General features: G+C 36.6%; 4 protein-coding genes, 1 long non-coding RNA gene and 1 other non-coding gene across 7 annotated transcripts; 3 read left to right on the top strand and 3 right to left on the bottom strand.

Moving 5' to 3' along the window:
* Positions 1–2,543: 2,543 nt before the first annotated feature.
* Positions 2,544–2,996, bottom strand: LOC109167836 (uncharacterized mitochondrial protein AtMg00810-like). The gene has a single exon (XM_019316906.1). It carries the CDS (start codon positions 2,994–2,996, stop codon positions 2,544–2,546), a length of 453 nt encoding a protein of 150 aa, XP_019172451.1.
* Positions 2,997–9,529: 6,533 nt separating this feature from the next.
* On the bottom strand, positions 9,530–11,417 carry LOC109167804 (60S ribosomal protein L32-1-like). 2 transcript variants are annotated; one of them, XM_019316883.1, is made up of 4 exons: positions 11,308–11,417; positions 10,471–10,565; positions 9,912–10,093; positions 9,530–9,829 (listed from the first exon to the last, which is right to left on the bottom strand). In XM_019316883.1, exons 2-4 carry the CDS (start codon positions 10,558–10,560, stop codon positions 9,700–9,702), a joined length of 402 nt encoding a protein of 133 aa, XP_019172428.1. In that variant the 5' UTR covers positions 10,561–10,565; positions 11,308–11,417; the 3' UTR covers positions 9,530–9,699. The 2 variants fall into 2 exon arrangements, with proteins under 2 accessions (XP_019172428.1, XP_019172429.1); XM_019316884.1 differs by having other exon boundaries at positions 10,471–10,572; positions 11,308–11,404.
* Positions 11,418–12,984: 1,567 nt separating this feature from the next.
* TRNAR-UCU lies at positions 12,985–13,057 on the top strand. The gene has a single exon. It is a non-coding gene; the product is annotated as a tRNA-Arg (tRNA).
* Positions 13,058–23,764: 10,707 nt separating this feature from the next.
* On the top strand, positions 23,765–29,925 carry LOC109167802 (prolyl 4-hydroxylase 1). Its single transcript, XM_019316882.1, has 12 exons — positions 23,765–23,936; positions 24,861–24,908; positions 25,586–25,648; positions 25,918–25,970; positions 26,373–26,438; positions 27,619–27,693; positions 28,311–28,385; positions 28,510–28,580; positions 28,676–28,727; positions 28,843–28,932; positions 29,281–29,373; positions 29,744–29,925. Exons 1-12 carry the CDS (start codon positions 23,873–23,875, stop codon positions 29,849–29,851), a joined length of 858 nt encoding a protein of 285 aa, XP_019172427.1. The 5' UTR covers positions 23,765–23,872; the 3' UTR covers positions 29,852–29,925.
* LOC109167803 lies at positions 29,883–30,597 on the bottom strand. The gene is made up of 2 exons (XR_002051907.1): positions 30,002–30,597; positions 29,883–29,950 (listed from the first exon to the last, which is right to left on the bottom strand). It is a non-coding gene; the product is annotated as an uncharacterized LOC109167803 (long non-coding RNA).
* A 16,378-nt stretch (positions 30,598–46,975) lies between these two features.
* Positions 46,976–48,169, top strand: LOC109167835. Its single transcript, XM_019316905.1, has 2 exons — positions 46,976–46,982; positions 47,454–48,169. The coding sequence occupies exons 1-2, from the start codon at positions 46,976–46,978 to the stop codon at positions 48,167–48,169; spliced, it is 723 nt and encodes a 240-aa protein (XP_019172450.1).
* The last annotated feature ends 22,064 nt before the right edge of the window (positions 48,170–70,233 follow it).

Here is a 70,233-nt window from a genome sequence, read left to right as displayed (position 1 = left end):
AATCAATAAAGTTGTTGAGAAGGAAATTATTGAGGGCTAGCAAAGTCTAAGGAAATTATTCAATGGATAATTCACTATAGAAAAGTCTAAAGAAAAAATATGAAAGGGAAAGAAGAAAGAAATGTCTATAAAGAAATGACAGCTAAAATGAGGTAATTTATATCATGGATCAGGGTCTACATAGTATTATGGACTCTGGATTGAAACGATGAGATACAGAATTCATACTCCCAAGGTACATAATTTTGTAACACAAGACACAAAAATCACAACAGAAGACACATACATATGTTATATATTTACTTATTTTTCAAATATGATTTAAGTACATAATTTGTGTTCATAAGCACAGATTTCATAATACAAAACACGGAATTTCATAATACAAGACACAATTACTAATTTATTTCAAATACAGAATTTATACTCTTAAGGTATAAAATTTCATAAAATAAGATACAAAAATTCATAATATAAGACATATAAACATGCACTAAGATTCACAGTGCAATGTCACCTTGGTCCATAGTATAAGGATTGGGAAAATGAGGTGTGGTCCATTATTCAATGGATAAGTCACTCTACAAAAGTCTAAAGAAAAACATATGAAAGGGAAAGAGGAACAAAAGTCCATAAAAATGTCAGAAAGAAGATAATATTAGTTTTGGTGAATTGAAATATACCACGTCACAATATTAATAAAATAATAGATACAACAATTGATTCGAGATAATATTTTCTAAAAAGAATTTTCTCCACTTTTATACTTCGATGTTTGTGGCATTTTCACAAATAGTCATCAATTATCACTTTTTTTTGTTATATATTATTAGTATATGAAATTTGAATATTGTACCACTTTTATTTCTTTCGCCCAAGCACATGTCTACTTTAGGTAATCTTTGGTTCAAAAATTCATAAAAAGGACGAAAAGTGATATTATATCTTTGAATTCTCTCAATTAAAGCAATTCCATTGAAAGAGAGGTAAACATGAAATATTTTCCAATTCTAATAATTCGAAACATAAAATGTCATTTTTTAAAGTAAAATATCAATCATAGATTTAGGCATAAGAGCCTAAATGAAACCGGAAGACAAAGTCCCAATATAAAGATGTAGCATATGTAGAGGCTTCCTTGGCTAATTAAGAATGTTCTAGGAATATAAAGAAATGGGCAAAAACTAAACAAACTCATAATATACCCACAGTCCGTGGAAGCAAAACCAACATAAGATCTAATATTGTTCGGTTGCACCGTGAGATTGTGACGAAGAACAGCACAGTCACTAAACAAGCCAACATTGGTGACGCCACGAATCCTAGACCATGACAGAGCTTCCTTACAAGCAAGTATTTCGGCCATTGGAGGATTTAATTAAACATTGAGGAAGACCACCATTGGTAGCTACTACAAACCCGCCAGCCGCGTGAGGATCGGAGAATCACCCCATTTGCTGCGGCATTGTCGGTGTGATGGTCGAAGGCTGCGTCAAAGAAGCAAGATAGGCCCGTCGGTGTCGCCTCATGAGTCATGAGGTTCGATCACACGAGTCAGTCTCCAAAGATGCCGCGGCTGATGTCTGCAATGTGTAGTGGCATTTTTCCAGTTCTGCAACGCTGCATTGGCCGAGAAGCACACAACTCGTGGAATTGGAAGAGTTGCACCCCACGCTGCCATATTCTTTGCCCTCCAGATTGCATATAAGACAGCCACCACTACCAGGATATCCTCCGCTGCCAGTGCCAGCACATCGAAGGTATTTTCCAACCAGTCAAAAAATGAGGAAAACTCCATGTTAAGGGTAGGCAAAGATGCCTCACTGCACGCCATACACATTGTGAATAATCACATAAAAGGAGGGAATGCACCACTACATCTTCGTGTTGGGAAGAACACATAGGGCATGAAGGATAAATGTCCACTCTCTTGCTCAATAAATTGGTGGTGATTGGGGGGAGTTTTTAGTTTCTATACAACTTAGAGCAACTCTTGAAACCGACAATCTCCCATTAAGGTCCTATATGCACTTTTACCTGTAACATCCCTTCAGGTGACGAGTGGAATGATTTACATTGATTCAAACTCAAACTGTTACAGAGATACAAAAGAGATAGAAAGCCTATCTAACTAACCCTACATAATAGTTGTAGGTTACAGGACTAAATCAACTCTACATGTACCAGGATAATGTTACATATAATTATACTAATAATGTAACACTACTAACACACACCCTCAAGCTGAAGGTGGTGGAGACACAACATTGAGCTTGTCCCTCAAAGAGCTGAAGCGAGCAGAAGCCAGCGGTTTGGTGAAGATGTCGGCAAGCTGGTCCTTCGTGGACACGAAGTTGACTAAGAACTCTCCCGTCGAGACCTTATCCTTCACAAAATGGTAGTCAATCTCGACATGCTTGGTCCTGGCATGAAACACATGGTTGGCACACATGTAAGTAGCCCCTAAGTTGTCGCACCATAACGTCGCAGGGTTACCCGAGTGTAGTCCAAGTTCCCGAAGAAGTGACATAACCCAAGTGACTTCAGCGGCGACATCGGCCAGGCCCTTGTATTCCCTCAGTAAACGACCTAGCCACAGTCCGTTGCTTGCGAGAAACCCAAGAAACGAGGTTGGAGCCAAGAAAGACCGCATACCCACTGGTCGACTTCCTATCCACAAGACACCCGGCCCAGTTAGAATCCGAATAGGCATGGACATCAGAGGAAGACGATGTAGACAGCCGCAAGCCGTATGTGAGAGTACCCTTCACATAACGGAGAACTCGCTTGAGCATGGCCCAGTGCTCATCAGTGGGAGTGTGCATGAACTGGCAGAGCCTGTTGACAGCGTAGGAGAGATCAAGGCGAGTGATAGTGAGATACTGTAGCGCCCCAGCCAACCGACGATACTGAGTGGGATTCTCATACGAATCCGTAGTCGGTGACGCGGCCTTTGTTACTGCCGCTGGAGTGGATAGAGACTTGCAATCCGACATACTAGCGCGGGTAAGAATATCATCCATGTAACGGCGTTGAGAAAGTAATATGCCACCATCGAGCGGGAGAGTCTCGATACCGAGGAAGAACGTAGGGGCTCCCAAGTCTCAAATTTTGAAAGTAGACGAGAGGCGGCGGAGTAGTTCGTTGAGGAGATTTGAGTCATTGCCCATCATGATAATGTTGTCTACATACACCAGGAGATAGATACGTGAGTTATTTAACGTGTAATAAAATAGAGACACATCAGTTTTAGAGGCCACAAAACCCGTTGCCAGGAGATAGTCATGGAGCCGATTAAACCAGGCTCGTGGGGCTTGTTTGAGTCCATACAAGGACCGCTGGAGATGACATACATAATCAAGATGTACTGGATCTTCATAACCGGGAGGCTGACGCATATACACGGTTTCTGTAAGATGGTTATTTAAGAACGTATTATGAACATCAAGCTAACACAGAGTCCACCCACGGGACACGGCAAAAGAGAGCAAGATGCGGACCGTTGTCGGTTTGACAACCGGACTAAACGTCTCAAAGAAGTCCTCGCCTGCTACTTGATTGAACCCTTTGGCAACTAAGCTTGCCTTGTGACGTTCAATCGTACCATCAGCCTTCCGTTTAGTACGGTATACCCATTTACACCCAACCACATTCATACCAGGTTTAGCTGGAGTGAGACACCAGGTATTGTTATGCAGGAGTGCGTTGAACTCCTGGTCCATGGCATCCCGCCATTGAGGATGACCAACCGCCTGACTGTAACACGTTGGATCTACGGAGGCCGTGAGGGCATGAAAGGGCTCATCCGTTCCCCGTGTTATATGACGGAGGCGCATAACATGTCCCCGTTCTTAAGGTTGTACCCGGACCCGTTTCCGAGCCCGGGGTCCATGACACGGAACTGTGGCAGCTCCTGGCTGATCTTGGATGGGCAAGAGCGGTACATGAACTGCCAAGGGTGGTTCATCCAGAGGCACCGTGGACTGCCCACACGGTATCAAGGGACCAAATGCCCATGGCGTAGTATTACACGGGCCATGTGAGGCCACCTCGTCTTGTGTACCTGTTGCATAGGGAAAGATACTTTCATTAAACCGAACATGGCAACAGATGAAGGTTTTTCCTGATATTAGGTCCATGCATCGATAACCTCTATATGACGTAGGGTAACCTAGGAAAATGCAGGGTGCAGAGCGGTACTCTATCTTATGGCAATTATAGGGCCGTAGATAGGGGTAACACCTACACCCAAAGACACGGAAGAATGTGTATGGTGGTGTTTTGTTGTAGATAGACTCATAGGGACTGACGTAATTTAGTGCAGATGAGGGTAGACAATTAATAAGATAGGAAGCAGTTTCAAAAGCACAGTCCCAATATTTCAAAGGAACTGAGCTCTCTGCGAGCAGGGCTTGCCCGGTTTCAACGATATGTCTGTTCCGGCGCTCTACTTGCCCGTTCTGCTCATGCGTATAGGCGCAAGACTGCCTATGCACGATGCCAAGAGATTGAAAAATCGTATGTAAACAGCGGTATTCGCCCCCCAGATCAGACTGGAAAGACTTGATAGAACGCGAGAATTGGCGTTCTACCATGACTCGAAAAGACTCAAAAGTTTTATAAATGTCTTATTTTAACCGCAAAGGGTAAAACCAGCAAAACCGAGAATGATCATCTACAAACAAAACGAAATATCTAAAACCCCCGGTAGAAACAACGGGTGTCGGTCCCCAAATATCAGTATATAATAAGTCGAGTACACTATTACTACGGGAAATAACCCTATCTAATGGGAAACGAGACGATTTCCCGAGTTGACACGACGAACACAACCGCGGCACACTTGATTTTGTTGGAGTGACCGGACACTTTTGTAAGACACGAATTTGGGCCTGCTCATGTGGATGTCCAAGCCTACGATGCCAAGCATCTGACGTAGCACGAGCGGTTATTAACGCAACAGGTGACCGAGACAGTGACAGCTGATATAGGCCCCCCGCGGTAGGACCCCTAAGGAGCACCGCCTTGGTTTGACAGTCCTTCACAAGAAAATGATCACGGTGAAAAAATACATTATTGTCAATAGTGAACCGATTAACAGACAATAACGGTAATGACAAATCAGGCACATGAAGAATATTGTGTAATTGTAAAGACCTAGACGCGGAATTTAACGATGCATGGCCAATATTAGAAATACCCAAACCTGAACCGTTCCCCACACGCAACACATCACCGCTTGAATATGGCTCGGAATGGGTCATCATTGTTGGATCGGGCGTGGCGTGCGAAGAGGCCCCGGTATCCGGGAACCATGAGTCGGTCGTGACCGCGCCTTCATCGTCGGAAACCGCCGCATGCACCTGCTCTGGCGGCTGTCTGGTGTAACGCCGATAGCAATATACCGCCGTATGCCCCTGGGAGCGGCATATCTGGCAGCGGGGAACACCACCGCGTCCTCTGCCGTTGCCGTCGCGGCCACGTCCACCGCCGCGGCCTCGTCCTTGACCGGAACCCCCATGTCTAGGACCACCAGTGTTGTGCTTATGACCACGGCCGGCTGCCAGCACCATGTGAGCACCGCCTGCTGGAACGCCAGCCGATGCAGAGAATTCATCCGCCCAGATGAATTCTTGGGCCTGAAGGAAATCTGACAGTTGAGGAATGGAGACTGGCGCACCCGATGCAGCAAGCGACAACACCATGGATTGAAACTCCGGCCTGAGTCCACGGAAGACATATAAGTTCTGTTCATCCAAGGACACGGCCCGGCCGGCGAGGGCCAAGTCCTCCACGAGCAATTGAGCTCTGCCGAGGTATTCGGACATGGAGGATATCAACAAGGACAGGATCGATTGATCCTGCTGCTCCCACAAAGCGTGAGCCGGATTCGGTGTGGTGACAGACGGCGTGCCTCTTGAACCAGCCTCACTGGTCGCCGGGGTAGTCACGGTCGCTGGAGGACACGGGGTATCGCCGGTAACAAACCCGAGCAGACCCTGTCCTCGCAGGAAAGGTACCAATTGGGTACGCCAGAAGAGGTAGTTTTTGGTGGTGAGTTTCATTGACACAAATGATTTGCCGTGGACAAAGTGTTTGGGGTGGCCGGAGAAGATAGGGTGGCGGCGGTAACAGTCCTTTCACTAGAATTCGTCGACATGGCACGAGAAGAGGAGAGAGAAAGGACCACCTGACTAGCTGATACCAGATGAGTGAATGATTTACGTTGATTCAAACTCAGACTGTTACAGAAATACAAAAGAGATAGAAAGCCTATCTAACTAACCCTACATAATAGCTGTAGGTTACAGGACTAAATCAATTCTACATGTACAAGGATAATGTTACATATAATTATACTAATAATATAACACTACTAACACAGGTCATTATACCAATACCATGAGTCTTCATATAAAATATGATTTACACAGCTTATGTGACCATAATCCACACAATAATGATTGGGGTTTGACACTTGGTTATTATTGGGTTCGACACTTGAATAAAAGACCAATTAACCCGTGAACTCCAATTAACAAGAACCAAAAGTAGGGATGGCAATGTGCCCCGTCCGCGTAGGGGATAGGGACGGGGACGGAGAAAAATTTCGGGGATCGGGGACGGGGATGGGGAGTTTTTGAAATTCCCCGGCGGGGACGGGGACGGGGCGGGGAGGGACCCCGATTAATTATTATAATTAAAAATAATAATAATAAATTAATTTATATATATATATATATATATATATATATATATATATATATATATATATATATATATATATATATATATATATATATATATATACTAGTTTTTTACGCGCATTGCGCGATTGGGATGATGCCCAATGCATTTTTTTTTAAATAAGTACTTTAAAGTATATTAAGGCAGGATTATATTGAAATTGTTCATGCATAGATAATTGAAGGTTGAATTTGCGTATTTAAATAGGTAATTCTTCTCCCAAAGGTTGAGTCCCCAATCCCAAGGGCCCCCCACACTCCGACCCGACAGAGCATTGTAGGAAGTTGTAAATCACGGTGACTCAATGGTTCAGCAGACAGGGCCAAATGCTAATACGCACAAGGAATCTGCCCACTTTGGACATAATTCCCGCACTGCCGCTGCCGAGGTTCAAACCTTGGTCTCTTCTCCCAAATACTACCCACTAAACCATTGAGCTAAGCCCGTGCGGGTTAAATAGGTAATTCTAATTTTACAAATGCAAGATAATATAGTCAAGATTGATTATAATTGTCAATAAAATAATTGTATAGGTATGGTTGAAACCAAATACGGGACATAAAGGAAAACAAATAAAAATTAGGGCATAAAATATTAAATATATACATTGTTTGAGGAGATTTCGACATTAGGATTTGTGGTTAAGTTCTATTAAGACTTAGCTTTAATATTAGAATTAGATTAATGGTGTAGTTATAATTCTATATTAGACTTTAATATTAGAATTAGACTAACGGTGAATTAACGGAAAAGTTAAATGGATAATCATATAATTAAGGATAAATTATAAAATCTTAAAAGAAAAAAATTAAAACCTGAACAATATGAACCATTCATTTGATTTAATAATTTGGCGGTCATTTTTTCTACCCAATGTTAATAATTAAATAAATTGGTTGGTCAAATTCGCTAATATAATCCGCTTACGCTAACCGCTAGCTGCTGATTGTCAAACAAGGACATTGCGAGGTAGTTCTCATTTCAATTTGTTGTGTGATTTGAATATTCTCTTTGTCAACAAATCACTCAAGTAGTTAATATGATTGACTTTATTAATTATATTTTTTTAATTTTTTCATGGTATTAATAAAATACTTGGTAAATAAATATATAGGATTATTTTGTATTATAACTTTGGTATTTAATTAAAAATAGTGCACAAAAAAGATTTGAATGTAAAAATTTTTACATTTGAGAAAAATAAAGGACAATGTAGCGAATATAATCAATTAATAAATTTGAATGTAAAAATTTTTACATTTGAGAAAAATAAAGACAATATAACTAATGAAAATATTTCTTTTAATTAATTTATTGATAATTAATAATTTTTTTTCACTGAATAAAGACATTGTAAGGATAATGTAGCGAATATAATCAATTAATAAATTTGAATATAAAGAATTTTTATATTGAAGAAAAATACAGACAATATAACTAATAAAATTATTTCTCTTATTTAATTTATTGATAATGAATAATTTTTATTTTTTTTTGAATAAAGACATTGTCGACACATAATTCTAAATTAAAGAAATGCATATGTATTATTTTTCGTTATAACTACTAAATTATTATTTATATAATTTAATAAGAGTAAAAAAGAGTACTAATTATGCCAACTTTGATTGGGATGAGGTTCGAACCTAAGACCTTTTTTTTTTTTATTGAAATCAATGAGTAAGTTAACGGTGAACTAACGGCAATTCTTAAAATTTTAACGGAATTAGTAACGATGTGTGGGTATTTTAGGAAATTTTAGTATAAAATTTAAATCTGATCAATCTTTTAATCAATCTGAGCCATACATTTGAATATAATCAATTGATTAAAAAATATAATTAATAAAGCCAACCATATTAACTACTTGAGAGATTTGTGACAAAGAGAGTATTCAAATCACACAACAAATTGAAGTGAGAACTACCTCGCAATGTCCTTATTTGACAATCAGCAGTAGCGGTTAGCGTTAGCGGATTTGACCAGCGAATTTATTTAATTATTAACATTGGGTAGAAAAAATGACCGCCAAATTATTAAATCAAATGAATGGTCCATATTGTTCAGGTTTTAATTTTTTTCTTTTAAGATTTTCTAATTTATGGTTCATATCCTTTTCTAATTTATCCTTAATTATATGATTATCCATTTAACTTTTCCGTTAATTCACCGTTAGTCTAATATAGAATTATAACTGCACCATTAACAAACAATATTAGTATATATTTACTCCCTTATGCCCCGTATTCAGTATTTTATATTCGCTCCATTATCCTTACAATATATATATATATATATATATATATATATATATATATATATATATATATATATAATGTTAGTTTTTTTAAAATCACAAGTTTAGTTTTTAAAATTAAAAATTATAATAACTTAAAATTTTGACTAAGAATTGATCGGGGATGGGGAATCCCGGTCCCCGCCTAATTTCCCATGGGGGCGGGGATGGGGACTATTTTCAAATCCCCGCCGGGGATGGGGACGGGGTCGGGGACGGGGAGTATACTCCCCGCCCCCGCCCCGCCCCATTGCCATCGTAAAAATTTTCCTTTTTCAACCATTTAATTTCTATTATTTTATATTAAATGCAATGACTAATTACATTTAAAATTAATCATCATTTGCTGCATTTGTATAATAAAAGGGTAAAAAAAAAAAAAGTTAGACCGCCCAATCTATTAACACCATTACAAGGCAACAAAACTGTTTTCTCACACAAAACACGTAGAGTGATGCATTTGAGCAGCGTGTTGGACGGATAATATAAAGAACTCGTTAAAAACTAAAACGAAATAGCATGGCCATACCATCCAATATAAGATTAAAAATCCAAGGAAAACTTCACTGGAAAATTTTTCTAGTTCCAACTACTAGACCACCTGATGTAAGGAAGTTTTACAGAAGAAGAAAATGTCCAAGTATTTGCTAAGGTGATCACTCGTCTTCCTGGCTGCGCAACCTGGCCAATTTGTTGGTCACGACAACATCTAACTGGGCTGCACGCTCAACAATTTCCTTCCGTTTCTTGGTTGAAACATTGTGCGCAATCTCAGCACAGTAAGTCCTGAAAATAAATCAAGGAGTGAGATAAAAATTTCAGAGCAAGGTAAAAGGGAGCGAGTAAAATGGCGGTGGTAATAATAGACCTATTATGCATCATCAATACTTCCAACTCTTGAACATTGTGCACAACGAATTTCTTGAACCCGTTAGGCAGATAATGGCGGGTTTTCTTGTCTGAGCCATAGCCAATGTTAGGCATCAAAGTGCATCCTTTGAACTTCCTCCTCACACGGGAGTCAATACCCTTGGGTCTACGCCAGTTTTCCTGCCATAAAAAAAATGTCAATCCAATGACAAGCATTAGCACACAGTGTCAAAAAAGATTTGTATAGTCACTGTCCATCCATTTATTAAGTGTTCTACTCCTCAAATCTAAAGGTCCATTCATTTGGAAAACCTGCACTGAGAAACTCTAGAGGATGACTATATGGACAATTAACTGCATTGTGATTTGTGAATAAGTTGGCTTGGTTGACAATGACAACCCCTCCACCCTCCCACAGAAAATAGAGATAGAAAAATAAGATTAGTATTTGAATAACCTATCAAAATGCAATAAAGCTACAGGATAAAAAATAATCTACAATATTTACCAATCACACAGCAACCAGAAAACATAAGGCAAGAAAGCAAGTAATATACCTTCACGGAGATGTAACGGTCACTCTGTGGCCTCTTAAACTTCTTGACACGCTTCTTCACAATCTTCTTGTTCAGCAATGGAACAGCCATAGTTTCTACAAATTAAAAGTGCCATGAGCAAAAATAACAAATGTGGGTCAAGTGCGTTCAAACTTTACAAAACAAGAAACTGGAGAAAGTAGTTCTAGTTGAAAGAACAAGACTGAAGTCCAATCAGATGGGCTTGGAAGAAGGCACAGAATGACTGATGACAAAAGAACACATATTAAAGCAACTCATGTAGCCTATATGGTTAATATCCCCTAGAAATTTGAGATATCCATCACACAGAGACAAACATGCTTTCCTTTTCCACTATTTATTGAATAAAACTGGGAAAAATAAAACTACTAAAAGACCTTCAAGGGTTTTACATATTACTTTGAATATATACACAGAAACAAATGCCAGGCTTATGTCTAAACCTAATTTCAATTGTTATCCCAATTTTAACGAAAAATTGAGAGCTGATTTCTACTATAGAAATCAATGCACCTAATTGATATTCCGTAATTTTTTTCTACATTATTTCAAAAAAGGACCAGCCTTTTTGCACAAACCTAAATCATCCTTTCAACAATAATGTTCGGGTACACCAATCAAACTAAGATCGCAAGAAAATGAAATGAAATCAATTTTCGAAGGACAACAATCCGACCTACATGTCGCTATTAGCTAAAATATGGAGAAAAGGCTACAAGATGATAATCAAAGATCAAACACATACATTTATAGAAACACTCAAGCATATACGTAAATATGTAACGAAATCTAAACAGATAAGAAGAGGTTTCAGACCTTCTCCTAGAGGCGGCGCCGCTGCAAGAGCTCCGATGGAAGTGGACGGGTCAAGGAGGCTAGGACCGAGCGAGGGTTTTGTAGTGGGATATCCGTAACAAATAACTGCCCCGGAACCGGAAATGTGATCCGTTATGAGAAAGCCCGTAACGAAAGTGGTTCATTACGGCCCACCCATATGATCGGCCCACAAATGATCTTTGCACAATATTCAATCATAGTATGCTTGGTTCACGGAATGAATTTGGAAGGAATATAAATATTATTCTACAAAAAATGGAATAGGTAATAATAGAATAAGAATCTATTATTTAGTTTGTTGAAATAATAGACTTTATGAATTATATATCAATATTTGATTGGTTAAAGGAATAGGTTTTAAATACAAAAATACCTTTATACAAAATAATAATAACAGTTAATACTCATTTTAGTCCCTCGACTATTAGGTCACCTAATAGTTGATGGATCAAAATGGGTATTAACTCTAACAACAATGTAGTGAACATTGTGATGTCGTAGCTAGAATGATTGATCATAGATCATTGGGGAAGCTAGCCTTCGTCATCAACCATCACCGCCAAATAATCATCATTAGGGTGCTAAATATTCTTGTGACAAAAATGTGTAATTACCTACTTGGAGAAGCTAGCCTTCCTCATGAACCATCACCGCCAAATAATCATCATTAGGGTGCTAAATATTCTTGTGACAAAAAGGTGTAATTACCCACCTCAGGCCTTCTATACTCCGATTCGATAATTTGTGAAGAGATAAATTATGGTGACTCAATTGACCGATGGAGGCTAGAGTTTTGAGAGATTTCTCCTATACTGTCGCTGGTGAGACTCGATTCATTGGTTTCTTTTGTTAAATTTCACCTCTACAACCAACTGAGTTGTCTATATAGGCAAGTGCTAAATATTCTTCTCCCAAAGTGCTAAATATTCTGCTCTTATCTAGGGTCTTATGATAAAGAATTAATTTCACTTTTGGTCTTATGACTATTGAGGTATTGTTCATTTAAATTCACGACTTTCAAAATTATCAATTTTAGTACCTTAATTATTCACTTTTTGTCAATTTTTGTCACTATGGTAAAATTATCAGACAAAATTTATCAAAAAAATAGTAATAAACAAAATAATGAGGGTATTTTTCTTTCTTCTCCATTGCTTCTCTTTTCTTTCTTCTCCACGAGCATCTCCATTGCTTTTTATTTTTTTTCATTCGTGTATAGAGATGTGTATATTTCTAGGATTGTATTTCCATTTAACAAATCGTGTCGAATGAAAAAATAAAAATAAAATAAAAAAAGAAAAGAGCAATGGAGAAGAAAGAAAAGAAAAAAAAAAAAAAAAAGCAATGGAGAAGAACCCAATGGGGAAGAAAGAAAAGAAAGAGAATTAAAAAAAATATTAAAATATCCTTTTTATTTTACTTATCAATATTTTTTTAGTGAGTTTTGACTGGAGTGACGAAAATTGATAAAAGTTAAATAATTTAAATACTAAATTGACAGTTTAAAAGTCATGAATTGAAATTAATAAGACTCCAATAGTCATGGGACCAAAAGTAAAATTAACACTTATGATAAATTAACCTTTAGGTGGTTTGGGTCAGAACTCTAATTTCTATTTCACTACAAGTAAATTAATATGCCACATTTAGTAACAAGCGCCCATGGCCTAATGGATAAGGCGCTTGACTTCTAATCAAGCGATTGTGGGTTCGAGTCCCACTGGGCGTGCATTTGTTTTATAATCCGGAACCAGTCTGTTAAAATCCAGAGTCGAAGTGTTGAACCCGAAACCACCAGCCCCCAAGCTAAAACCACGTTAACTTAAACATATTATAATAATGTAATAAATGCCTACGTAAGTCTGTGATTTTATCTTTTAAAAAAGAAAAAATGTTGATCGATAGGGGAATGGGGCTTAAACTCAACGTCAAATTAGACTAGAAAGCGGAGATCAATGAGTTAATTAGATTTAAGGGGTAATCAGAAATTATGTATAACTAATAATTATCCTGTGCAATGCACGAATTATTATTAATTTAACAAATTTATCAATTAAATTTTTGACATCTTCTGAATTAGCAAAGAAAGTAATGGTTGTGGAAACAGAAAAATTTTTATTATTTTTGACATCTTCTGAATTAGCAAAGAAAGTAATGGTTGTGGAAACAGAAAAACGTACTTGAGTTCTTAAAGTTCAAAATTAGTTTGATTAAAAATGTAAGTATAACTATACACAATATTTAATATTTTTAAAACTTTAATTATGCTATTATTATGTTGATTCTAAAGTTTATTGTTACTTGTATTATTATTTGAATTTGAATTTGAATTTTTTGTTTGAAAGAAATTTGAATTTGAAATAACTACTTTAATTATATAACTAACGTATTTAAATTAAACTTGTAAATAAAATAACTGGGGATATTTTTCGAAAATCTCCACAAAAAATTTATTCATTTGAAAACGATTATTTATGTAAAAATTATATTTATTTTATATCTAATTTCTCCTCTTTATATATGTGGAGTCAAATTAATTATAATTGAGGTTTAAATGAATATATACACAAATTATATTAAATATAAAACTTTACAAATAAATTTGGACACAATAAATTTTTGTCCATACTTCATTATGCTCTAATATATATAAAGATAGAGATAGAGCTATAATAATAAAATATAATTCAATGTTGCAAAAAACGTTAGGCGCCCCTAAGCGCCAAGGGGCGAATTTTTTTTAAAAAAATTTCTAATTAAAAATAAAATTAAAAATTAAAAAATTAAAAAATTTAGTAATAAAACATAAGGTTTCCATAGTTATTTCTTACAAACTATTTACGTAAGTGGTTGTAGAAGTGTTCAAAAGATTGTTTAAACCATCTAAATACATTAAAAAAATAACTAAAATTAAGAACAAAATAAGCATTTTTTAAGAAATTAGTGGACCAAGCGGCAGGCGCTCGCCGACTTCATAGTCGAGTGCACCGCTCGCGAGGCCGCCGAACTAGCCCGGAGCGATGAGGAAGATTGGTGGACCCTGTCACGGACGGCTCGTCCGGCCCCAAAGGGTGTGGCGGAGGGGTGGTCCTCGTAACCCCGGAGGGGTTCCGGGCCTACTACGCCCTTCGTTTCCACTTCAAGCTCTCCAACAATGAGGCCGAATACGAGGCGCTACTGGGTGGCCTCAGGCTGGCATTGGGTCTGAGGGCCTCCAAAATAAGGGTGCGGTGCAACTCCCGACTGGTGGTCGGACAGGTGAATGGTGAATTCGAGGCCAACGAGGAGAGGATGAGGAGATACCGCGACGTGGTACTCCAGGTCCTGGGCCAATTGACCCTCTACGAAATTTTGCAGGTACCCCAAAGTCAAAACGGGGACGCGGACTTGCTCTCCAAGCTCGGCCTTGGCACCCCGGAGCATGTCTCCAAGATAGCGCGGATTGAAGACCTCCAGAGGTCTAGCCTGGAGGCCTACCCCGTTCTCCCCATACAGGCACGGTCCCCATGCTGGTTGGACCACCTCATTGAGTATAAGAGAGCAGGTACCCTGCCAGCAGACGAGGCAGCCGCCAAGGCGGTCAAGAAAAGATCACCAACATACGTCCTCCTTGGAGACACCCTTTACAAAAGGTCCTATAACGGCGCCCTCCTCCGATGCCTATACCCGGACGAAGCCAAGTCCGTCAAAGAGGAGATACATGAAGGCACATGCGCTGCACACCAAGGAGCCTTTGCCATGGCGAGGAGGGCCCTATTGCAGGGGTACTTTTGGCCACAAATGGCCAAGGAATGCGCGGAGTACGCCCGGGGGTGCCCGACCTGCCAGCACTTTCACGCAGAGCCGGGACGGCCAGCAACCAGCTACACGCCTATCAGCACGGTGATCCCGTTCTCACGGTGGGGGATCGACATCGTCTGGGCCCTACCCATGGGGTCTGTGAACAGGAAGTACATAATAGTCGCCATAGACTATTTTACAAAGTGGGTTGAGGCGGAGCCCCTCGCCACCATCACGAGCACCCGGTGCATGGAGTTCATACGGAGGAACATTTTGTACCGCTTCGGAGTCCCCATGCAAATCATCTCCGACAACGGGCGCCAGTTCGAAAGCAAAGAGTTTAAGGCATTCTGCGACCAATGGTACATAAAACACACCCGCGTGGCGGTGGCGTACCCACAGGAAAACGGGCAGGTGGAGAACGCCAACAGAACTATAGTCGACGGCATCAAAAAGAACCTGGACGCAGCCGGAGGAACATGGGTGGAGGAGCTGGACACCGCCCTATGGGCATACCGCACCACCCCAAGAAGAGCCACTGGGGAGGCACCATTTGCGCTGGCATACGGATTCGAAGCACGGGCCCCCACCGAAGCTGTGATACTATCCTATCGGGTTGCAGTATACGACCCCGACCTCAATGAGGAACACCACGCCGCCGACCTCCACCTCATCGACGACAGAAGGGAGGAGGCCATGGTCCGGGCAGAAAATTACCAGCGTCAAACAAAAGCTTACCACGACAACCGAGTCCAACCCCGCTACTTCCAGGTTGGCGACTACGTCCTCCGGAGGAGGGAGGCGAGCCGACCCCAAGACGGAGGCAAATTTGCAAAGAAATGGGAAGGTCCATATGTGATTGAAGCCATAGTACGACCGAGCAGCTACAAGCTAAAGACCATATCGGGCAAGGTGGTAGACAGGGTGTGGAACTCGGAGCACTTGCTGAAGTTTTACCAGTAGAAATTCATTTGTATGGCTTATCCCCTCCCCAATAAAGGGCCGGGCTTCCCACAATAATGTTCTGTTTACATTCGCAATGGAATAATGAGGTTGTTAAACAATTATCCTATCCCGACTTGGGGACAAGCATGGGCAGACACAGAGTCGGACGCTCGGGCACCCCAAGGCCGGCCTACCCGAGGCCGGCCGACACGGGGTCGGCCAGCGCGGGGTCGGCCGACCTTGAGGTCGGCCGGCGCAGGTTAGGACGGCGTAAAGTCGGCCCTCCAAAGGACAGTCGCTCCAGAGAGGCCGAACATGACGGTCGCGTACGCGAAGAGCCTGACGACCACATTAGACATAACGCACGCCCTAGGGGCGGTACGAGATCCGACCTCGTCTACCGCCGAACGGAAGGATTCGGGACGCGAGTCGAGAGACTCCATCCCATGAATCGCTAAGACGCCTAAGGGCGATATGAGGTCTGGCCTCACCTATCGCCGGACGGGTGTAACACAACCTCAACACCCCAGGGGTGGTACGAGGCCCGTCCTCGCCTACCGCCGAACGGAAGGATTCGGGACGCGAGTCATGGGACTCCATCCCAAGAATCGCTAAGACGTCCTAGGGGCGATATGAGGTCCGGCCTCACCTATCGCTGGACGGGCGTAACGCAACCTCAACACCCTAGGGGTGGTACGAGGTCCGTCCTCGCCTACCGCCGAACGGAAGGATTCGGGACGCGAGTCATGAGACTCCATCCCAAGAATCGCTAAGACGTCCTAGGGGCGATATGAGGTCCGGCCTCACCTATCGCCGGACGGTCGTAACGCAACCTCAACATCCTAGGGGCGGTACAAGGTCTGACCTCGCTCACCGCTGGACGAGCAACCCCGCAAGAAGAAGCGACCAGCCGACCCCAGCAGCAGCCAGCGAGAGGTCGGCCGGTCGACCCCGTAAGGGCGGCCAGTCCCGCGTCGGCAGGCCAGCTAAGTTCCTGGGTTGCCAGAGTTCTTTAGTACCGCGTTGGCGGGCACAAGGCAACTCGCGATGAGGAGCAATCAAGATAAATACGCAAGTAAAACAGACAGAATTATAAGACGAAATAGATGAACAATGTCATAGCAAACAACGTCATGGCGAAGCCAACAAGTCTAGTGCAAACAAAATAAACAAAAGGAATGTATGGGCGACAACCCGCGCAACGAGATAACACCAATCTAAGCAAAACAGAAGAGATAGTCTATGCAAGCAACTAAATAAAGACAAGGGGCCACAAACTCTAAAGGACATCAAGGCCGCGTAGCCTCGCGGGCACCGTCATCGCCACCCAAATCAGCCTGAGTCTCCTCCTGGGGGGCATCCACGCCTGCAAAGCGAAGAAGGTCAGCTGCGAAGTCCGCACAAGCGGGGTCGGCCGCCGAGTCCAACGGTGGGGGCGCGCTACCCTCTCCCACGGCCACGTCCATGGGGTCACGGCTCCTCCTCCAACTCCTCGGGCAGGCCCCACGCTGCGGGGTCAAAGGATGCATCTCTGGCGCGAAGGATGGAATAGCGGAAATATAGGCCTTCGCGTCCTGGACAAAGGCATGGGAGTCCTTGTAACCCGTAACGGCCACCCTCGAAGCCTCTTTCAGGGCCTCCTGATGCACTGCGCGCTCCCGCGACCGGCTGGCAATCAACTCAGCATACTGACCCTCCAGCGCCACCAGTTTGTCACTCACGTCCTGGCGAGCCCGCGCCTCGACCTCCAGCTGACCTCGCGCGGCCTCCAGCTGACCACGGGTGCTCCCTAGGACCTTCTCCATGGACACGGCACGGGCAACCGCCTACACAACGATAAACATAAATAGAAGACAGGATAACAAGGGATAAGAAAACACATCATCATCAGAAAGTAGCACTTACCTCCAGCAAAGGGCGGAAGATGGCATGGTCCTCGTGCATCGCCGTGTCGCGGGGCAGGGAGAGGCTGCGCATAAAGGCCTCCGGAGGAACATCCCCACAAAGTATCGAGGCAGTAGGAGGGAGGTGGACGGACCAATCAGTCAAGGCTCCCTGATACGGTGTCGTGGTCATCGGAGCTCGAGCAGGGGGGTCGGCCGTACGGCCGTCCGACAAGTGGTCTGAGTCAGAGGTAGACCCCATCTGACGTCGGCGCGATACCCGGGGACCTGGAGGAACCCGGACGCCCGAGGAAGCAGGGCTAGTCTCGCCAGTCTTGCAGCGCTTCGGGTCCTCGCTGCCACGGTTCCGCAAGCTCTCAATAGGTTCGTGATGGCAGCGCGACGGGGAACCATACCTAAACCAAGACAAGTCGGTAAGCACTTCAACGAAAATGCATAAACAAGCAGGCACACAAGCACGTTGACGAGGTGACAAACCAGAACTGGTAGGAGGAGGCGTCAAATGTCCGACTCGCAACTCAATAACATCGTCATCCTCTGAATCGTCGCTAGAAGACTCCTCCTCGGTCTCCCCCGCGGAGTCTTGAGGCGGGGGGGAGCAGCACCACGAGGAGGCAGCGGAGGGAGGTCGCGAGAAAAGCCTGCCCTGGTCAAGGACTCGTGATCAACGAGGGCCTAGGAGTCCAACATATCAGCTGTCTCACCCAAAAACTCCCGGGCCAGGGCCTCAAGCTCCGGGGTGGACTTCGGACAACGGCACTTACGAAAGTACCCTCCCCAAGGCAACTCAAAAGGGAGCGCCTCGCCCGTAGAGACAAACATGAACCGGGGTTTCCAACCCTTGTTGAAATCCCGTACGTGTCCCATAATCCTCGTCCCCGGCCGAGCCGAAAACGCCATGTAGCCCTTGCTCTCCTTAGACGAGGAATTGGTCGCGGTGAAAAAAGAGTGAAAGGTCCAGGTTAGGGCGGATATCCACCTCGACACATCGAACAATAAAGGCCGCCACCGCCCGATGGGAGTTAGGGACTAGCTGACCCACAGATATACGATGAAAGTTCAGGAGCTCAATGATGAAGGGGTGAAGCGGGAAAGCTAAACCCATGAGGAGGGATGTAACATGGACCCCAAAAAAATTGGGTCCTGGAGGCTCTAGTATACTCGTCCCGGGAGGCGGGACGTGAACCACTGCCGACGGGCCGACCAAGGCCTTCGCCATGGCGATATCGTGAGAACTCAAAGAGGACCCGAATCCCCGAGGGATGGCGGAGTCAAGTACAGTGTACTGATTCAAGGGGAAGGGATCCGGAAGTGGTGTAGGAGTCAACATGAAGGGAGGATGCGTGGCTAACGGATCTATGTAGGGGTACTCAATGTAATAGTGCTCAATGTAGGGGGAAGGAAACCGGTCTAAGTCAATGGACTCGTCATCACTAGGCGGGAGGTCCGCGTAGTCAATGGAGTCTAGGACGGACCAATAACTAATAATCAAGGGTAGGTCTACCGGATGCGTGTCCTCGGCAAGAGGCACTATACTCATAAAAAGCTAGCTATGGAACTCTAAAAGAGGGTTTGCACGAGACTCACCTGACTCAAGCAAGGAGGGGATGAACAAAGTGGGCACGGAAGGAGGACACGGCGGAGCACGGGTCGGCCTCAGTGGGGCAGGGGTCAGCCGGTGGTAGCTCGGGGTCGGCAGGGGGCGGGTCGGCCTCGGCTGGGGTTGGGGTCGGCTGGTCGGCGGCGGCGTCCGTCGGCGGTCGGCGGCAGGGGGGTGTTCGGCCAGAAAATATAGGGGAGAGAGGGGAGAGAATTTTTGGGAGCTTTTTGTGTGTGTGAGGGGAGTGAAGGGAAAGCTACTTTATATAGGGGAGGGAGGGGGAAAAAAGGGGGGAAAAAAAGAGGACATTTTTTTAGGAAAAAGGGGGGAAATTTTGGGGAGAGGGAAATGTGTGGTGTTGGGAATGTGAAGAAGTTTGGGAAGATGGAAGGGGTATTTAAAGGGGAAGTGGAAGGGTTGTAGTAGGATGAGGACTCTTAAAACTGATAAGAATGAATACAGTCTTGAATTCCAGTTCGGTTAGGAGTCCTATCGCGCCAAGAAACAGGAAGGAAGGTTGAATTTTTTGGGGAACATGATTCAGGGGCCCGTAATTATTAAGTTCATTTTACTCTCTCGTGCTGACGACTCCTCGCAGCCCCGAGAGTGAGGGACTGATGATGGAATAATCACGGAGCCGGAGGAGAGCAGGATAATACAGGTCGGACCCCGCGCCCACCCGCGGTACAGGACGGATCACCCCGGGGTCGGCCAACCACCCCGGGTCGGCCCAATGGGGGTCGGCGTGGGCCGACCTCCCCGGGCTCGGTCGAGCCCCATGGGCTCGGCCGAGCCCACGCTCAGCCCCTTAGCCGAGCTCCGTGCTCGGCCAAGGGCTGGGTCCTCGCGTGGATCGAGTCCCGCGGCGCGGGCCACAGCTCCTCCCGCAGGCCCAGGGCCCGTAGCAGCCGGGGGGTATATAAACACCCCCGGTGTCCTAATTAGATATCTGATACTTTCTGACAACATTTGTACTGTTATTACACGTTCCGTACCTCTGTAATAGCATTTTGTGTCCAATTAATATAATATTTACCGTTTTATTATTCGTTCATCATATTCAACATATACTCGGGTTGTATAATCCAGACCCCCGGGTTCATATAATCCATCAGATACGAAGAGTTAATCTAAACAAAAGTGTTTTAATTTTTCTTTATATTTGAAAGTGTTTGAATAAGGACAAGTAATGAATATTCTTTTTTATTAGCTGGTTATGTCAAGATATGTAACTCTTGATACACACTCATTTTCAATAAGGATTTTCAGAGTTTTGTGATTTTTTGGAAACGTAAATTTATTATGTCTTAATCATTATCATAATGTTTTTATCATTTATTTTTGTACATATTTTTTTTATGATTGTCATTTTTTTTTTTGTTTTCAGTTTATGTGTTGATTAGACCCCTTTAAGAAACATTATTGATATTTATGGGATGATTGAAGTAAATAGTAGCAATAAATTTTTTTTTTCTTTTTTAAATTGATGCAGTGGCATCAAATTTTCTAATCATCTTTTGCCACCTTTTAAAATGATTTATTAGTATAAATTGTCACACTTTAAAATGTATTTTTTTAATAATAAATAAATTGGCTTAAAATAATACATTAAAATTCAAAGGATAAGCAAAGTATAATCTAAAGTAACTAATAAAGCCAAAGTTGTACATGTTTGCAAAGTGAGCATCCAAATAAAGGCATCATTTAACTGGTTATTTCTTTCTTATCTCACATTAATGGTTCAATACTGCAAATATATATAAAGTATTAGTAATAACATTGGTACTGCTAAATGTGTATATAACTAATTATTTATTGATTTAGGATCAAAGAGTGCTTTATATGATCTTAGAGCTCAAATTTTACTTCCAGATATATTATAAATAAGCAACCTACATTAGTACTATCTTATCTTCATATGAACAAAACTCATCATCCTTATGTGTGCATGTGCACATACATAACTATAAACTGCCATTTTTAGATTGAATTCATCTTTCATGCGTAGCTGTATTTTTTACCAACTAATTTAATAAAGCTTATTTTGTAAGCAAATATAAAATGGATATTAACTAAAATCTTGGTAATATTGTTTCCATATTTACGTATTAACGTAATAACATAATACAATATAGAAAAGACATATTAGTTATATTCTATAATATAATAATATTTTTGGTAACATTATTGTTTGCAAATTTTCCGTATTTTATTTTACGTATTTATAATACAGTGTAGAAAAGACATTAATTAATTAGGTAATAACATAATAGCATAATTGGTAATATTATGTATCGTATTACCGTATAAAATTTTTGGATGTTTATCACCAACTAATTTAATACAATTTATTTTGTAAGCAAATTTAAAATAGAAATTAACTAAAATCTTGGTAATATTGTTTCCATATTCAGCGCTCTCACATACTAACATAATACCCTATATAACCAATTTAAACAATTTATAATATAACCAATTCATATATATATATATATATATATATATATATATATATATATATATATATATATATATATATATATATATATATGCTACAACCTCACGGTCAAATCTATATTATAATTAAAAACAAAATCCTATTTACTTGATTTTCTAACCAAACAATAATAAATAGTAAAGGAAAATTAAAAAAGAATGAAAAAATGAACATAAATATTTCACAATAATATTCTACATCATCAATTAAAAATGAAATGGAAATTAGGTAAATTGGGAAAAGAAATGAATATTAATAATTCACTAAAAATTAAAAATACTATACCATGATAAATAAAATCTCCAAAGTTACAACACTGCATGCGTACATCTACACATATTAATTTGAGCAATTATTTGCTCAAATTCAAACAATGATAACATCAAAACATATAAATAATCCAAACCATATCTTTAATTGCATTATATAATATTTGGTGTTCTAATTTAAATAATTATATATCAATCCAAATATTTTTAATATATTATAACAAATCTATTCCGTATATCGTATGGGCAAAAATATTAGTATTTATAACAATATATTCACTTTATTAAATACCCGTAAGTAAATACTATAAATAGACAAATTGCGAGATTAGCGTAGTGTAAAAGCTCAAGACCGCAGTCCACATGAAAGAAATATGCTTTGCGCAATCTAGGGGCGTTAAAGAATAATAGAGATTTGATAACACAAATCAATAATAGTGTACAAGTACTATTGCATAAGATACCATTTGCCAAAGCATCCGAATATGTAACCGATTTCTTTGCGCAATCTAGGGGCGTTAAAGAATAGTAGAGATTTGATAACACAAATCAATAATAGTGTACAAGTACTATTGCATAAGATACCATTTGCCAAAGCATCCGAATATGTAACCGTTTTGATCCTCAACTATGTCGTCATTATTAAATTGATCATCAACTATTAATTTTGATCAATTAAATCTTTAACTATTGATTTTATAAGAGTAAATATCCAAAATGGTCCCTCGACTATAGCTATTCACAAATTGGTCATCGACTTTTAATTTCAACCAATTAAGTCCTTAACTTTGTAATTTTAACACAATTTGGTCCTCTGTCTATTTGACCGTTTGTTGACTGTGATTTCTGAGGATATATATGTAATTTCATGGTCCATCGTCGATTTTTTAAGGTTCTAGTTGCATTTCCAGACCGCACTGTTAGATCTGAATCCACTGTCGAAAGCAATCTACCAAATCCGGTCGTCTTTCTTCGTCCTCCCTTTGGATTCAATGTAGTTGAGTTCGTACCAAAGCGAAGAAGACGGCGTGTTTCCGAACCAGTGCAACGTCATCCTGGAGGACTCCACGTGCTCCCACGAGAGCTGAAGGTTCTTCTGGAGATCGTCGATCACGGTCAACAAACGGTCAAATAGATGGAGGATCAAATCGTGTCAAAATTACAAAGTTAAGGACTTAATTGGTTGAAATTGAAAATCGAGGACCAATTTTTGAATTTAACTATAGTCGAAGGATCATTTTGAGTATTTATTCATTTTATAACTTATTTGATCCTGTCAAATTGATTGAAGACTAATTTAATAATTACAAAGGACTAAATTGATTATAAAATTAATAGTTAATAATTTAATTGATCAAAATTAATAATTAAAGTTTCAATTTGATAATTATGATATAATCGAGGGATGAAAGTATCATTAATTCGTAAAAAGACATAATCCCCAAGCGAATACGGTACTTTTTTACTTTCGTCCGCCACTTCTGCGATCCGTTACAGATTCCTTTCTCCTCCTTCTCATTCGGCCCTTTTCTCTCTGCTTGCCGGAGGAATGGCGACGGCGATGAGAATCGTTTTGGGGCTCCTGACATTTGTCACTCTCGGAATGATTATCGGTAACGAAATTCTATATACATATGAGTTTTTTTCGCTTTATACACACATGCAGATCACATATAGATACGTGATTTATATGCTCATATACACACGCAAGGGCATTAGTGATCATAAATCATAATCTGCGAATTTCATGGGATTTCCTTGACCTCGTTTCCTCTGGCCTTTTGCTTTGCTCCATTTGAACTTTATCCTCTTTTGTTTTTTTCTCCTTAATTTTTAATTTTTGTTTAGAAATTTCCTTTCAGTGCAGCTTAAATCCTATTCTGAAATACAGAAATGGAATTTATGCAAATTATTTTTCTTTTTCTGTTAATGAGTTTTGGTGTCAATATGATTCAAATAGTGTAGTTATGCATGCGTTTTTTATTGATTAACGGTGGTACTGGTGCCCTATAAACTGTTAAGTTGTGCTTTTCTTGGATCATGGTAAAAGTTATGGGGTTTTGACTTATTTAATTACAATTTTTAGTGCCTGAAATTATTATAAGTGCAGCTAAGATCCAAAGATAGAGGGGAAAAACATACATCAGAAATAATTAAAGAAGAACTGCATAAATATAGATGGATTTTTTTTTTTTTTTTTCCTTATCAATGTGTAAATTGATAGCTCTCTCAACAGGATCTCTCAGGTTTTCTTTAATCTGTTGGCATGTTGATGTACAGTTTTGATTTTTGTTATTTTTTTATTTTTTATTTGTTTATTGTTTATTTTTATTTTTTTGTTTTAAATTTTTAATTTTTTACATAGATGGGTATGGGGTTTACCTGATTCAACCCAGGTTTATTACTTGAAAAGGGGTGTCACTTACCACCAAGCTACTCCTTAAACCCCCCAAAATGACACATGTTGGTGATGTATACTTATGTCATTTGTAGTTTTTTGCTGAAGGGTTGTCAACTATTTTTTTCATGTAATGCAGGAGCTCTGGTGCAATTGGCATTTATCCGGAAATTGGAAGATACATATGGTAGAGTTTGTGAATTGTTTGTATATTGGAGAATTAGTGCTTCCCTACTGTTAATTTCTCCTTTGTTCGCATGACTTACTGGGTCCTTCATTTTAGGTTCCAACATTTTCATGTAGAACTTAGCTTCAGAATAGGCTTGATTTCTTAACCATAAAAGAAAAATGTCATTGGAATCATTTGAAATCTTTCAACTCCATTGTGTCATTGAGTCCTAATTTTTTGAAATACTTTGAGTTTGATCATTTAGGGACAATTCACTGCTTGACTGCTCTGTCTTCCTTGTCTTTGCTTTTCTCTTTGGAATAAGCATAGCATGGTAGGACCTTTTAGTTTAGCTTCCACAACTGTTCTTTTGGTTATCTAGAGGTAGATTGCAACTAGAGGCTAACTCAGAAGTGATCGACAGAATTTACCTATTCAAATAAGCCTTACACTTTCCACTTTGGTTTTTCCTGAGGGACCTGGAATACTTGTTTTGCTCCTTTTCTTCTTTTTGTTGGCATTTTTGCTTCTCATGGAGACATGAGTAGCTTTAATTTCCCTATCTACTGAGATTGTTTTGGATATTTGTACATCCTTCTGACATCTTTCCTTCCTTTATTTTCTACATATCATTGCAATTTTGTGTATATTCCTTGGTTTTGCCAAGTAAAATTATGAAGAATACTATCATGCAGGGACAGAGCCCACTTTAAGGGGATTACGTGGAATTCAACATGGTGTAATTCCTTTGGCAAAAGGTTTGTATTACTTGTTTGCGTATGAGCTAAAAGCTCTTGTTGTATTAGAGTTTTGCTTTCAGCACTTGTAATTGCAGTAATGACTTTTATATCATTAGTTGTAATTACTAATGAGATGTTTTTGGAAAAATTTGCTGTACTTTTTAGTTTTAGTTTATTTATTTTTATTTTTTCTGAATACAGAGTTAAGGAATAGAGGATTTTGTTGATCATTGGGATTTTAGATCCACTTGATTTACTTTTCACCTTTTCCCTCCCTTTCCTTTCAGGAATTTCACATTTGACTTATGACAAAGAAGCTGTAATACTACGTCTTGGATATGTATGCCAAAAACATTCTCCCTGGCTTATTTATTTACAGTGTATCACTGATCTCTTGGCTTAATAACAGTTGGCGCTGAATAAGAAATACTAAGTAGCACACTACATGTGAAGGGTTTTAGAAGATTATTTGATACTTGATAGCACTGATAGTTGGCAAATTCTCAAAGTCTCTATTTTTCTTAGCACTTTTATGTACAAAGACTTGATCCTTTCAAATTATTTTCAGCGTGCCACTAGTCTCTTGGGTTGATAACAGTTGGCACTTAAGAAGAAATACTAAGTAGCACACACATGTGAAGGGTCTTAAGAAGATTATTTGACAGCACCAGGATTGCTATTTTTAAAACCAGTTTTCTGTATGAAGACTTGACCATTTCAATTTAGTGCTCTACCATTGTAGGTAAAACCTGAAGTAGTAAGCTGGTCGCCAAGAATAATCTTGTTCCACAACTTTTTAAGTACAGAGGTATGCAATTTCATATGTTAAAGTATATTTTCTTATAGCACTGAATCCCCATTGTTGCTTTTGTTGACATGTTGCAGCTTAATGAACTCATGCTATTTGTTGAACACTTAAACCATCTGTTGACTTTTGTTGGGTGTGTGCATATAGATTAATTTAGTAGAGGAATTTTATAGAGTCAACAAACTTGGGTACTTCTTGACTCAGTATTTACAAGTGTCCTTACTATGTTCAGTCTAATAGTAATTGATGTTAGCAGTATGATTATTATGGATAACTGTGTAATCAAAATCCCATGAAAAGTAACTTGTGTATACATTATCCATTGGTAGTTGTACTAGAACCAAGACTAGGGTTTGTATGCTTTTCCATTTTCCAAATTTGGTGAGGTATTGAAGTCTTCTGTAATTGGCATGTGTTTTCTTTACCTGTGTAAACATTATTCAGCAGCAGCCATTAGCTATTAACTCCTTAATAAACTGTTACAAAAGATCACAGTTGATGATCATTATGTGGTCAAGTACTAACTCAAAATCCCTCAGCACTCAAAGTGTTCTGTGCTCTTCTCTTCAAAGTTATTTCAATTTTCATCAAACTTCAAGACAAGCAATATAGCCAACAATATAAGTTTGAAGGATCAGTCAAAAAAGAAAATAAAAGAAACTTCTGAAGGGCAACAGTACAAAGGCACAATGGCTTATAGATTGGTGCAGATACATGTTTGACATAGGCATGAATTGGAGCACATGCCTGATATGCACTATATTGTGTCAATTTAGATAATACATACTAATCACCTCATACTCTGAATTGCACCATGGGTGTAAGTGATTTTAGGACATTTGGAAATACATAGAATATAGCAACAGAACTAAAAAGCTTCTTGCAGGTAGTAAATCACTCTATATCCCATTTTGTCTGTCCTCTATGTCAATCTCTGAGGGTCAACTTAAATGCATTTGAATTTTGAACTGTGAGGCCATAGAGACAGGAAGATAGATGTGTATTTTTCTATAAAATGTATTTGTCAGTTTACAATGGAGATTTTGTTAGATAAGATGTGAAATTCTTGTGGAATCTAGGTAGTCTATTTGCATTACTTTTTTTTTTGTCCATTTCTGGAAAGAGTGGAAATCATATTCCTACTTTATATTGTAAGTGTAACATAGCATTTCCTTTACAGGAATGTGACTATCTTAGAGGTATTGCCAAGCCCCGCCTTAAGGTTTCCACAGTGGTGGATGCAAAAACTGGAAAGGTTTGTATCTGATGTAATGCTTTTATTTATTTATTTATTTTTCTGTTATAACATACTATTTTATCCTAAATTTAACATTGATATCTGAAATTCAAGTTAAAGCTCTTACATGATGTTGGCATATTAACTGAATTAATTGATTGATATTGATGTTAAATTTGTTGAATTGATACCTGTGAAAGAGTACAAAAGATTAATTTAATTATTCTTTTTGCCAATTTCTGGTTCTTGTGAAGCTTCCTTTTGGCATATGAAGTTTCATTGTCATAACCTTTTAGTTGTTTCTATTGGAACTCAATATTGGGAGTGTTAATGTATTTTATTTATTTTTGATTTAGAATTTAGACATTTAGTCGAGTAAGGTTGGTTGAACATTTTGTTTGGTTTGTTCATTAGTGAGATGGCAAATTCATTCTGGAATAGTATTCAAAATTTTCATTAGAAGTAATTAAAACTTTCATTTTTTTTTTTTTTTTTTTTTTTTATAGATGACTTAGAACATTTTTACTGGTAACTTGCATATCTGCATTTTTATGAAATGCAGTTTATGGGTTTCATACTTCTGTTTATTTGTTCTAAATGCATATTTAACTGACAGTATTTCTCTACTATTCCAGGGAGTCACGAGTGATGTCAGAACAAGTTCTGGTACCTTTTTGACTCCTAAGGACAGGTCATACCCTATAATACAGGTTGGTCTGCAATAAGTTAGTGATATTGTGATTTATGGTTTCCCATATACTCCGTATTATTCATTTGAATCAAGTTTACTAGTGATTCATTTAGTGGCTTCCTGTATGCTTCCTGCAATATCAGGCAATCGAAAAACGAATATCTGTCTATTCTCAAGTACCAGTTGAAAATGGGGAGCTCCTTCAAGTTTTAAGGTTTGCATTGTGATCATTATTTGGTTGTATCTTTCATATATTTATGGAAAACTGATATGTTCTTAGTATCAAAGCTAACATCTGCAGAAGCACAGGTATCAGAAGAGTGAGCTCTACAGACCACATCATGACTACTTTGCTGATGAAGTATGTTTTCCATCTACCTTGTGCATTTATTGCCTCCCATCATATCTCATTTGATATCAACTCAACCATCTATGGAGAATTACTTTGTGGTAAAGGAGGTTCAATACTTTTGCAGTTTAACATAAAGGCGGGAGGTCAAAGAATAGCAACAATGCTTATGTATTTAAGTGACAATGTTGAAGGTGGAGAAACATACTTTCCAATGGTAGATCCATCAGACTTCTGACTAATTTTTGTCACTTCTTTAATTCTTTTTGGCAATTTCTATATTCTATGGATCCTTTTTTCACTGTTTCCAAAATCTCAATGAGATCATATGAACTGCATGTGATCTCAGGATCACTATTGCCAATGAATTTTCCCACTTTGTTATCAGGATGTTTATATTGAACAATAATATTACTTGTGATTATATCCAGATACCCATTTTATATTCTGCTTATTATTATGGACTAACTAATTGTAATGTCTCATTCCTTTGTCTTTCTTAATGTTGTCTCCATATTTTTATAATACTTGTATTCTTTCTTAATTACTTTAATGCCATCTGCAGGCTGTTGGCAATGATTGTAGCTGTGGTGGGAGAGCGGTTAAAGGGTTGTGTGTAAAACCAACTAAAGGAAATGCTGTGCTGTTCTGGAGCATGGTTAGTGGGCTTTTACCTGCTTTAGCTTGTACCCATTTCTATGTTTTTCCTTTATCTCAGTTGTAACATGTTACTCACATAACATCTATCAAAGATTATTTTTTGATAAGTATAATTGTGCCCCTCTCAAGGTAAAAAGAGGGGAGGGAGTATTTGTGTGTAAAACTTAGGATAGCTGTTTAAATGGGCATCTGGCAAACCAAAAGTAAAACCCACCGTAAAAGCAGAAGGCCAATATATATTTCTAATTGTTTTGTTAAACTTTCTGGTTACAAATTCCAGCATAATTGATTTAAAAATGTTAGTTCCATGGCTGTTTACTAGTTTTGCGGTTGATGTAAACTCACTTGTGTTCGTTGTTTCTTCTCAGGGGCTCAATGGAGAATCAGATCCAAATAGCCTACACGGAGGATGTCAGGTTCTGTCAGGAGAGAAGTGGTCTGCCACAAAATGGATGAGAGAGAGAGCTATTTCCTGATGCTCTGCTGTACTGTACGTACCATCTTTTACATCTTAAAACAATTAATCTCGTTTTTGCTTGAACCCCTCTAATTATTTAGTTTTACTTTAGATCTAGCTTACACACAAGTTTTTTTTTTTTTTTTTTCAATTATCAGAACATACATACACATTTTTTTTTCGTTTTTCTATACATGATGACAGCAATCACCTGAACTTCATTTAATTTTGATACCAATGATTGCCAATTGTCTTGTGTGCTTCAAGTAACCAGCCGTTTTTGCTGGACAGTTCTGCCATGGACTCGGGTCCATTTTGCAAGGTGGACCTAGGTCAAAATATACAATTTATATATTGAATGTTACAATTCGAATTATGAACATTCAGGATGTAAATTATGAACATTTAGCATATAATTAAAATTATGAACATTTAGTATGTAAGTTGTGTATTTTTAGACCTGAGTCCATCTTACAAGGTGGACCTGGGTTCATAGAATAATTTGCCCATTTTGCTGTCGGGAATGATTATGTATTATTGGATTAGTAGAATAAAATTTAGACTTGGACCACTGTTATGTTCCGGTCTATTTTTTTAATGCTCAATGTTTATATTTAAATAAGTATTTCAAAGTATATCAATGTAAAATTATATAGGAGAAGTCAATGTATTGAATTTCAAAGTATATGAGATAATATAAGCCAGGCGATAAATTATAATTGTCATTAAAATAAATGTTTGCAACTTTGTAAAATCGATAGTCTAAATACTTAGTCTAAAAATGATAGTTTAAATACACATTATTTTTATTTGAATTTCTCTAAGTTTTCTTAATTCTCTTTTGGGTAGCATAGATGATAGCGTCATGTAATGAGATTATGATGTAGGAAGTTGTGGATTGGCTCGTTGTGTATATGACTGGGATCTTAGTTGTACTATGAACTCTTGATCTTGCAAGCTCATGTTGATATTTTGCAGGTAGTTTTTCCCGTACATGCTTCATGTGAAAGTATTTAAATAAAATATTTATATTTATTATATTTGTAGAATATTCATGTGTAGTACCTTTTGTTCTATTTTCATAACTTGTTTACTTGATAGTAATAACAATAACTATGTAAGTAGTCTGAATATTGATATCACAACATGTCTAGTTTTATCAACAATTTCCACATCCATTTTGCACCTATTCATTTTTCAACTTCATATTTTTAGAATTAGTATGAATGAGTGTAATACTTGATTTTGTGTGTGTGTTTTTTTTTTTTTAAATTTTTTTTTATTTGATTTAAACTAATCTTGGAGTTAAATTGTTTGTCACTTTGCGCATAAACTTTTTAAAATAGTGACTACATCTTATATACCAAATGTTTTTTGTTCTCAAGGTTAATGTTGATTTTGCCTTTAATCTAAGCAGGTTAAGTTTAGAAGATGAAATGAATTGTAAATTTATATTAGTTTTAATATATTTAATGAATGCACAATAAGTATTTAATTTACATACATGATCAAAGAATGCAACAATGGTGGCTATTTCGAAATTTCTTTGTTTTCTGGATTTGCCAAATTGATTGTAGCATTGTTGTAGTCTTGACATATTTTCAATGCGTCAAGTGTGTCACGATGTTCTATTGCGCTATATTGACAATTTTTAATAAGAGTTTTTTTTTAACACTTTTGGTCTCACGACTATGGTGGCACTATCAGGATTACTCCACGACTTTCAAAATTTGCAAACTAGGTCCACGCCTATCATTTTTGTAACAGAATTGGTCCTTCTGGCGCATTCTCCGTCAATTTGTGACCAGAAAAAAAAAATTATCCCTTTCAATTAGGGTTAAAATTATCAATTCCCTCTGGTGGTCAGCTCCCTCTCATAACTCTTGTAGGCCAAGATGTGACTAATTCCTTCGTGGCCTACCACCCAGCCACTACCTGGGCTCATCTTGGCATTGAGGAATTAGTCACTGAAACGAAACGAGGCACTGGAAAACAATGGTTAGCCTTCGACTGTATGTTCAGACTGCCACACATGGCTAAAAAGCAACCAAGAAGTCAAGCCATGGAGTTCTTGAAAATAGCCAAGGAACTGTTATCGTATTCAGCAATCCTATCAGGAATTGTTGTTTTTGCAGACGGAGAACCCCGGGCAATGGTGATTCCTCTCCTGGTTGCACTTCTTCATTTAACGGCCAATTCATACACTATAAATCCCTGATTGAATCAATGGAATCCTATTTCCCAGTCAATCTTACAGAAGCAAGAATCGCCCTGAAAAGCAACAATGCAAATGATTGTACATAGAGATTAATCATAGCAAAACACATGACAAGATAAAATGTCCATTGCTGATAGCTAACCAAGAATCTAGCAAATGTGTCAAAGTTCAGTTTCTTTCATAGAAATATGAAGGGAGTGAGCTTGGAAGATACCACAAAGAAAGGGAGGTACTGCAGAGCAGGATCATAGTCAAGGCTGTTGCAGGCAATGTGATGGGCATTGTGGTTCCACTTCCACCACCCAATGCTTATCCCTACAAGACAATTCCCAGTAAGGATCTGGGTAAATCTGTTTCACCCTTTACTCATCATAATCTGATCATGCCCAGAATCATGCCCTAATCACCCACTCTGAATCCACAGAAACCCCATCAGCCACCACTAACCAAATGCACCCACACATGCACTTTCACTGCACAAAACTCCATAAACACTCACAGCAAACAGGAGCACCATGAAGCACATGGAGTAGAAAACCCCACGCCTTTTCTTCTCAAACAGCCCCATCTTGGGCACCAAATTCAAATTGGGAAGCAATTGAGAAGCCATCTGAAACCAGGGGAAGTTTGGGTGTCAATTACAAGTCAAAGTCAATCAAATTGAAATTGGGAAGCAATTGCAATTGGGTGACAATTTGCAAGGAGAAATTCAAATTGGGAAGAAGTTTGAAGCCAGTTTGAAGTCTGAGAACACCCAGACGTGAAGATGAAGAAAACTTACAGTAAGAAATCTCCGAAAGAAAATACTAGTCTAACTAGTATGGGATTAAATTGAAGAATATTTTTAAAGCATATAAATCCCAAAGAAACGAGAACCACTATAGAGAAAGATCAGAGAAACCGTTCTACACGAAACTAAGACCAAAATACTCCCAAGAAACGTGAGAACACCAGATGAAGTTTGGGAACCCATTTACGTGAACTTGAAGCTCTACAAACGGCTAGAATATCTTTCTGACAAATTGCCAAAAGATAAGATAAGATCTCTGACAAAAGATCCAAGAATTCAAAATTGAGATCGTCTTTTTCCAACGGGCAGATTCTCAATACCAGCTATATAAGGATAAAGATTTTGAAGACTTAAAGCAGAGCATAGAAGAGCACGAAAGAGCAAGAACTAAAGAGTTCCAACAAGTGAAAATATAGAGCATACGAAAATCTTCAAGTGAGAAAAAGAACTCAGAGAGCTTAGAAAGAAAAATCTACAGAGTTCAAATATACAGAGTTAAACAGAGTATAGATATCAAGTGCTATATTTGATAAATTCAAAGAGAGAAAAACACTCAGAGATACAGAGCTTTCAAGAGAAATCTTTCAAGAGTGTTATATCTTCATCTCAAGAGACTTGCAACACATTGAAGATCATCTACAGAGTCTCAGAAGTTGGAAGCAAGAGAAAAACTCGTTTTTTTGAAAATAAGTGACACCCCTACTGGAGTGTAGGAAAGAGACTGTCACAAGCAGTGTGAAGTCTTGAAGAAGGGAAAGTAACGCGGAGTCGTGAAATCCGAAGTGTAGTTCTACCAGAGTGTAGAAAGGGGAGGAAAGTAACGCAGAGTCGTGAAATCCGAAACATTAGTATTGGTGGCACTGGGCGTGATTAGTGCGGGCTTGGTGATCAAAGCACTAGATCACGAAATTCATTGTATCTAGGAACCAAGTAGTGCTGGATATAGTGAATTGCTCTTGGAGATAAGAGCAAGTGGAGTAGGAAGATTACACCACCTCCGAACCACTATAATTGCCTTTGTTCTTTACTGCTTTCTTTACTTACTGCTTCTTGCTTGTTTCTCACGAGATATACTTGACACAATCTCTACACACACTTACTTTATTTATTTTTGCTGTGCACTAGACTCTAACAATCTAGTTAAGAGTTTTGGTACGGCTACAACTTTGGTGAAGTAAAAAAGGGCAGATTCGCAGCAACCGCAACCCGCAACGTGCGTTGCCCGTACATTGTCGCGGAGGCCGAAAGGGCAACGAGCATCGCAACGCACGTTGCGATGAACGTTGGGATGCCAGCGCGGAAAATACAGATTTTAAGCCTATTTAAAGTCTTGTAAGGGGATCACTTAGGGGAATTTCTTTTTCCAATTTTCTCATCTTTCAATTCAGCACTCTTAGATTAGGTTAGATTAGGGTTTTACATTTATTTTCAATTCCTAGATTAGATTTCTACTTTCCCAACCCTAGCAATCATCGTTCAACATTTCTATTGGATTACAAGCATCTAGATTGAAGACTTGGATAACCACTCTTCCTTGTTCATATTTCCTATCTAATTTATGCTTTGTGATCTTATTAATGATGATTTCTAAGATTTGGATGTGGATTGGATTGTGCGTGTTCTTATGCTTTGAATGTATGAATGATGAGATTGGTTGTATGTTTTGGCTTTGTATGCCTTTGTTGTAGAGGAGTGCATATTGATCTCTTTCCATTAACGGACGTAATGGTTAGATGAGTGTGAGAGTGGGAGTTTAGCAAGATATTGCACTCTCTTTAGTCTTGCCCTTGCAATCCCCTTCCTACGACCCGAGAGGGCGAGCTTAGGGGAGGAGACGGTAGACCGCCCACCAAATGTTTGATAGAATGCCTCGCCCGACGTAGGGAACGAGAGTTTAAGTGTGACGCCACCTAATGATGGTGCCTTAGGTCTCCCTAGGTTTAGCCAAGCCGTTTACCCACTCTTGTCTACTTAAGACCTATGAGTGCGCAAACCACAAGCCCAACTCCATCCAAATCCCCATTTTTACTTGTTTGTATTTGTTTCCTTTGTTTTCCTTCACTTTCTTATGTTTCTCACTTTCCCACACACTACCAACATCCCCAATTAGCACCTATACTAGACCATCTTTATTGATGCATTGTGACAAAGGGTTGTCTTGCATTTCACGTGCTCTGACTTGACATTCTTGAGTGCGACACTCGGGAGTTTCCCAATTCCCGTTTACACCTTCCTTCATACTCCATCCCATATAAAACTAAATTCATCAGGTGGAATTGTTGATAAATTTCCATGAACAACTAAATCATTAACCAGGGGACTTTGTGATGTTATAGCTTAAAAATTACTTTGAAGCACTATCAATCTAACATAATGATCTTAATAACATGCAAAATATATTTAAGTAAAAATATGGAATGTTTCTCTCTAATCATAGATGTGTTGATGCATATGTTAATCCGTTTATTATGATAATCTATATAGATATAGTATAATTATACTATTTATCATCTAAATAATCCGTGGTAATTACCAACCGGATTTAACATCTAAATTTATTATGATAAATTTTTTTATTACTATTATAAAGAAAGGGGATACCATATATATACTACTTGCCTCAACCGAGGTTCAAACCCATCACTTACCACATAGGGGAACAATCCAATACCAATGGACTACAAGCCACTTGGTATTTATTATGGTAATTAAACATATAGAATTCCTTCTTACGATAATTTTATATTTTTTTTTACTTCAAATAATATCAATTATCCGTGCCCTTTTTTTTTTTTTTTTAAATACTATTGGCTCTATTACAAGGTAGTATCTGTTTTATACTTTCTCTATCTTTTGCAACCCAAAGAGTCAATACCCCACCACCACAGTTCGATCACGTGATCTTCCCTCGAGGGGAGCCACAGAATACTTTTGAATACTATTGACTCTATTACTTTTGAATTAAACTTTTAAAATTATGGCAATTAAGGAATTAATACTTTCCATAATATAATTTTTATCTAATCAGTTAAGGAAATTGATAATAGCATATTACGTTCATAATTAAATAAGATTAAAAAAATTAGGATAAATATTCCAATTCAAAGATTATTACGTCCATACAATTATGCAAATTATGTCAATTCACAGTTTATTACACATATAAAATTATGACATTGGTTACTTTTAAATAAAATCTTAATAATTATGGTAAATAAGAAATTAATTCACACATTATACTTTTATTAAATAGTTTTATATACTTGGCGTAATATATATTTTATCTAATCAATTAAGGAAATTAGTGCTACACATATTACATACATAATTAAAGGAAATTAAACATACACATATTACGTCCATAATTAAACGAAATTAAACACACACATTTTATTTTATTAAGAATAATATATACTTATTAATTACCATAATTATTCATATTACATGGTGTTGGTCCCAAAAGAGGTAAGGTGAAAGTCTAGAGGGGGGGGGGGGTGGGGGGGGGGGGGGGGGGGGGGGGGGGGGGGTGAATAGACTTTCAAACTTTTTCGCACAGCACAACAATTGCTAAGCCAGAGATAAACCAAAACTCTTAACTAGATTGTTAGAGTATGGTGCACAGCGGAAATAAATAAACATAAAGTGTGTGTGAGATTGTGTGAGCAGTATATCTCGTGTAGAGCGAATATGTAAAGAGCAGTAAGTAAAGAAAGCAGTAAAGAACACAAGACAATTATAGTGGTTCGCGAGGTGGTGTAATCCTCCTACTCCACTTGCTCTTATCTCCAAGAGCAATTCACTATATCTACCACTTCTTGGTTCCAAGATACAATAAATTTCCGTGATCTAGTGCTTTGATCACAAAGCCCGCACTAATCACGCCCAGTGACACCACACTGCTGCTTCGGGTTTCACGTCGCCGCGCTACTATCCCAGGATTTCACGACTCCGCGTTACTTTCCCCCCGTCTTCCACACTCCGGTAGAAACGTATCCCGTGATCTGGTGCTTTGATCACCAAGCCCACACCAATCACGCCCAGTGCCTCCGACACTGCTGCTTCGGATCTCACAGCTCCGTGTGACAATCCAGGATTTCACAGCTCCGTGCTACTTTCCTCCCTTCTCTTGTTTTGCTCCAAAACAAGTGTTGTCTTGCTTCCAACTTCTGAGACTCTGCAGATGATCTTCAATGATGCGCAGGTCTCTTTGATGAAGATAAACACTCTGGAATGATTTCTCTTGATAGCTCTGAGTGTTTTCTCTCTTTGAATATATCAAGTAAAGCACTTGATATTTTTACTCTGCTTTGCTCTGTTTAAGAACTCTCTGAATATTTTTCTTTGAAGCTCTCTGAGTTCTTTTTCTTTTCTCACTTCTCACTTGAAGATTTTTGGTATGCTCTGTACCAAATGAGATTTTTGCTCTATGCTCTTTCAAGCTTAATTTCTTTATTCGATCCCTTTTATGGATTCGAATTTTATGCTCTTGCTCTCTTGTATGCTCTATCGTTCTTCACACTTCTTCAAGTCTTCATATCTTCATCATTTTATAGCTGGTAATGAGAATCTGTCCGTTGGAAAGAGACGCTCTCATTTTTGAAATCTTGTATCTTTTTGTCAGAGATCTTATCTTATGGATCTTCATCTCCATGTAAATGAGCTCCCAAACTTTATCTTTTTGTCAGAGATCTTATCTTATGGATCTTCATCTCCATGTAAATGAGCTCCCAAACTTCATCTGATATTCCTCTGTTTTAACGTTGAGTGAGAATATCTGGGTCTCAGTTTTGGTGTGAGAATATCTGGGTCTCAGTTTTGGTGTGAGAATATCTGGGTCTCAGTTTTGGTGTAGAATGGCTTCTCTGATCAACTCTGAAGTGGTCCTTGTATCTCAATTGCCACCCAAGTGACATTGCTTCCCAATTTCCCCAAAGCTTAAACTAGCGCCCAACTCCATCAGAGTAATTTAATTTGACTTCTCAAATTTTACCTTGTAAAATTATTGATGGTGAGTTTTGAACTTGAGCCATTTCACATAATATATCAAGCATTATCCACTTCGTCCGTACAACTTTTGATTAAATATCCAAGTCAATTTCATGCATTCTTCCAATATTAATTTTCTTCACGAAAATTCTTCTGGGATATCTTCTTTGAGTAGCATTGACGTGATTTCATATCATTCATCTTCTTCTTCAATTTGTCATTTTCTCCAGACAAATTCTTGATTTTAGGCTTTATATCTTCTTCTTCTATTTTCATGCATCTTCCTCTGTTTTTCTCTTTTCCAATTTAAATAATTTCCCGATCATGGTCTAAGACTCTACTAGACCTATAAAATAAAATTGGGGGATCTACAAATACAAATTTGGCATATCAAAATCATTACACTTTATTCCTAACACATGGACGCCATAATTAACATAATATTAAATAATTAAGAATAATATATATACTCCTTAATTATCATATAGCAATCATAATAAAACGACCTCATTTTTATTGGAATTAACGATAATTTTTCCTGCCCATATAGGAAATTAAACATACACATTTTACGGTGGGTATTTAAAAGAAAATAAACATAGTAACATACACATATTACTTCCATAATTAAAGGAAATTAAACATACACATATTACGTCCATATTTTTATTTTTTTTGGTAGGGCATATTACGTCCATATTACCAACTTGTATTTAACACTTTAATCTTACTATGATAATTAAACATAGAGATTCTCTTTATTTGATTATAGTTTTTTTTTTTTTTTTTTACTTAAAATACTATCAATTAACCATGCTCTTCCTTCTATTTTTTAAGACTTTTTCCTAATATAATTTTTGAGTAATTAATTTCAACATTAATATACAAATCTTATAATTTCAAATAAATGTGCACTTTTCAATTAGAAATGTTAGAATTTCATCATTAATTTTATTATTTAGATATGGAGGAAGAGGGAAAAAGTAAATTCAATATGGTGAAAAAAATATAATTAAAGTCTAAAAGTATAATTGCATAGAATTAGTATAAATGCCTAATAATTATTATCGTAATTAATCTTAAAATGGGTCATTGAATATATTTTTATAATAATTACAAATTAATTATTTCTCCCTGTTTTCATATTTATTTTAGTAATAATATAATTACATAAATCATATTACATATCGATTTTTCTAAAATAATTGAAGACAAACGAGTCATATATTATTCAATTAATTGAGTGATACTTTTACATTAATTTTATAATCAAATAAATGTAGACTTTCAAATATTAGAATTATTTATAATTTCATCTTTAATTTTATTATCTAAATATATAATATATAAAAAAATATCCGTGCATCGCACGTGTAATTTTGTAGTGTGTGCGTGTGTGTGTGTGTGTGTGTATATATATATATATATATATATATATATATATATATATATATATGTATATATATATATATATATATATATACACACACACACACACACGCACACACACTACAAAATTACACGTGCGATGCACGGATAGAGAGAGAGAGAGAGAGAGAGAGAGAGAGAGAGAGAGAGAGAGAGAGAGAGCTACAATGACTAGATACTACAATGTAATAGAGCTAGTAACATTAAAAAAAAAGTTTTATTCAATTATTTAGTAATAGTAATATTTTATAAATAGAGATTTTTTTTTTCAAAGCTTCAAGTCAAAATGTAACTCAAAATAGCATTTGTTTTAAACTAAAAATGCTAATTGAAACTTGCATTTACAAAATTTTACTTAGGGATTTGACATGATTTTTTTTAGAGTGGTTAAAATATGTAAAATATTATTAAATTATAATTTTACATTAATTATTGATATAACTTATTAAAAGTTAATTATCTTTCAAAATCAGAATTACTAAGCAACAACATATAAAACATATTTTCGCATAAAACATATTTCAAAATATTTTTAAAAAATTCAAATCACAAATTGGATTAACTCCCGTTATTCTCATTAAATCAAGAAATCATGGACAACATGCATAAACTGAAGCATATTTTTTTAATAACAGATTTTCCTCTAAAACGTAATATTTGGACCACCGGTTGTTATACTCTTCACCACCCCATATTAATTCATATCAATATCCTTTGTTGATGCTGATATTGGCGCCCCCGGGTTATGTATAGGGTTTGGACCACCAGGTATTTTTCTCTTCACCACCCTATATTTTGTATCAATATCCTTTGTTGATGTTGATGTTGGCGCCCCCGGGTTATGTATAGGGTTTGGACCACCAGGTATTTTTCTCTTCACCACCCCATATTTCATATCAATATCCTTTGTTGATGTCGATATTGGCGTCCCCGGCGGGTTATGTATAGGGTTTGGACCACCAGGTATTTTTCTCTTCACCACCCCATATTTCATATCAATATCCTTTGTTGATGTCGATATTGGCGTCCTCGGCGGGTTATGTATAGGGTTTGGACCACCAGGTATTTTTCTCTTCACCACCCCATATTTCATATCAATATCCTTTGTTGATGTCGATATTGGCGTCCCCGGCGGGTTATGTATAGGGTTTGGACCACCAGGTATTTTTCTCTTCACCACCCCATATTTCATATCAATATCCTTTGTTGATGTCGATATTGGCGTCCCCGGCGGGTTATGTATAGGGTTTGGACCACCAGGTATTTTTCTCTTCACCATCCCATATTTCATATCAATATCCTTTGTTGATGTGTATGGTTGTGATTTGAATGACAAGCAATGTTGGATTCCCTTGAGTTGATAACAAATAATGGTATCAAGGTCTTGATGATCATTTTGGTTTGTGGGTGATGATGAAATAAGCACAAATAGGAGAGAGAATACAAACAAATGAAGTTGATATTCTAAATTCATTCTTGAAGACTACGGATGCGGGTTTTTGAAAGATTTTTGCAAATAAAACAAAGAGACTTTAACTGTTGTTGTTGTGATAAATAACAAAATGGTCTTCTATATATACACTCACTTGAATAAGTATTGATATGGATATGTATCTACTTTTTAATTTTTTTTGATATAATATAAAACGTATCCTATTCATAAATTTTCCTAGATATAGTTGGTAAAATTAATATTACGTAAATTTAAAATTTGATATCAATTAATAAATCACAATTATATACGATTCTATTAAATAATCATGATTAAATAATAAATCTCAATTATATACAATTCAATTATGACGATTCTATCAAATAATCCATATCAAATTATATATAAATCTTAGTTATATGTATTAAATAATCCATATTAAGTAATAAATCTTAATTAAATACGATTCTATTAAATAATCCATGCATATCTACAATCTTCTACAAATTTAATAAGAGCGAATAATGTTAGGCCCTTAACCGTAACAAAAAAAAAATGTCGGTACTAATTGTTTCTTAAAATGAATGGTTCATATTATTTTGATTTTAGTATTTTTTAATGATTTTCCTTATTTACTCTCTATTATATTATTTTCTTCCCTTAAATAACCCTAAATTCCGTTAGTTTAAACTTTAGTAACGGAATATTCCGTTAACTATTTATTATTCTTAACATACTCTTAATTTATATAAGGTCTTAGGTTCGAACCTCATCCCAAGTATAGTTGGCATAATTGTTAAACATATATTATGAATTATGAATATGTTAAAATGTATTAAAAAAATATATAATATAAAATTTAACATAAACTTTGGTCAAATAATTAGCTCGACTAAATACATAGCATTCAAAGTTGAGCATCAAAGATTATAAATCAGGAACTACTTTAAAATCATTTGATTTTCTTGAATTTTTTAATTTTTTTAAAAAAAAAGAAAAGAAATTTAGGTTAAAGTTTTTTTTTTTAAAAGAAATTTGTAAGTTAATTTTTTACTATATCATTATATTAATATCTATTGTAACCATATATTTTGAATTATTTATTATCATCCTCTATTGACAGCAATTGTAGCAATTGTCATGGACGAACTCTCAAAATAATTTGTCTCAACAAGGAATGGAAATTAAAAAAAATCATTAATTTCATTATTGTTGAAGAAAAATATGTACGACACTTTATACTCTTATTAATTAAATTAATTAATAGTTACAACAAAAAATAGTACATATGCATTTAATTAATTTAGAATTAGATGTCTATAATGCTTTATTTTAAAAAAATTATTCATTATAAAAAAACTTAAAAGAAATATAATTTCATTAGTTATATTATCTTTATTTTCTACAATTCAAAGATTCATTACCTTCAAATTTATTAATTTATTATATTCACTACATTGTTCATTGTCTTCTTTTTTACATTATCTTGTAATTAAATATCAAAGTTATAATATAAAACATGTTATATATATATATATATATATATATATATATATATATATATATATATATATATATATATATATATATATGTATTTATTTATTTATCAAGTATTTTATACAAATGTAATAAATATTAATATTTTGTTCAATACTTTCACATGATAACCTACGACACACATCTCACAACACATGAAACATGTAGGGAAAAAACTACCACTACTAAATATCAATAAGTGTTTGTATGCTAAAGAGTTCATATTACAACTAAAATCTCAGCCATATACACAGCAAGGCAAATCTAAAACTTCCTACACCATAATCTTATTGCATGATGATTCCATCTATGTTTATGCCAGTAACCTAATTGCACATGACACACTACCAATAAAAAAAAAAGAAAAAAAAAGAGGACATGTACTAAAGATGAAAACAAAAACAAATGCTACCCAAACGAGAATTAAGAAGAATTAGAGAAATTTAAATCAAAAGTAGTATTTATTTAGATTATCGCTTTAAGACTAAGTATTTAAACTAGCGTTATTACAAAGTTGCAAACATTTATTTTAGTGACAATTATAATCAATCTCTCATATATTATCTTGCATTTATATACTTTAAATTACCGATTTAAATAAACAAATTCAACATTTATTTACCTATGCATGAACATCTCCTATATAATATTGCATTGATATACTTTAAAATACTTATTTAAAAATAATTATTGGGCATTATCTCATTCGCGCAAAGCGCGTAAAAAAACTAGTTAAGTAATAAATCTTAATTATATACGATTCTATTAAATAATCCCTATCAAATAATAAATCTTAACTATATAATTCTATTATATAATGGAGATCAAATAATAAATCTTAATTATATAAGATTCTATTATACTAAAAAATATAAGATTATATTAAATAGTCAAGATCAAATAATAAATCTTAATTATATATATAGGATTCTATTGTTAGACATGTATATATGCCCTAAAAGTTAACTTTTATTTATTTGGGCATTGGGAAAACAGTTCAAATTAGCCATCGAACTATACACAAAAGTGCAATTGACCATCCAACTAAAAAAAAAGTGTAATTAAGTCTCTCAATTGTCTAAAATTATACAATTCATCCAAATTTAACATGTTCTTCATGTCATTGCTGACATGACAGTTATCCTATTAAAAAATTATTATTTTTAAATTTATTTTAATAATTTAAATAAAATAAAATTTTTAAAAAACAATAAAAAATGGAAACCCCCATCTTTATCTCCGACTTATGTCATCGTTGACGTGGTGGTCATCCTATTAAAAAAAATTTAAAATTTGTTTTAATAATTTAATAAAATAAAATAAAGAAGCCCCTCCTAGTCTTCGTCTCTAGTCGGATATAAATCCAGGGAGGAGGTGGGGTTTTTTTTTTGTTTATTTTATTTTTATTTAGAATTATTAAAATAAATTAATAATCTTTTTAATGGGATGACCGCCACGTTAGCGATAACTTGAGGAATGGGTCAAATTGCATAATTTTAAATAATATGAGGACTTAATTGCACTTTTTTTTTGAGTTAGGTCATACATCCTGTAAGTCAAACACGCTTAACCACAGAGTTCTTTATTTATTTGGTTGTCATATTATCTTTCTTAAAGTTCACTGGTGATAAGTTGGTGAACATTAACCATTTGACCACATCTTTCCATGATAGGCTATAGTGTTGTGTCCCGTGTTGGTTCCAAAAGAGGTCAGGTAAAAGTCTAGAGGGGGAGGGGAGGGGGGGGGGGGGTGAATAGACTTTTAAACTTTTTCGCACAGCACAACAATTGCTAAGGCACAGAGAAACCAAAACTCTTAACTAGATTGTTAGAGTCTGGTACGCAGCGGAAATAAATAAAGTGTGTGTAGAGATTGTGTCAAGTATATCTCGTGAGAAGCAAGCAAGAAGCAATAAGTAAAGAAACCAGTAAAGAACATGAGGCAATTATAGTGGTTCGGAGGTGGTGTAATCCTCATACTCCACTTGCTCTTATCTCCACGAGCAATTCACTATATCCACCACTACTTGGTTCCTAGATACAATGAATTTTGTGATCTAGTGTTTTGATCACAAAGCCCGCACTAATCACGCGCAGTGCCACCAACACTGCTGCTCGGGTTTCACAACTCCGTGCTACTTTCCTAGGATTTCATGACTCCGCATTACTTTCCCCCCGTCTTCTACGCTCCGGTAGAAACGCTCTTCTGTGATCTAGTGCTTTGATCACAAAGCCCGCACTAATCATGCACAGTGCCTCCGACACTGCTGTTTCGGATCTCACAGCTTCGTGTGACAATCCAGAATTTCACAACTCCGTGTTACTTTCCTCCCTTCCTACACTCCCGTAGGAATATCACTTGTTTGTAGAAAAACAAGTTTTCTCTTGCTTCCAACTTTGAGACTCTATAGATGATTTTCAATGTATTGCAGGTCTCTTGTGATGAAGATTAACACTCTTGAATGATTTCTCTTGTAATCTCTGAATCTCTGAGTGTTTTTCTCTCTTTGAATGTATCAAGTATAACACTTGACTTTAACACTTGACTTTTTTCTCTGTTTAGCTCTGTTTTAGGAACTCTATAGATTTTTCTTTCTAAGCTCTCTGAGTTTTTTTTTTCTCACTTGAAGATTTTCAAATATAGCTCTCTTGTTCTATTCAGAACTTGTGTTCGTTGCTCTTATGTTCTTCAAGTCTTCATATACTTGTGTTCGTTGCTCTTATGTGCTCTCACTTGAAGATTTTCAAATATAGCTCTCTTAAGATTTTCAAATATAGCTCTCTTATTCTATTCAGAACTTTTGTTCGTTGCTCTTATGTGCTCTGCTCTTGTGCTCTTGTATCTTTTGTCACTTGAAGATTTTCAAATATAGCTCTCTTGTTCTATTCAGAACTTGTGTTATCTTTTGTCACTTGAAGATTTTCAAATATAGCTCGTGCTCTTGTATCTTTTGTCACTTGAAGATTTTCAAATATAGCTCTCTTGTTCTATTCAGAACTTGTGTTATCTTTTGTCACTTGAAGATTTTCAAATATAGCTCTCTTGTTCTATTCAGAACTTGTGTTCGTTGCTCTTATGTGCTCTGCTCTTGTGTTCTTGTATCTTTTGTCAGAGATCTTATCGAAACTCCATCTGGTTTTAATTAATTTGGCTCCTCAAGTTTTACCTAAAATTGTAAATAGTATGATTTGAACTTGAGCCATTTGGCATTATAAACCAAGCATCTTCTAACTCATCCGTACACTCATTTGGTTATATTTTCAATCTTCTTTGATGTACTCCTTTCTTTCCATAGATGCTTGATCTTCAAGTCAAATTCATGCAAACTTCAAATCTTGATTTTCTTAATCGAAAATCCTTCTGGGAATTCTTTCTGAGTAGTATCGACGTGAAGTTTATATCTTACATCTTCCTTTTTCAATTTGTCATTTTCACCAGACAAATTCTTGATTTTAGCCTTGATATCGATCTTCTTCCATTTTTCATGCATCTTCATCTGTTTTTCTCTTTTGCTAATTTAATAATTTCCCGATCATGGTCTAAGACTCTACTAGACCTAAACAAATAAAATTGGGGGTTCTACAAATACAAATTTGGCATATCAAAACCATTACACTTTATTCCTAACATCCCGAATCGAGCACGGGCTAAACTCGATCGACGCCCACCAATTATAGCTTGATTAATATTCGATATGAGTGGGCAACCCCATCCATATTGGTTTGGCTATTGACTTGGTAACCAGAAGGTTTCAAGTTCGATTCACAACGGGAGCGACTTATTGACCTTCTTGGTTTGAGCCGATAAGCTATAAGCAACATAGGTTGGTTTACCTTCTTGTGGTCTTTTGTTGGCTAGCCAAAAAAAAAAAAAAAAAAAAGTGACGAAGAATTAGGTAATGATTATTGTAAAATTGTGCATAGTCGTAGGAATTCTAATTGTGCATTTTCACTATAAAACTATCGCATCGTTATTGAACAATGACTAATTACAATGCATTGGTCTATTTTTCAAATTCTTCGATCATTACTTCTCATTTATAAGAAAACATACCTCCGTCGGGGTAGCATACTTGGCAATTTGCGTTTGTCCTCTATCGACTTGTACTTTATCCTTCGTCAATTCGTGACACAATTTTAAGTGGCGACTAAGAGTTTCGGTGCCACTACTTTTGAATTTTCATGAAAATGATTTTTCATTGGTCTTCTTTTTTAGACATATTTTACAATCTACTAAATATTGATTGGAAATTTCTTCAAACAGTGCTTTGTCAAAGTATTTCCACACCCACGATGTTTGTTTCCTTTCGTTAGAGGAATAGGAGGATTGAAATTACTTTGTGATTATCGATCGACTCGAAAGAAATCAATGTTGATCATTTCTTTGTGAATCTTCTTAATTGTGTGTCGAATTAATTGTACCTACATTGTCAGAGTATAAATCATATAAAAATATAGAATTATAGGAATTGAAGTCTTGAAGAAATTCGCTAGTAAAATATAAAATATAAGAATTTAAAATATAAAATAATGGGAATATGAAACTTGAGAGATTAAAAATGAATAAAAATATAGTAAAGATTGAGAATGTAGTAGTATTTGAGAGATTGAAAATGTAGTGAAGTGTAGAGAATTGTTAGTGAAAGAAAATGAATTTGGTGAGTTTATATAGTATAAAATTTTGGGGAAAAAAAAAAAAGTGGCGTGACCAGTGCAAAGACCATATAGCCAACAATGTTGCACTTCTCTAGCATGGCAGGTTTGTCGTAGGTTGGCAGTGGCAGACTGGCAACTTGCCAAACAATCGTTATACCCTGCATCACGGCGCACATACATAGCACTGTACGCTCTGTGCCTTATAAAATGATGTCGTTTTGTTAAGTTGTGTAGGAAATTGACGCGATTATGTACATTATGGTAGGTAATTATGTACATTTGTTTATATAATTATGTACATTTTTTTATACAATTATGTACATTTTTTTATACAATTATGTACATTCAAAACAAGAAATTTATGTGTGTTATGTTAAGAGTTTATGTGTATTATGTTAAAAGTTTATGCGTATTATGTTAGATTATGTGTATTATCTTTTCAAAAAAAGTAAGAGTTAATTACCAAAATGGTCCCTTGACTATTGTGAAATTACCAATTTGGTCCTCAATTATTTTTTTTACTCAATAAAGTCCTCAACTTTGTAAATGTTAACCAATATGGTCCTCCGTTAAGTTTGGGGTCTAGCATCTGTTAAAATCGAGGGTAATAAAGAAATTTCACCCCTCCCTCCTCCCCCTCCTCCTTGCCGTCGCCTTTTAGGAGCAAATGGGTGTTGGCAAACACGATTTGATATTTATGTTGATTTCCCGACCCACATTAATTCCGAGGAGTCACGCAGTTTGGGTGATGTAAAGTTGGATTTTATTAGAAGAACAGGTGTAGAGAAGAGTTCTAAGTTGTATAAATATGTGGTTACAATTTTCGCCATTTCCTGGGTTGAGACTGTTCTTAAGAAGGTTTCAAGTTTTGAGAAATTCGGGTTCTCTGAGGATGAGATTTTTGGGCTTTTTGGGCGAGCACCTCTCCTGTTGACATTATCTGTAGATAAAGTTCAAAGGAATATGACTTTTGTGTTGGGCACCATGAAGCTGAATGCAAGTGTGGTGCTTCAATATCCATTATTGATATTTTCTAATTTGGAGGGTGTGACAAAACCCATGTTTCTTTTAGGGGGAAAGATAGATGATATGGGTGTTCAGCCTCAAATAAAAGGCCCTTCATTGTTGAAGTCATTGAGGATGACAGAGAAACGGTTCTTCAAGGTTTTTGTAGATTGTCATCCAAAGGATGTTGCAGATGAGCTAATGGCGTTTTACAAAACTACAAAACATATTAGGAGGTTGGCAGAACCTTCAAAGAAGAATGCTCGTAAAGGATTCCCATATTGAACAATTTTGTTGGTTTAATATAATGTGAATGTGAATTGATTGTTCTCCAGTAGTCATCTGGTTATTATAATTGCTTTCTTATTCTACTGATGTACCATAGAGTTTTGTGTAGTTCAGTGAAATATGGATTTTGTTTTGGCACCATGAAGGTGACGGTGGAGCAGAAACTTGACGGCGGGGAGTAGAGTGGAGGAGAGGGGTGAAATTCTTTTATTATCCTCGACTTTAACAGATGTTAGACCCTAAATTTAACGGAGGACCATATTGGTTAACATTTATAAAGTCGAGGACTTTATTGAGTAAAAAAAATAGTCGAGGACCAAATTGGTAATTTCACAATAGTTAAGGGGCCATATTGGTAATTAACTCAAAAAAGTATGTGTATTTTCTTATACAATTATGTGCATTTTAGTATACAATTATGTGTATTTTAATATACAATTATATACATTTTTTAAACATAAATTTTTTTTAAAAGAAAATTAACAATCGACACAGGAAAGCAGAATTGTCAAAAAAAATATTTCCAAAACGACGTCGTTTTGCACCAAGGCGCACAATGCAATGTGCACCCTGGTGCACGATCTAAATTGGCCCTGCCAAGCATGCTAGCAATCGTTATGCCATGGAACCGAGTTCACCATGGATGGTGAACACGATCCCAACGGTAACGACACCGTTATCTTTTTATTCTCTCTCTCTCTCTCTCTCTCTCTCTCTCTCTCTCTCTCTCTCAATTAACAGAGCGACTTTTCTTCTTCATTTTCACATTTCACGGTTTCACTTCCTCTTCGCGCAAGCTTCTTCAACACTCATAAATTATGAATGTGCAGTTATGAAATTATGAATATTCTTTTATGAGATTATAAATTTTCTGTTATGAGATTATGAATTTTCTGTTATGAGATTTTGAATTTACAGAAAATTCATAATTACATAACTGTAAATTCATAATCTCATAACAGAAAATTCATAATTTAATAATTGTAAATTCATAATCTCGTAACAGAAAATTTATAATTTAATAAATGTAAATTCATAATCTGAACATAAAATACAAAACGTCGTTAACAGCACATTAACTAAATTTATTTTTTTTTTCCCGTAAAAACGACGTCGTTTTGGCCCGTGTTCACCATTCTTGGTGATCACGTTTTCAGGGCATAATTTGCGGCATGCTAGGGGTTGGGCTCATTCTTGGGTTGGGCCTCTATTTCCTAGGACCATGACCGACATATACAGGACAATCCTGATCTGGACTCAAGTTTAAGTTCAATTTTTCTTCGATCAATTCAGAATTAGTTTGACCTTGAACCGGCCCATGACCGCTAGTGACTTTGATGTTCTTGCATTGCCAATTATGTGTAGTTGTAAAACACTTGTTTTCATTTGAATGTCCCTTTTGGGTCTCTTGTAATCAAAGACTGATTCTAATTAATTTATATATGGGATTCTGTAGTGAGAGATGGTTTGATGTTTTTTTCACCAATTGAATTCATGGATGAATTTGGAGGGAATAGGAATAGGTAAGGAATAGAATAGGAATTGTATTCTGTTGTTTGGTTGGCTAAAGACTTAAATACTCTTATTATTATTATTATTATTATTATTATTATTATTATTATTATTATTATTATTATACAAATAAATATTTATATTTATATTTATATTTATATTTATTTTCCACTTATCCCACATCGGTTGGATCAGTAAGGAATGGAGCCTTGAGGCTCCTATAAAAGGAGCCTCAAGGCTCCATAATTTCAATTGCAATGCTCATTCGCTAGGCAAGTTTGCAATGCTCATCCGCTAGGCAAGCTTGCAATGCCCATCCGTTAGGCATGCAGATGGGTAGGCTACTTAATTTAGGAGCCAAGGCTCCATAATTAAGGAGTCTTATACAATTAATTATATATATATATATATATATATATATATATATATATATATATATATATATATATATATATATATATAATGTCAAGGGTGTTTTGAGAAAATATTTTTTTCCCCACATGCCAATTGCAAACGCTGCAAAATGTGTGTGTGTGTGTGTGTGTATATATATATATAATCATTTATTTAAATATATATATTTATTGATAGATAAATATTATAATTAATTAAAATATACATTTATATAATACATTATATTTATTAAATAAATATAAATATTATATAACGTGCAAATGGTATTTTTTGTATTTGTGATATAAAAGCTATTCCTAAGGGGATGGGAATAGCTAATACCAAGGCCCCCCCTAGGAATAGCTATTCTCCTTGCGAAGGTAATAGCTCATTCCTAGGCATGTTATTCTCATGACAAAATGATCCAACCAAACGATGAAATAGGTCTATTCCAAGGAATGTTATTCCATTCCTGACCTATTCTATGAACCAAACATGCCATAAAATGCATTTGCTTGGAACAAATTTGTTTGGGAAATTAGTAAACATATTTGGTGGTATCAAGGGCGTTTGAGAATCATACTCTAGTATGTTAGCATGTTGAGCCAGGGGATGTTCCGCAGGATATGAAGTTGGATATTCTCGATATGTGGTTGCACATTTATGGTTTGTCAGAGGGTTATGCCACGGAGAACGTGGTTGGGCAGATTAGGAACTTTGTAGGTAAGTTTTTACGAAGTGATTCGAATAACTTTGGAGGGGCTTGGAATTGAAGAGTTATATGCGGGTGAGGATTTCTATTGATGTGTCTAAGCATTTAAAGCATAGAATGAAAATCAAGAAGAGGGATGGTTCTACTGCATGGGTAACTTTCAAGTATGAGAAGGGATGACAATTCTACTCGCACCCAATGAGTTCCCCGCATCCCCGCCTCTACGGGTTTTAAAATATCCGCACAATTTGAGTAATAGGTGCGGGTATGTGGGAAATTTCTATACCCGCGCGGGTATGGGGGCGGGTGCGGGGAGGTATCCAAAACAAAACTTAACCTAAATTTGTTTTTTTTTTTAAATGCAAAAAAATGATTTTCAAAGTTCATGATTTATAATCTTTGATGCTCAACTTTGAATATTTTGTATTTAGTCGGGCTAATTATTTGACTAAAGTTTATGTTAAATTTTATATTGTATTTATTGTTGTAATACTCCGTATATTTTAACATATTCGTAGTATATATTTAACAATTATGCCAATTCTGATTAGGATGAGGTTCGAACCTAAGACATTTCTTATAGAAACTAATGAGTAAGTTATGAATAATAAATAGTTAACGGAATATTCCGTTACTAAAGTTTTATACTACGGAATCCAAGGTTATTTAAGGGGAGAAAATAATATAATAGAGGGTAAATAAGGAAAATCATAACAAAATACTAAAATTAGAATAATATGAACCATTCATTTTAAGAAACAATTACACCAGCATTTTTTTTGGTTCCAGTTAAGGGCATAACATTATTGGCTCTTATTAATAAGATTAGTAGATGTAGATGTAGAAATAAAATAGTAGCTACAACAAAAAAATAATACATATGCATTTTATTAATTTATAATTAGATGTCTATAATGCCGTTATTTAAAAAAATTATTCATTATAACAAATTTAAAAAGAGATATAATTTCATTAGTTATATTATCTTTATTTTCTACAATTCAAAGATTCATCACCTTCAAATTTATTAATTTATTATATTCACGACATTGTCCATTATCTTCTTTTTACATTATCTTGTAATTAAATATCAAAGTTATAATACAAAATATGTTATATTTATTTACCAAGTATTTTATACAAATATAATAAATATTAATATTTTGTTCAATACTTTCACATGATAACTTACGATACACATCTCACAACGCATGAAACATGTAGGGGAAAAACTACCACTACCAAATATCAATTGGTGCTTGAAAGATAAAGAGTCAATAGTACAACTAAGATCCCATCATATACACAATAAGACAAATCTAAAGCTTCCTACACCATAATCTCATTGCACGATGAATCCATCTATGCTACTACCAGTAACCCAATTGCTCATGAGACACTACCAATAAAAAATAAACAAAAAAAAATAAAATAAAGAGGACATGTACTGAATATGAAGACAATGGCAATGTTATCCAAAAGAGAATTAAGAAGAATTAGAGAAATTTAAACCAAAAGTAGTATTTATTTAGACTACCGTTTTTAGACTAAGTATTTAGACTAGCGTCATTACAAAGTTGCAAACATTTATTTTAGTGACAATTATAATCAATCTCTCATATATTATCTTGCATTTATATACTTTAAATTACCAATTTAAATAAACAAATCAATCTCACATATATTATCTTGCATTTATATACTTAAAATTATGGATTTAAATAAACAAATTCAATATTTATTTACCTATGCATGAACATCTCCGATATAATATTGTACTGATATACTTAAAAATACTTATTTAAAAATAATCACTGAGCATTATTTCATTCGCGCAAAGTGCGTAAAAGAACTAGTTATTATTATATAAAAAAACATATGTATGTGCATACTCCAGTATGCAAGTATATTAGAGGTAGCCACGAGCCGGTTCAAGACCGAACCAGCCCGGAAAAAGCTGGACCTGGCCTTCATCGGGCCTAGCCCGGACCGGGATCGACTTGTAAAGAACCAGTTCAAGTCCTATTAAAAAAAAAAAACTCGGGACCCAGCTCATAATCGACCTAGTACCCAGTCCAGTCACGGCCAGGCCCATAACCGGCTTAGGCTCGGACCCTGGCCCGGACTTTGGGACGGATGTGTTTGAATAAATAAATAAAATGTTTTTAATTTTTTTTTTTAGATAATGCTTCTTTAAATACTATATCTATAGATGATTTACTTGAAACCTTATATTTACTTGTTAATGGTCAATTATTGCACTCATGTTCTAAATTTATGTGTTCAATAAGGACATCAAATTGATCAAAGTTTGAGTGATTTTGTTGAACTAATTAGAAAATGTACTAAATCACTTAGATACAATAGAAAAAAAATTATTTTAAAATATTGTCTGTACATGGTTTAAAGAAAAAAGACATTATAATTTGTATACACCTACTCAGTGAAATTTTATATGTAAATTGTTATGTGAAATTGCTCTATATCATGAGGCAATACCTACTTTGTATAATAGTAATCAAACTAGTGACGCTAGCATAATTACAACTATGTGAATTTTGATTCCTCTAAATTATTGATGATGATACATATTAATTTATGTGTTCTATGGAAACCTACTACTTTGGTTGCTAGATTATTCAAAGCAAGGTATTTTAGGCATGGTATGTTTTTGGAGGCCAACTTGAGACGTAATTCAAGTTATGTTTGGAGGAGTATAATGGCAGCTAAGAGTGTGGCCAATGAGACTGCTCATACAATGGTTAGGAGTGTTAATCTTCATCGTTTTGAGGATCGGAGCAATGCTCCGCCAAGTTGTATTTGTGGTTTTTTCTCCAATTAATGAAATTTTTTACTATTTTTCAAAAGAAAAAAAATGCAAATGATAATGCATTAATTAAATGGATAAATTTTATATTTTTGTAGATAAATGAAAATTGTAAAAAGGAAAATATAAAAAAAAATGTTAGTAAATGTATTTTCTAAATTAAAAAATAGATGAATAAAAAACTTTGAGAAATGAAAATTTAGGATTTAAAATCTATATTTTGAAAAGTTAATTAAACCCTAAAGGCGGGTAACAATGAAGGCAAGTTATACTATGGATCACAAATAAATATTCATTTTTAGTATATTGAAAGTTCAATTTTAATATATTGAAAGTTCATTTATTGTCAGTATACATAAAAATGAACATCCAGTATATAAAAAATAAACATTCATGTTAGGAACATTGTAATTTACAAAAAGGGTTAGGAATTTTAGTCCTCAATTTTTACGACCACAAGGTCATTGGCCACCGGAAAGCCAATAACTGTAAAGTAAAACTAATTAAAGAAGTAACCTCAGGATATTTCTTTAAGCTTTGAGCAGTCAACTCAGTTGGTAAAGCTTCAAAAGGTAACTTAGAGAAGTCAAGCCAGACTCAGTCAAGTCTAGGAGAAGTCAAGCCAGACTTGGTCTAAAATTAACCTAAACTGAGAGTAACCTAGGAGAAGTCAAGCCAGACTTAGTCTAAACTGAGATATTAGAAGAGTCAAGGAATCAAGCTATGAGAAGTCAAAGGAGTCAACAAGCAAATAATAGATGACTCGAAGAGTAAAAGATGACTTGAAGACTCGAAGACTAGAAGACGAAGAGTTGAAGACCGGGAGGTTTGACCGAAGAGTTGAAGGGTCAACCTTGGCCGGATAATAAAAGGGACACGAAAAGTTAACTTGAAGCGAGAAGTTAATTTCCGAAGAGTAAGAATTAACTAAAGAAAGTCAAATCCGAAGGGTTGCTTAGATTTATACGAAGAGTAAAATGTAACTCCTCGTAATCTACTATTCGAACATTCTCTGGGCGAACAGTTAACAACCTCAAAGTGTTGTGTTGCAAGAAAATGTTACCAAGGCAAAATGTGTCCTAGGTACATTTCCTAACGACGATTTCCCAAAAAGGCCAAAGGTATTTTGTGCAGTCAAAAAGTTAAAAAAATCAGACACAAACGTATTCCAACGGCTATAAATCTGACAAAAACAACCTATTGGAAAAAAAATCAGACACAAACGTATTCCAACGGCTAGAAATCTGACAAAAAACAACATATTGCGCTCTACCCACTGGTTATTGCACGATGGTTAAAAGAAGTTTGAAATTTGTTTCCCTCCAACAGACAAATTTCAAAGACAGTCTACAAATACCTACATTCAAACTGAATGAGGGCTAACAATTTTATAGATCAACAAATAAGTGTGAAATAGCTTTCAAGCAAAAACAAGAAGCCAATGAAGTTAGAGAGCAAGAGCTACAAAGAAAGATCAAGCTCAAGGCTATGATTCTGACGCCGAGTCTATAGTTGGAGAAACTGAGTGTAGTATAGAAACTGATTCTGTTCATTCCAACCATCTATACTAAGTGTAGTAGAAAGAGGTGGAGTAACAAGTCCATCTTGTGAAAAACTTTGAGGATTCTGGCCGACTTTGTGATCAAGGCACAATCACTCTTTATTGTACTAATGGTGATAGTGCAATCCTCGTTGGAGTTTAAGGAAAAGAGTGGACATAGACTAAGTTTTGGTCGAACCACTTCAAAAATCTCTCACTCTCTTTACATATTGCTATTTATTTTTAAGTCCTTAACAAACCAAACCTACAATTTACAAGAGCAAAATATAGTGCAAACAAACTTAAATATGGGTAACAATTATTTTCCATTGCATTACTTAGAAAAGTTTCCAAAAATTATTCAAGTCTATTCACCCCCTCCCCTCTAGAACCCCTACTCATTGGGACCAACAATTCAATATACTAAAAATAATATATTACAAAAGAAACAACTACATAATAATAATAATAAACTAAAAAATAAAAAATACATATACATCCTTGTAATTTTGCATTTCCTCAGTTTAAGATTATTATTAGAGATAATCAACTGATGTATTTGACTGACTGATTAGAAGACATGACTTGTCAGTCAGTTGGATAGATTGCAGATTAGTTTGTAGAGGAAAAACTAGTTCGGATAATAAAACAACACATACGATGTTTACCCAGTTCGATACAGTGTGTATCTACATCTGGGGGGACGATCACCGAGGCGTCCAATCCACTAACTCATAATCCAATGTACAAAGGTAGAAAAACAACAATCTCACCCAAGTGTCCCACACAAGGTACGTACCCAGTCTACAAAGGTTTAGTGGATTGTTGAAGTCGGAGAGCCACGCATGCAGAAGTCCAATGAAATCCCTTCAATTGGAGAGCTAACTCTGATGCATTCCGCTTCAATAACACAGTCCTACGTTGTTCCCACAACTGAGTGATCTTTGCGTCCTTTCGTTTAAGCAACGATAATTCTTCTCAAGTTCTTCATCTTAATCACCAAGAATTTATTGTCTCGAGAAGAGGCATGATAATCAAACATACGAGTCTCTCTGTAGCATAGAGTGTTTTTGTCTTCTTAAACTCGTAACCCTAATTCTTGACCGAATAAGGATACTTATACTTCCTTGGTAAGAACACTCTCCAAAAATATCTTTGATTGTAGATGGTAGGACAATTTGTGAAGAATGAAATCTTAAAGATTCGGTCCATACCATCCAAAACAGATCAGCTGATATTATTTCCAAAACTGTCTTCTCAAACTGCGTTCAGCATTTTGGAAACATCTTCCTTTATCAGATCTTCAGTGTCAGTGCGTCTGTTGATGAACCTGATCAATCAGTCTTCTGTAACCATAAACAGACACCAAGCTAAACCCTATCTTAGTTTGCCATAATAATATTGCCAATTATATGTTGGGGTTTTTGGACAAAATAAAAACACTAACAAACTCCCCCTTTGGCTATTATTTGGCAAAACAACTCGACTAAGTACCAAACGTTTAGCTAGAGATATAAGAGAGAACAAAAAAAACTGATAACTGTCTCATAAAGGGAATAAGTCTGAAATACAACCCATAAAATAAATAACAGCACACAAGCCGTGCTGGTAAAAAAAATAACATTCTTCACAAAATATGGGACCATCACAAAACCATGCCCAGACAGGGCTAGAAGATACTAACAGACAAACAAACTCCCCCTGAGTTTAGGCACTCCCCCTTTTTGCCAAAGATAGACAAAGACACCATTACGCATTCGAGGGTCCTTCACTATCAGACTTTACAGCCTCAGCAATAGCAGACTCAGTCAAGCTTAATTGAAGCAGAACAGTCGCAAGTTCAGTACGGGCTGCATTGAGTTGCTTCGTGATAATGTCATTAACAGTTTCAAGCTCAGACACCCGAGCCTTCAGACGGAGAGACAGCTGAACATCCTTCGCATGTGGCGATTCCTCAATAGTAGTGTCAGCATCAGATGATGGAGGAGCATTAACAGGTGTAACATCTTGGATGTGCTTGCCATTCAAGAGTCGCGGATCAACAGTATAGAGCAGAGTCGGACTAATAATCTCACTTGGCATTGGTACTAGGCCCTGCGACGTCAGAACTCCAAAGATGAGATTAGGATAAGGCAGTCTTACCTTCTGTTCCCTCGGATGAATCAGGGTGAGGAAATGATAGAAGATCCACTTCCCCAGACCAATGGAAATTTTGGTGCCAATTTGGAACAAGAGAGCAGCCAGTTGCTTGCCAACCGTATGAAAATGGGCAGAAGGGAGCCAATTGTGCAGGGCAATACGGTGCAGGATAACATATTTGGAGGTAAGCTTCGAGCTAGACAGAGTGTCAATATCACTTGTAGGCCATACAGGAGTTTGACCACCAGTGAGAGTCCTTGCAACCAAGTCCCAATACTTAATATCTTCCTCGTCAACAGGCTTGAATCCATAGTAGTCATTGATCACGTCCGGGCCGAACACATACCACTGTCATCTGATAAAAATCTGCTGGCACCGTGTTCCAGTTAGATTGTCAATTTCTTCATTCAGATTACAGTAAAACTCGTAGGTCAACAGCTTCGAGTAAGAACAAATTGAAGTTACTGTCTTCAGAAGGCCAACTTCACTCAGCAGGGGTAAAATATCACAGACAGAGTTCAACTGATTCTCATCAACCGACCTCTGAACTATAAGCTCTCGTCTCACCATCGTAGACCACTTGCCTTGTGCTGTAGTAGAAATAAACTATGATTTGTAAATGGTGGTGTCAGGACTGTTCGAAGCAGCTTATACATCAGGAGTGACACTCCTTCCTCTTGACCTTGTTGTAGCTTTCATTTTTCTGGTAGTAGTGGTGGAAACAGTTGCAGGGGCCTTGTTTTTGACAGACGATCTCAGGATTTTAAACACTTGTTGGACAGGTGAGTCACTTTCAACCTTCACTGACTTAGCGGATCGTCGTCTTTTCTCTGGTTGAACAGTGTCAAGATTATCATCACCGGTTTCCACGGCTACGCACATTAAGCACATACCAAAACGCATAATTTTATGAAAAAAATCAACACGCCATGGTGTACGAACCCTGTTACAGTAAAACACACACACCATTCCAAAAATTTACGCACGCACGCAGGTAATAGTTATGAGTTTCTCCCGCCAACCAAAAATTTATATATGCATTATACTATACATACTAAATTATATGTTTTATTATACGTAGATAATACATGGTTTTTTTTTTTCGTGCATAATGAACTTACATAGTTCCATATTGCTCGTAGAAAAATTAAATTTACTTATATGAAAACATTTGTATGTAAATCAATGAAAATTATGAGTATTTAACATACCAATAAATTTCCATGGATAAGAGAGAGAAATATTGATTAAGGGGAGAACTTAAATAACGCTACAAATCTTTATAAACATGGAAATAAATGAAATGAAAAGTAATAAATATAGTGCTTAAGGACAAAAAAGACCATTCTTCATCTAAAATCAATATAACATGGGATTCAAGTGGTAATCAATCTGAATCGTCAAAAAATTAAAATCAGCGATCATGGAGTGTGCTCACGGGCTTGGCTGACTAGGGGGTGTGCACCGGATTCAAAAAAAAAAAAAAAAAAAAAAAAAAAAAAATAAATATATATATATATATATATATATATATATATATATATATATATATATATATATATATATATATATATATATATATATATATATATATATATATATATAGGGAAGGAATTAGGTGCATTTGAGGCTTCCCTTGCGGTTGTGCAGGTGGACGCACGTTAAGCATTAAACTGACGCACTTAAAGTACACAACACACGCACATTAAGCACACAAACAAAACACCTTCAGAACACAACTTCACGCATGTTAAGCATAAAAACACACGCACCTTAAGTTTTAAAAACAACTCACATTAAGTACACTCTCACGCACATTAAGTACGAGACTCACGCACCTTAAGCACATGACTCACGCACATTAAGCATAAAACTCATGCACTTTAAAGTTTCAACAACAACTGACACAACAACTCACATTAAGTACACACTCAGGCACATTAAGCACAAAACTCACGCACATTAAGCACAAAACTCACGCACATTAAACATTGCACACTCACGCACATTAAGCACAAATCTCACACACATTAAGCACAAGACTCACGCACATTAAGTACAAAACTCGCGCACATTAATCACCCGCACAACCGCACGAAAAAACACTTAAATGCACCTGAAGCTGAACCTGAACCTCTATATATATATATATATATATATATATATATATCAAAAGAGTGCTATTCACAAAAGGATTTTATAAAAAGTATCAAACAATTAAAATTTTGAAGTATTCATTTCTTTTCATTTTCCTACTCATTTTCTAGAAAATGAACCAAACACACAAAGACAGTTTTCCGTTCTGTAGCCAAACACTAGAAAAGAAAATATTTTCTGAAAAATGACTCATTTTCCAGAAAACATTTTCAAAAAATCATTTTCCTACTTTTCAAACGAAGCCTAAGTAACAAACACTTTATTCTGATTGATATTACATTTTCTATTATAAGTATTACATTTTCATCTTGCACTCGTCTCATGAGCAAAGATTCAACCCCATTTTCTTTTCACTCAAGTTTTTACCTTTGTTAACCGGTCATTTAGAAAAGAAGTATTTTCAAGAACTATATGATCGATCCAACCCCATAAATTTCAGTTTTCACAGTTCTTGTTTGATCTTAAAGTCCAACTGATGCTATTACAAAGTCTTGTAGATTTTTTTATTTTCCCATGAAATTCTTATTACTATTAACTGATCTATCAGCAAACCCACATAGCTTTCCTGCGAATTTACCACTGTTCTTCCAAAGATACCGCATATGGCCATATGGGCAGCTCTAAAATTAGTGTACACATAACCAAAACCAAGCTACCTTAGCAGCAAAACTTAGAAAAACATTTTCAAAAATGAAAACACTCCGATTTTTCAAGGAATTGAAAGAGTTAGGATTTTCTATAGTCCTTAGGCCCGTTTTATACGCATCCACTATGTTGAAAGTAAATATTTGACTCCACTTTTAGTATTTTTTTTTTAAAAAAAAGAGAGAGAAAACTGCTGTATGTTCTCTTTTTTGTTTGTTTTTAAATAAAATTGAATCAATAGCATCATGTTTCTTTAGTGACAAAAAAAATTATAGTCATCACCGGAGGAACTCGCTGCTTAGTAATACCAACTCACATATTCACCACATTCATTGTACATATACATAAAACGCCATGGCTCTCATGGTTTCCGATTTGTGTTCGTTGTTAGACGAAGTCGGTCATTTGAAGACCAAATTTGGGTCTCCATTTCCTAGACGGAGGGTGATTGTGCTAAGTATATTTTATCAGGGTTATTGACTGGAATGGACAAAAAAAGTAATGGACAGGACAAAAATGAGCATTTTTAAAATTTTAGATATTTATAGAAAAAAAAAAAAACTCTTTTTTGGGACTTGAGTTTGTAGAAGAAGAAAAAAACGCAAGTCCCAAAGAAGTTTTTAAAATTTGTGAAAATCTATTTTTTTTTTTGCGTAAAATACTAAAAACGTCATATTTATACAAAAAACGCAAATACGAATCGCGTTTTTCGTATTTTGCGTCGTACATACGAGAAACACAAGTAAGCCTATTTCATGTGAAAAAAATTATTTTTATAAATTTAAGAAACTCTTTTGCGACTTGAGTTTTTTTACCACAAACACAACTCCCAAAAAGTTTTTCCTAAATGTCAATTTTTTTTAAAAAAAATACTCATTTTTGTCCATTCACAATTTACATACTTTTTTGCCCATTCCCAGTCAATAGTGTTGGGGACATTTAAAGAGTAGGCTTTGTCCCACATTGCTTATCTACCTTTCTATCTCCCACTATTTAAATTACCACTTATTTTAAATGGCTTGAAGCATTATGAAGAGGGAACAAGGGGAGATACCGCTCGTGCCACGTGCGGTGTGGTGGGGTCAAAGTTTTGGTCCGCACATTTTTTAACTCCTAATTTTAAGGAAGTTTGACCACCTTGTCCGCACACCATGTACAGAAACGTGAGGTGTGTGTGGATGATTAGTGGAGATCCTTCTCTTGCTCTCCCTCTTTATAGGACTCATTTGGCTTGTAATGGAGGAGTGGTTTTCACACAACTAGTATATAAACTCACTGCTTCATAACATCAAGTGCACTGAAAAGAAGAGATTACCTGAGAATTCTTAAATTACATGTTCTTGTGATTCTGTGTTTTCCTGTCGAAAGCAGCGATACCCTGGTCGCAAATGCTTTTAAGGAAGTGTATAACATACACGACACAGATATAATCCTAATAATACATCCTACATCTATTGCCGTTCGAAATCAGCTTGTTCAAAGCAGAAGCAGCTTGTTCGATATTGCAGCAGCACTTGCGTCGTTCATCATCATTTATATCCAGTAGCATTTGGTGACTTTTGCACATCACAACAACTTTGGTTAGCCTTCACACATCCCAAACTAATCAAGCAGTGCAGCAGCGTGTGGCAGTCGCACATCCCAATCGAATCAACAGTTAAAAGCATTTGATCAGCTATGTCGCAGTCGACGAACAACAACTCTGATGTTGCTCCCATTGAACCTCTCACGGGGGGTTTAAACTACAAGAGATGGGCTGGTAAGGTCTTGATGCTTCTGGAGTCCAAAGATGTGGACTATGTCATTTTTGAAGATCCTGAGAAGCCTACTGAGGTTGTGGTGCAGTCAACTGAGAAAACTGCTACAACCACGGAAACGCAGGCCACTTCAGCAGACTCAACTGCTGCAAAGTCGACTCCAGAGCAGTCGTCCACGACTCTCCAAGCATCTCGTACAAAATACGAGAAAGACAACAAAACTGCACGCGCGTTAATTCTCCAACGGGTGAGTAATCCACTTTTTGATATGTTTTCAGTGCATAAGTCTGCAAAAATGATCTGGGGGATGATGAAAGAAAAATATGGTGTTGATGACGTTGGAAGACGAAAATATGCTGTGAATCGCTGGCTACACTTCAAAATGACGGATGCCAAGCCGATTACAGAACAGGTACACGACTTTGAAAACTTGGTGGCTGATATGACATCTGAAGGGGCTGTGGTTAATGATGCCTTTTTGACCGACGCTTTGGTTGATAAACTACCTGACTCGTGGCTGGACTTCAAGAACAAGTCGAAACATGAACTCAAGAATCACACCCTGCAACAACTAATCCACACAATCAACATAGAGGAAGAAAATCGCCTGGTTCAAAAATCTGGTAATTTTTCTGACAATATTAATGCTAATGTAGTTGAAATGGGTGGGAGTTCTAACAGGTCAAAGCCTGGGGAAGGTGCCAGAAACCAAAAGAAAGGCTCAAAACCAAACAATAATAACCGTGTCAAAAACGGTAAAATTCAGAAAAAAGGGAAAAACAACCCAGAATGTTACGTTTGTGGAAAATGTGGGCACAAAGCCAAATACTGCTATCACAGGAAAGGCTCAACAAACCAAACCGGTCAAAAGCCAAGCAATGAAGGACAACAACACCAAGCTAACATGGTGGAAAATCCAGAAGGTACCGAAATGGTAGCAGCTGTAATAACTGAAGCAAACATGGTAGGAGATCCAGATGAGTGGGTTGTGGACACGGGAGCATCCCGTCATTTCTGCAACAACAAGGACCTGTTCAAGGTGCTCGAGCTCAACACCGGGGATGAACAAGTTTTTATAGGAAACTCCAGTATCGCTAAGGTAAGTGGTAGAGGGAAAATTGAGTTAATGCTTTATTCAGGAAAGCTTCTGTTATTGCAAAATGTGCTATATGTCCCTTCCCTGCGTAGAAACCTTATTTCCGGAGGCCTATTGAATAAGGCTGGAATAAAAATGGTTTTAGAGTCTGACCGTTTGGTTCTGACTCACTGTGGGAAATACCTGGGAAAGGGATATTTTCGTGCTGGTCTTTTTGTGTTAGATGCCTCTGTAGCTAGAAATCAAGTTGCTAGAGTAGGCTCTACTAAATGTGATCTCATTTCAAACAATGTTGCCAATAATAAAGCTTCCTCTTCTGCTTATATAGTTGTTTCTTTAAATCTTTGGCATGATAGATTAGGACACATTGGCACCAAATGTTTAAACAGGCTAAAGAGCATGAATTTGTTGCCAAAATTGTCAAGTGAAGCATGCACACAATGTGAAATTTGCGTTGAATCAAAATTTGCTAGAAGTTCATTCTCAACAGTATGTAATAGAAAAACATCAATTTTAGAACTGATTCACTCGGATTTAGCCGATTTCAAAACCACTGAAAGTAAAGGTGGAAAACGTTACTACATTACGTTTATTGATGATTTTTCGCGTTTCACAAAACTTTATCTATTGAGATCAAAAGACGAAGCTGAACAGAAATTTGTGGTTTTTAAAAATGAAGTAGAAAACCAATTAGACAAAAAGATAAAAAGGCTTCGTTCTGATAGAGGGGGAGAATATGAATCAAATTCTCTTAAAACACTATGTGAAGTTCTGGCATTATACATGAAGTTACTGCACCATACACTCCCCAACAAAATGGCATTGCTGAGAGAAAAAATCGAACTCTCAAGGAGATGATTAATGCAATGCTAATCAGTTCAGGTGCTCCGGACTCTTTGTGGGGGGAAGCTGCTATAACAGCAAACCACATTCTAAATAGAGTACCGCACAAAGGGTTTGATAAAACACCCTATGAACTTTGGAAGGGGCATGCCCCAAACCTTAGTTACCTAAGAGTATGGGGCTGCTTAGCAAAAGTAGGACTACCGTCCTTCAAAAGGCCCAACTTGGGACCTAAAACGACGGATGCCATCTTTGTTGGGTATGCTGAGAACAGTGCTGCATATAGATTCATGTACTTAGAAAATCGTACAATGTGTGAAGCTAGAGATGCTATTTTCTTTGAAACTGTTTTTCCTATGAAATCACCTTATCCCGCATCTGATGTTAGCCTTCAACAGAATTCTACGGACTCTTTTCCGAGTTTCTCAAACCCTACTGAGGAACCAAGAAGGAGTAAAAGAGCTAGAATAGAGAAAAATTTTGGTTCTGAGTTCATAACATACTTAACAGAATTGAAAGACATAAATGAGATTTGTGACCAGTTCATATGTCAATTGGTCCTAGAGGAAGAACCAAAAACCTTTCAAGAAGCTATGCGCTCAGTAGATTCCACATTATGGAAAGAGGCTATCAAAAATGAATTAGACTCCATACAGTCTAATCACACTTGGGAGTTAGTGAATCTACCAAGAGGTTGCAAACCTATCGGTTGCAAATGGATCTTTAAAAGGAAATTGAGACCAGATGGCTCAATTGAAAGGTTTAAAGCCAGACTAGTGGCAAAAGGCTACACACAGAAATTCGGTGAGGACTATTTCTTTACTTACTCACCGGTAACTAAAATAGCAACTATTCGTGTTCTATTTGCTTTAGCATCTCTACACAGGTTGTTGGTTCACCAGATGGATGTGAAAACTGCATTTCTCAATGGTGAACTCGAAGAAGAAATTTATATGGAACAACCTCCCGGATGCGTAGATCCTGGTCAAGAAGGGAAAGTATGCAGACTCAAGAGATCTCTGTATGGCTTGAAACAAGCCCCCAAGCAGTGGTATGAAAAATTTCATAAAACTTTAGTAGACCTGGGTTATACTACTAACCGGTCAGATGCCTGCTTATATACTAAAGAGAGCAAGTCTAGCATTGTGATCATATGTCTCTATGTAGATGACATGTTAATCTTTAGTCCTAATATTGAGACTATAAAAGACACGAAAAGGAATCTATGTGAAAAGTTTGACATGAAAGATCTAGGGGAGGCAGATGTGATACTTGGGATAAAAGTCACAAAAACCAAGGAGGGTTACCTCTTATCTCAAGGTCATTATACGGAGAAACTTCTAAAGAAGTTTGGGAGTTATGATGTAACTCCAGCCAAGACCCCCTACGATCCCAGTGTAAAATTGTCAAAAAACATAGAGAATAGTGTGTCGCAAGAAGAGTATGCAAAAATAATCGGTAGTCTGATGTTCCTCATGAACTACACTAGACCCGACATTGCATACACAGTAAATAAACTCAGTCGCTATACCCACAACCCGAGTGACTTACATTGGGATGCACTAAAACGGGTACTAAGATACCTAAGAGGCACAGTAGATTGGGGTCTAGACTATAAAGGGTCTCCAGCTGTGTTAGAAGGGTATTGCGATGCGAATTGGGTAAATGGTGGCGATGATGCAAGCTCAACAAGTGGATATGTATTCACTATGTGTGGAGCCGCTGTCTCATGGAAGTCATCAAAACAATCATGCATTGCCAGATCAACGATGGAAGCTGAATTTATAGCTTTAGATCTGGCAAGCCAGGAAGTAGAGTGGCTGAGAAACCTACTGGCAGACGTGCCATTGTGGGGGTGTCCGGCACCTGCAGTTCCAATACAATGTGACTCACAAACTGCCATCTGTGTTGCGCAAAACAGTGTCTATAATGGCAAAAGAAGACACATAAGAGTCAGACATGAGTCTGTAAGGCAGTTAATGTTGAATGGGGTAATCACAATGGAATTTGTGAGATCTGAAAAGAATATAGCAGACCCCTTCACTAAAGGTCTAAATCGTAAGACCGTCCTTGATACGTCAAGGGAAATGGGTTTGAAACCCAATGTGGTAAGAAATTCGTGATGCACCACATATGATGGGCATATGAGATCACGAAAAGACTTACAAAACTGGGAAAAAACCAGTGACAAGTCTGTAGCCTGTTACAGGTAGTCTATGCAGAGATAGACTTGACAGATTAAAATGTCTATATGTAGAAATAGACAAGACAGGGACTGGTACAAAGTTAATGAGTGCAACTAAGTTCAAAACTCGACTGACCGATGAGTTCAAGATCTTATTCACTCTCGGGAAAAGAGTTACTTGGCTCCACTACATGTCAGTTCAAGTCTTATACACTGATATGGAAATTAACTCGAATGTACACTCAGGTTGGTACGGTATTGAATTACCACTTTAAATGTGTGGGGGATTGTTGGGGACATTTAAAGAGTAGGCTTTGTCCCACATTGCTTATCTACCTTTCTATCTCCCACTATTTAAATTACCACTTATTTTAAATGGCTTGAAGCATTATGAAGAGGGAACAAGGGGAGATCCCGCTCGTGCCACGCGCGGTGTGGTGGGGTCAAAGTTTTGGTCCGCACATTTTTTAACTCCTAATTTTAAGGAAGTTTGACCACCTTGTCCGCACACCATGTACAGAAACGTGAGGTGTGTGTGGATGATTAGTGGAGATCCTTCTCTTGCTCTCCCTCTTTATAGGACTCATTTGGCTTGTAATGGAGGAGTGGTTTTCACACAACTAGTATATAAACCCACTGCTTCATAACATCAAGTGCACTGAAAAGAAGAGATTACCTGAGAATTCTTAAATTACATGTTCTTGTGATTCTGTGTTTTCCTGTCGAAAGCAGCGATACCCTGGTCGCAAATGCTTTTAAGGAAGTGTATAACATACACGACACAGATATAATCCTAATAATACATCCTACATCTATTGCCGTTCGAAATCAGCTTGTTCAAAGCAGAAGCAGCTTGTTCGATATTGCAGCAGCACTTGCGTCGTTCATCATCATTTATATCCAGTAGCATTTGGTGACTTTTGCACATCACAACAACTTTGGTTAGCCTTCACACATCCCAAACTAATCAAGCAGTGCAGCAGCGTGTGGCAGTCGCACATCCCAATCGAATCAACAAATAGTCCTACTTTATCAATTCTTTGGTCTTTATTGAAAGCAATGCCACTAAATTAAAATAATAATAATATGCATCGTTGTATATTTGTGTGTATATACACTACAACTCTACAATGAACTCCGTTGAAGGATGCTATGGTGCAACCATTGCAACAACTTGAGAACAATCTTCACCTCTTAATGGAAAAGCCCACTTCAAGCATTGCGATTGAGGCCCAAATGAATGCTACAAAGAGTATCGAATCGGAGAGGACTGAGGACAATCCATTGCTTGATGATTCTCTTGTATTTCAAGAGATTCCACAACATGAAAGGACACAACCAAGAGGAGTGGAAGAAACTAGTGATGAGGAGGACAAAATTGAGGTAGTATAGGAAGACAAGGAGCCGAGCAATGACAATATGTGTGTTAATTCTCTTAAACCTTCTTGTGGCATTGAACTTGGAAATATAGATGTTAAATGTTGCATTGACTCTATTTGTGCCCCGTTAAAGAGTAATCCATTTGATGATTCTTTCGATCCTTGCTTTGATATATCTATTGATGATGTTTTGGGGGGAGGTTCCTTAGATTCTAGTGACTCCGACCCTATGGGTACAATAGGGCATTGTGACAACATATCTTTCCATTCCTTGAGTGTGTCTATGATTGTGAAAGTTTAGAATGGGGTGATGAATGTTTAGATTATGAAGTTGAGGGTAGAAAGATTGGCATGAACTTAGAAAAAGAGCAAATTGGTGGTGAGAATAGGAATCTAAATGTAGAAAATAATAAGGGCATGGAAATTGACAATGACATAGGAGTGTTTGTTGACATAAAGGTTGGGAAGATGGAATCTATTGAGGGTGAAAAAGAAGGGCACTACATTCTTGAAGGGTTGAGCCTAACTTCGTATACTTTACCCTACTTGCTTTTAATTGAACTAGTAATTCACCCGCGCGATGCACGGGAAAAAATTATGCTATTATAAATATAAATAAAAATAGAAAAAATAAAAATATTTTAAATTGTTTAATATAATAATATTTTTGAGCTTCTAATGGTCAAGTATTTATTATTTTTATAGAACAAAAAATTACAATTAAAATTAAAATTAAAATTTTGTATGGTTAATATAATCTCTAATTATGTACATATTCAAATAAACTTATAAGAGAATTTACATAATTACATTGATTTATTCTTAATTGTATTTCATCTATATTATACGATATATACATTTATATATTTAAATTTTTATTTATGGCTCAAATGATTTTTTTTTTTAATTCAGAAGTTCAATAATTGACCCACGGCCCGCAGCATTTGTTTTCTTCATCCCTTCTCGCTTCTGCCATTTCTTTGAAGCATTTGAGAAGATAGAAAATACACTCCACAATCTGTACCTGTAGAAGCTGGTTCCTTAATGTCTGGCTCCATTTTTTCTACCACTTTCCATGATTCTTCTCTTTTGTTTACTCCTTTTCTTTTATAGGTGTGATTGTTAGAGCCTCCTCTACATTCTACCGTTTTTTGTCTCCTCCGCCGCCATGGCCATGAAAATACACAAATGGTAGGACAAATTGTTGCAGTTTACGCTCACATTGATTTGATCTGGGATGTTTTATAGGAGAAAAATTATATAAGGAGGCTTGCATTAATTGCACTGTTTCGGATATCGAATAGGTTTTCATCAAAAATTTAATTAATTAATATTATAATCGCAAGAAGCACCATAGATAACAAAAGCATATCAAATAGACTTTCATTGTAAAGCCAGAGATTTAATTAATATTGCATCGTTGCATATTTTCTATTAATCGGGAATCGGAATCCTTAATCATAATATCATAACAGTTAATAACTCCACTAATTCAATAAATGTAATCATTTGTTATGGGCGAGAAAATAATAGCTATTTTATTTTTCAAATGTTGTGTTTTTTTTTTTTTTTTTTTGTTTTTTTTTGTTTTTTTTTTTTTTTATAGTAAAGGATGTTGTGGCTATTTTATTTTATAATAATAACTTAATAAGGATAGAGATAATAATTGTAACATTAGGCACTTCCCAAACCATATATCTTTATTATAGTTAAGATTTATGTGTCTTGTTCTTGCAATTACCTTTGAGAATGCACTGTAAGACTTTCCCGTATAATATATATTATATATTATGGGTCTTACTGATGTGGTGCAAGTGGACTAGGCCCATTAAGTAATTGGTTGGGTTGGACCTTTAGGTTTATGTCTTATATCCACCAATGTGCCTATATAAAGCTTGTATTGATGGGATACAAGATACATGAATATTATATGGTACTCATACAGCTCAGAAAATACCAGTACACCATCTAGGGTTCTGAGTCAAGTATGAGACAAAACGGCTAACCCTATTCTGCAGATCTACCGTTCAAGAGGCAACACAACATGATATCAACCATGGATGGAGATCTACAATGCTTCCGCTTCCGCTGCTACGAGTTAAGTTTCTCGTAGATTATACTCTGTATATTTAGATCTCACATTTGGTATCAGAGCCTTTATGAATCTCTGCCTGGTTGATTGTTTTGCCTTAATCAACATTAATTTTTTTTTTTAATATATACATTGAGTTCTTGGTATATATTTTGTATATTAATTTTTTTTTCGAAATATGCATATATCTATTAGGTTGTATGATATAATAATTTGTGTATATTTCAAAAGAATTATATTTAGATTGCTAAAAATTATTTTTGGCATATGCACAATTTTAATTCCTTTTATTTTTCTGGAATTATTTTTGTGACTTTTCTGAGCAACTACGAGGAATTTGTTAATTGCATGTTTCGGTCTCCAGCGGTGAGCGACGGCGATGAAGTTTGGATCGACGTCGGCAAGGCTTTGGCGTTGCAACAAGGTGAGACGGCGTCGCAGCACCCTCTCCTCCTTCAGGCGTAGATGACTCCGCGACTGGTTCAGAGCGCACCTCGGAGCTGGTTTTGGTTCTTCGCTGCTGAGGTTTCTGGGTGCCATGGAGAACGACGGTGCGACGACAGCAATGTGACTATGGCCGTCGGCGGTGGCGACGTTCTGGTTCGTCTTTGGCTTCAGGTGTTGCTGGCGAGTTTTGGCTATTGGCATCGCGGCGGTGGGCGGCGACGCGCAGCGAAGTGGCACGGCGGAGGCGGACTGGCTTTCCGGCGGCGCTGGAAGATTGGCCTCTCCTCTTCCTCTTCGGCCTGCTGCTGTTGCTCCTTATGCGATGAATACGACGACG

The sequence above is a fragment of the Ipomoea nil genome, unplaced genomic scaffold (genome assembly GCF_001879475.1).
Source record: "Ipomoea nil cultivar Tokyo-kokei standard unplaced genomic scaffold, Asagao_1.1 scaffold3170, whole genome shotgun sequence".
Taxonomy (NCBI): Eukaryota; Viridiplantae; Streptophyta; class Magnoliopsida; order Solanales; family Convolvulaceae; genus Ipomoea; species Ipomoea nil.
Note: the sequence above shows the minus strand (reverse complement) of the source record. Positions and strands in the feature narration are given on the sequence as shown.

Bases quoted from the DNA above. Each gene is read 5' to 3' on its own strand.
- LOC109167802 (XM_019316882.1), top strand. From the start codon at position 23,873: ATGGCGACGGCGATGAGAATCGTTTTGGGGCTCCTGACATTTGTCACT. The intron at 24,909-25,585 runs GTAGAGTTTGTG...ACTATCATGCAG, and splicing joins GAAATTGGAAGATACATATG to GGACAGAGCCCACTTTAAGG. The intron at 29,374-29,743 runs GTTAGTGGGCTT...GTTTCTTCTCAG, and splicing joins CTGTGCTGTTCTGGAGCATG to GGGCTCAATGGAGAATCAGA.
- LOC109167804 (XM_019316883.1), bottom strand. From the start codon at position 10,560: ATGGCTGTTCCATTGCTGAACAAGAAGATTGTGAAGAAGCGTGTCAAG. The intron at 10,094-10,470 runs GTATATTACTTG...TTTTTATGGCAG, and splicing joins ACCGTTACATCTCCGTGAAG to GAAAACTGGCGTAGACCCAA. The intron at 9,830-9,911 runs GTCTATTATTAC...ATTTATTTTCAG, and splicing joins GTATTGATGATGCATAATAG to GACTTACTGTGCTGAGATTG.
- LOC109167836 (XM_019316906.1), bottom strand. From the start codon at position 2,996: ATGTCGGATTGCAAGTCTCTATCCACTCCAGCGGCAGTAACAAAGGCC.